The sequence below is a fragment of the Lathyrus oleraceus genome, chromosome 3 (assembly GCF_024323335.1).
Source record: "Lathyrus oleraceus cultivar Zhongwan6 chromosome 3, CAAS_Psat_ZW6_1.0, whole genome shotgun sequence".
In the NCBI taxonomy this organism is placed as follows: Eukaryota; Viridiplantae; Streptophyta; class Magnoliopsida; order Fabales; family Fabaceae; genus Lathyrus; species Lathyrus oleraceus.
Genome location: NC_066581.1, coordinates 76132566 through 76204654, shown reverse-complemented (window position 1 = coordinate 76204654; position 72089 = coordinate 76132566). Strand labels below are relative to the sequence as shown.

The following is a 72089-nucleotide window of genomic DNA, read 5'->3' as shown; positions in this document are numbered from 1 at the left end:
AGCAGTATCAGTTCAATGCTGATATGGCTCCGAGTCGTACCCAGCTGCAGGGTATGTCTCAGAAGAATAACGAGGGGTTTAAAGAATACGCTCAGAGGTGGAGGGAGTTGGCTGCCAGAGTGCAACCTCCATTGGTGGACAGGGAGATGTCTGATCTCTTCATGGGTACCCTGCAGGGGGTTTTTGCTGAAAGGATGGTGGGTTGTCCCGTCACAAATTTTGCCGACATTGTGGTGGCTAGGGAGAGAATTGAGAGCTGGCTGAAGCTCGGGAAAATCCAGGGTGGCAATGCTTCGTCATCAGGATCGAAGAAGCCCTTCGGGAACGGTCAGCGTAAAAATGAGGGTGATACCAGTGCGGTCTACGCTCAAAGAGGACCCAGTAGGGATTGTTACTTTCAGCACACCGCTGCGGTAACTATTCCTGCTGACAATCAGCCTGCACAACAACAGCAGCAACCGCAACAGCAGCGTCAGCCATTCCAGCAGAGGCCTCAGAGGGCTGGATATCAAGTTAGGGGGAGGATGAATGATCGGCATTTTGACAGGCCGCCTGTGACATACTCTTCCTTATTGAAGAAGTTGAAGGATCTGGGGCTGGTACAGTTGAGGACTTTGGCACCTTTGAGACCTGATCAAAGGCCAGCCAATTTCGATGAGAATGTCAAATGTGAATTCCATTCGGGTGCTCCCGGGCACAGTGTAGAGGACTGCAAAGCTTTTAAGCACGTAGTCCAAGACCTGGTGGATTCTAAAGCAATCAACTTTGCTCCATCTCCCAACGTGAATGCCAATCCCATGTCGGCACATGGTCAGGCGATGGTGAGTGCAATTGCTGAGGATTCGGATCACGCCTGTGCGGTAGGTGGAGAAACTGACAGTGACTGGGAGATTGATCAATGGATAAGATCGTGCGTACCAGGAAGCTGGAAGGCCTAACAAGATCATCACTGTCACTCATTCGGAAGAGTAATGATTTCTGTTTTGATTTTATCTGCATGAAAGCCATACGTGTTACCCGACACGTAATGGTTCATTGTAAGGGTCACCTCATGTTTCATTTTGCAACATTTTGCATCATTAATAAACGGATGTTTTTCAATTAAAAGCGGTGTTCCCTGTTTTTCATTTATTTTTGCAGTTTAAAAACAAATAAAAATGGCAATGTTTGTTTTCATTTTTCCCCTTTGTGTTTTGTCTCGTTCCGATTTCGAAAGGTAATTCTCCGGATCTCATTGATAACAATTTGGTTACACCTCATATGACTTCGACAATCCGATCTATCATGCCGAAGAAGAAGGCGAAGAAGATTGTGATATGCTGGAAGATTAGCCAGGTTGTTGAAACAAGAGGAGAAGGTGATTCAGCCGCTCGAGGGGCGATGCGAGATTGTTATTCCAAGCACCGCCGAGGTCGGAAAGGAAGCAAAAATTGGGGAGCCGCTTCAGGGGCAAGTCGAAAGTAGAATGGTAGCCCTGTTGAAAGAGCATGTGGATACCTTCACCTGGTCGTGTCAGGATATGCCAGGGTCGGATACCGGTGTCGTTGTGCACAAGCTACCATTGAGAGAAGACTGTCCTTTAAAGAAGCAGAATGCCGATGTCACGTATCAGGGTGACTTTGTTTCATGATATGATTCATCCTGAAATTAAATGCTATGACATGATAGTAAAGTCCCAAACAGAAGAGGGGCATCTGGCAGATCTGGCCAAGCTTAGTGGACCAGTTGAGACAATTCAAACTGAGGTTGAATTCAAATAAGTGCACTATCAGCGTGTGGGCCGGTAAGCTGTTGGGGTTCATTGTAAGAGAGGAGTCGAGGTTGGTCCTGCTTTAAAAAAAAAAAAAAAAAAAAAAAAAAAACAAGAAATGCCTGAACCGGAAACAGAAAGAGGTTCGTGGTCTCCTGGGTAGATTGAACTACATGTCATGGTTCACATCTCCTCTAACAGCCACGTGGGAACCCAGTCAAGGAAAAAAGAGATCAAGCGGTCAGGTGAAATAATGATTGCCAAGGGGCAGTGAGAGATAAAAGAATAAGTTGCAGGAGCCTCCGATTCTGTTGCCTCTCTATGAAGAGACTATTAATCTGTACTTGACAGCCTTCGAGGGGTCTACGAGGTGAAGTGGGCCAGCATGACGAGTCTTGTCGAAAAGAGCATGCAATTTACCTTAGCAAAAAGTTTACCGACTGTGAAACAATACATTCACTGTTCGAGAAAACTTGATGTACTTTGGCATAGGCTGCTCGCCGACTGAGACAGTATATGCTGGTTCATACCACTTTGTGGATTTCGAGATGGATCTGATCAGGTAGATTTCTGAAAGAGCCAGCAATGACCGGACGGGTTGCGAAAGGGCCAATGATTTTGATTGAATACGATATTCGATATATCTCTCAGAAAGCAATCGAGGAAAGGGTGTTGTCTGATTACACCGCCCAGCAACCCGTTGAGGATTATCAACCGATGAAGTTTGAGTTCCCTGATGAGGACATCTCGAGGTGCTCCAATCGAAAGATTGAGAGTAACCGATCCCGAAGGAGGGGCCTGACCCTGAATCCGAACGGATTCTGATGTCTGATGGGGAGATTAAGGTGAATGAGCTTTTGTTGCCCGGATAGCGTTTGAATGCACCGACGGTGTGATTGCACAGAAGATGGTGGTGACCTACAAAGACTGGCATGAGATGTTGCCGTTTGCATTGCATGGGTATCGAACATCGGTGCGTACATCTACTGGGGCAACTCCTTTCTCATTGGTATATGGAATGGAAGCTGTGCTACCGGTTGAGGTCCAAATTCCCTCTTTGAGAGTCCTGATGGACGTGCAATTGCAAGAGGCGGAATGGGTAAGGACTCGGTATGAAGAGTTGAGCCTGATTGAAGAGAAGAGGCTAGCAGCCATCTGTCATGGGCAGTTATACCAGCAAAGGATGAAGCGTGCTTTTGACAAGAAGGTGCGACCTCGGGTGTATCACGTGGGTGATATGGTGCTGAAAAGGATCCTTCCTCCTCAAAACGATTGTAGGGGCAAATGGACACCTAATTATGAAGGTCCATTCGTGGTCAAGAAGGTTTTCTCTGGTGGAGCCTTGTTGTTAACGACCATGGATGGCGAGGATTTTCCATCCCCTGTGAATGCGGACGCAGTTAAAAAATACTTCGTGTAAAGAGACCCGCTGGACGAAAAGAATAAAATAGTCCAGGCAAAAATGGGGCATCCCGGCGAACCGAAAAAAAGAAAAAAGGGTTCGGGCAAAAATTAGGGATAAAATGAAAAAACTGTACACCCGGCAAGTCGAAAACCTGAAAAGGCGACTTGGGCAAAAAAGGGTATCCCGGTGGGCTGAAAACCCGAAAGGGCGGTCCAGGCAAAAGAGGGATTGGAAACGAACAATTGCGTCTGGCATGATCGTTTGCGCTTTGGTTAAAGCATCATGGATAATACCCGGTGGGGATCAATCAGAAGCGTCTTGTTCAGAAGGCAGAAAACACGGAGAGTCTGAGGACATATGGGGAGTAACCGAGTTGGAACTCGATGAGATCACGGGTTTCACATTGCCATTAGGATAGATTTTTCCTTTTGTGCGCGATTACCTCTTTTCAGGAATTGCTTCCTTTGTATTGCTCATTTGAGCCACACTTTTTCAATCAATAAAATGCATATTCAGTCAAATAATTTTGTTTTTGTTTTTCATTACCGCTTTGATTGCAAAAACATCCAATTGTTTTAATAAAGAATCTTGCATTTTTAGACATACAGGTCCCTTCCAATGCATGTTTATAAGATTGAAAGCTTGAAATCTTATTTGGAAGGTGGAGTGACCCAAGTGTTGAAATCTTGACACGCCTGGGGCACGGTTTTATCTAACGATCTGTTTTGCAGGAACTGTTAGATATTTTCACTCACTTGCAGGTTGTGATGTGGAAGCTGTTGACAAAAGCAAATCCCCAGGGAGTCCAATCAGGGACGAGAGAATATGAAGGAATGACGAAGAGACGTACGACGATCCCTGAATGATATCAAGAAGACTCTTCAAAATTGGAAGGTTGGAAAGTCTGTAGAAATTCCCCGCAGGGTCCGATCAGGGATGAATGAATGGGTAGAGAAGCGATGAGAAAGACGACGAGAGACGTCCAACGACCTTTGGAATTAATCAAGAAGACTCTTCAAAGTCGGAAGATTGAAAAGTCTGTATAATCCCCAAGAGTTCGCCCTTCGTCGAGCGCGGCGCGACTTGGAATACAAGATGATGGAGCAGAAAAGGTCCAGACGGGTCTGGGAGTTCTCAAAAGTAGAAAGCTGATACGAGATTGGGAGGTGGATACAGTGGTTCGACGAGTCAACGGGTGTTTTGTACCAACTTCTCTCATTTCCCCAACTAAGTTCCAAAGCAGAGTTGAGAGGACTGAATCCCCAGCAGATCCAAGGTCTGTGGATCCCTTAGCTGAGTCGGGATGGTTATCCCCGGCAGGTTTAAAACGGTGTTTCCTCAGCAGCCAGACCTGAAGGTTGCTATTCCCGGAGTGGAGCGGGTTTCAATGAAATATATCTCCAGCAGTGTTCATCCTACCAGTGGATGGGATGAGTTTCCATAGCAGACTGATATATGCGTCCCCAACTGAGTTGATTCTACTTATGGATTGCATGGGTTGTCCCCAGCGGAGTGGCATGCGCTTCCCTAGCAGGGTCAGGATGGTTATCCCCAGCAGGTGTCAGATCGATGCTTCCCCAGTATCAGGCCTGGAGGTTGCTGTTTCCTCAGCAGAGCTATCTATAAGCATTTCCCCAGTGAAGTTGCCAGGTATCTGTGAGGGTTTCCCGAAGCAGAGTCGGGATTGATATTCCCCAGCAAATCAAAGACTGTTGTATCCCCACAAAGTGTTGGTGGTTCTTATCCCCAGCAGTTTCCCGAGCGGATTGGGTGCAAAGAAGGTTCTTCCCCAGCAAGGGTTACCTTTTCCCAGCAGCAGTGTTATTCCCCAGCAGGGTGGAGATCGGAGTATTGACGAGTTCCTCAGCAGAGTGTCTCGAGCTCCTCAGCAGAATCCCTTGAGGGGGATACCTTTTATGCATTCATCATGTAGTGTAAGCATAGCATGTTGCATAGAAAAATAATAAATCGCGTAGCATTTCCGTGATTATGGAGCATTACGCAGAAAAATCAATCATGCATCATATTGCAAGCATAAGCTAGTCTCAGACCGTGGTTATTGTTTGAGAGGTGGTTTTGCCCAGAGGTGAAGATGTTACTCCGAAGAGTTTAGCCTCATGATTGAATCATAGATGTACCCCAGTAGTGCGATACTGGAGGAAACTTTTCCGTCAGACAGAGATTGGAATGTTACGCGATCAGCGCGACTTGGGCCGTGGTTACCATCTGAAAATGGGTTTTGCCAGTCGGTGGGGACGTTACTTTGATGGGTGTAGCATCACGACGTCAGATCAGCAGTATTCTCCCGTAGTGTAATACTGGGGAAAGCTTTTCCGTCGGACAGAGATGGAAATGAAGATCGAAGAAGGGTACGCGATCAGCGCGACTCAAGCCGTGTTTACCGCTTGAGATTGGGTTTTGACAGAAGTTGGAAGATGGTACTCTGAGGAGTTCAGCATTGGGGTTTTGGAGTAACAGTTTCCTCCCAGTCATCAGTAAGTGTCTGGTCGAGTTTTCTTTGGTGTCAGTAAACATCTTCGTTCGATGTCTAGTAAACGTCGCGTTTTCTCCCAGTCATCAGTAAGTGTCTGGTCAAGCTTTCTTTGGTGTCAGGTAAACATCATTGTTTGATGTCCTGTCAACATCATTGTGTGATGTCCTGTCAACATCATTGTTTGATGTCTGTCAACATCATTGATTCGATGTCCAGTAAAACGTCGAGTTTCCTCCCAGTCATCAGTAAGTGTCTGGTCGAGTTTCCTTTGGTGTCAGTAAACATCATCGTTCGATGTCTAGTAAACGTCGCGTTTTTTCCCAGTCATCAGTAAGTGTCTGGTCGAGTTTTGTTTGATGTCCTGTCAACATCCTTGTTTGATGTCCTGTAAACATCATTGTTTGATGCCTGTCAACATCATTGTTCGATGTCCAGTAAACGTCGAGTTTCCTCCCAGTCATCAGTAAGTGTTTGGTCGAGTTTTCTTTGGTGTCAAGTAAACATCATTGTTCGATGTCCAGTAAACGTCGAGTTTCTTCCCAGTCATTAGTCAGTGTCTGGTTGAAGGTGTTACTCTGAGGAGTTTAGCATCATGATGTTAGATCAGCAATGTTCTCCGGTAGCGCGATACTGGATGAAGTTTTTTCCGTCGGACAGAGATGGAAGTGAAATCGAAGGATGTTACGCGATCAGCGCGACTTTCGGGGTTCAAATGGAGAAAAGGAAATGTGGAGACATTTTCTGGAGAGCGGGGTTCAAATGGAGATTGGAGTTGAAGATTATGTCCGGGATGAGGTCCTCAGGATTATCTTCTGTTCATGTGTCACCTTAGACTTTGGCGGATGCCAGTGGAGGTCGTTACGGGTGTCTTCGGAAGAAGAGATGCACATGTTACCTTCCTTTTGTGAAGGTATACCCTCTGATATGTCGCCCTCAGAGTGGTGTTTGGTGTTATTTCCGACGTTGCCAGCGGAATTATCACAAGAAATTGGAGATCGGGGTTCAAATGGAGAAAGGGAAATGTGGAGACATTTTCTGGAGACGGGGTTCAAATGGAGAAAGGGAGATGTTGCGGCATTTTCTGGAGAGCGGGGTTCACAATGGCGATCGCAAGTTATCGTCAGGCGACTGGGGTTCAAATGGAGAAAAGGAGACACGAGGTGTTTTCTGGAGAATGGGGTTCATTATTTGGCAAATAGGAGAGCGGGGTTCAAATGCAGTGATCAGGGATCATTTGCGCGAAAGAAATTTTTGGGGTTCAAGAAAATAAAAAAAAAAGGGAAGATTTCGGGGTTCAAGAAAATGAAAAAAGAGCGATTATCAGAAATTTCGGGGTTCAAGAAAAGCATAAAAAAGAAAGGAATGATAATCCCCAGCGGATGTGGTATTCAGACCGTGGTTATCCCTGCGTTACCATTTATTTTGGTATCCAGGTCGATGTTTCTTGTTTCGGTGATCAGGCCGACTTTTTCCGTACCAGACGGATTTTGGTTTCGAGGTTGTTTCTTCGCCGATTCTGACAGGCGTTGTTAATTATTTTCCCATCGGAGTGCAAATTGTTCGTCTGTTCTTGGTATTCAATCACTCTTCATCCTGATCATCTGAAAGCCGAGGCTATTCATATCGACAGGTTCACAGTGGATTGAATAGGGGCAGCTGTAACACCTCAAAATTTGCCCTCCTCTCTTGGGACTAGCATAACATATTACATATCATTTTTTAGGTCATTAGGCATTGCATATTGCATATCATATGGTCACATTGTGCAAGTCATCCTCACAAGTCTTGGTCAGAAGATGAAGAGGTTGTGTGCAAGCTAGGGTTTCATTGGACTGGTCATTAATCATCTGAGGATGTGGAAGTCCAAATTAGGGTTTTTGATTCTCAAAGGGATTGATCTTCATCTTGGTTGCAGTGATACATCATCATCATCATGGTCTTGATATCATCTAGAAGATTCAAGTGGTTGATCATATTCCTGGAGATTAGGGTTTTGACCACTGGTCAACCCTAATCAGTTGCATTGGACCAATCAAGACATGGCTAGGAGATGGGATCTACAGTGGATATGGGGATCATTTCATGATTGTATTGAGATTATTGAGGCTACGGTTTCATCCTTGAGCCATTTCATCAGAAGATTGGGGCTCAGATTGATCAGTGCATTGCCAAATTCATCTATCAGTTGAAAAAGTCAACTGTGGTCAACTGTGCTTGATTTTGTGGATTTGGAGGTGGGAGAGAGTTGGAGACACTTCATTCATGTTGAAACAAGTGTTATTTGACATTTCAAAGCTCAAGAATGGAGAAAATAAAGTCAGGACAAAAATTGCCAAAAATAGAAAGTGACTTGTAATGGAAGTTTCCAAAAATGGAAAGTTTTTCACCACAAAATTACATGTCCAAAAAAGCTTCAAATGAAAATTTGTTCAACATGAAAGTTGTAGATCTTGGTCTCACCTTTCCAAAAAGTCCAAGAACTTGAAATTCTCATGTATGGTTGGCAAGTTATGGTCCATTCAATTTCCAAAAAGACCTATAATCAAAGTGGCATAACTTTCACATGGAGTGTCCAAAATGAGTGATCTTTTTATGAGCAAACTCCATTTCACATGTACTTTCATGGTGCATAATCAAAATTCATCAAAAATGGTCAATGCAAAAGGTCAATTTTCAAGTGTACTAATTAAAATCCAAGGGCAAAATGGTCCAAGTTGAGAAATACATGGAATTTTGGAATGGGGATTTTTGCAACACATCACAAATGATATTTAGAAGTTGCTTGAGCTGTCATGAGCTGTCATGGTTCAAAATTTGGCAAGGGCATTTTTGGACTTGCACTTAAACTTCACATTACACTAATTAAACTCATTTTTGCTAAATTTGGATTAAGAGAGTGATTAAGGTGAAGTATAAGATGCTAATCATAACAGAATGTTAATCATAATTGCAATTCTCAAGATCTCTAACCAACTTTCCCTCCATTTTCCAAATTCTCTCAAAAACTTCATCAACATTTTTCAAGATTTCTCCACCATTTCTTCATGAAATTGCTTGATTCTTTTTGATTCGTGATCCACAAACCATAAGCTACATCTGTTTTGGTGAATTGAAGCAAGAAACTTCAGATTCGTGGACTGTTCATCATGAGCTCATCAATGGCAAATTGAGATTTCTCACACGTGGAGCTGTTTTGGATCAAGCTAAGCGTGGCATTCAACTTCCTCAACCTTCTCCTTCACCTGTTTTTGGTTTTGGCTCGCAAATACATCAAGAATCATCACTGCCATCTCCAAGGTACCAAAAATCGAATCTCACTATTCTTTGAATTAAGATATGCTTTTTGAAGTTCATTCATTGTAGATCATCGTGATAGGCTTAGTTTTTGAATTGGTGAACTGTTGAATGAGAAATCGTGTTTTGAAGTTTGATGTGCTTAGCTTTAATCGCTCGATCCCGTGGCTGTGTTAGGAATTAGGTTAAAATAGTTACATAACTTTGATCTATGTGGAGAGACGAGCACGTGGATATAAAGTTTGTAGGTTTTGGTGGAAGTTTGTTGTTCTTCGTTTCCTGGAAATTCTGGACAAGTTCTTGTTGAAGAACGTCTCAAGAACAGCGTTAGATCTTCAATTTGCCTGGCATAAGTTTGAAATGTGTTTGGCGCCAGCATTAACCAATAGGAAGGCGCCACTGAATGTAAGCGAAACTACGTCGTTTTGCTCCGAGGTTTAAATATTACGAGAATGCCATTGCCTATTTAATTAATTATATTATTTCATTTGTTTTTCTTTTCAATTTCATTTTTGTTACATGATCTTTAGAAAATCATAGAGACTTCATTTTTTATCCAATTTTGGTGAGATTTTTTGCACCATGCTCATGATGATGTGAAGAATTTAATGATGATTTTTGTGGATTTTTTGCATGTGTAGAAAAATAATTGGCCTAGGGTTTATGTGATGTGTTACATTTGTACATGTTTTACCAAAACCTTCATGAAATAGTGATGCTTTTAAAGAAATGGATAAAAAATTTTGTGCTTGTTCTGGACATATTGATGGTGATTTTCATGTAGAGTTTGTGATTTTTGGATACTTGGTGATGGAGATATGTTTTTTTGATTAGAGGTGTGACAATTTGTGTCACACCAAGCTAGGTCAACTTTCTGATTTTATTTGCCTGGCCTAGAAATGTTTGATTGCTCCAATTTTTTGCATGAATTATCATTGATATGTCAAGATAACATGTGATTTTTGCTGGAATGTTTGGTGGAGTTTTCTAATTGATTGATAATTTTCTTCTCTGTATGCTCATTTGGTAACCTTGTGTGACACATGTTGGCATTTTGCTTGTGAAATTCTCATATGGTATTGGATGAAGATGAAATTTGACATGAGCATTCTAGACACATTGTAGGACATCATGGTTTTGATCCCATTCATTTCTAATATGTTGTCACTGTTTTATGAATTATTGAAGTGGATGCTTGTTTGGATGTCTTGAATTGGCTTGTATAATTGTGTCTGGATTTCTTGATTTTCATTGACCTACTTTCTTTTGTCCAATTGAGCTGAAAATTGACATGCTATACATTGAATGTGTCTTGTTTAGGTGTGAATTTTTGTGGAATTAATTGAATTGATTTGATATGCTTTTGAGTGAGATAGTTCTGTTTGGTCATTTGGTGTTGTATTTGACCTAGTTTGTGGTGTTTTGGTCATGAAATGATAATGGTGATTGATATGAGCATGGGACCAATTGCATTTGCTTTTAATTTGTTTGAATGTGATTTTGGTTGGTTTGCACTTGCTGTTTAGAATTTTTTATCCCTTTTGGACCCTAGGCTTGGCCTAGTGGTCTTGTTTCTCACATTTGGTGTGGATTTTCAGGTTGAAAGGCAAAAAGCTTAAGGAGATAAATACAAGTTGCAAATTGAATTTGTTTGATGTTGTCCACTAACATGATTTTGTTTTGTAGGGTTAGAAGCTTGAGTTTGAGCTCATGGCTTGCACTTATGTGCAATTAACTTGTGTTGCTTGTACAGATTAACTGATTAACCATTTGCTGTTTACTGTTGATTTGTCTGAGTACTGATGATACTTGATTGATTTCAGGTACATTTAGTTGCTTACAGTTCCTTGAGAACTTGCTTGTTGTTGCTTGGTTTTTAAACCAATTGAGGTAGGACTTCTATTCTCCATGTAGTCTGGAAGACCTGGCCTGTTACTTGGCCAGGCAACTGTCTGAAGTCCTCCTTAAGAGGCGATGTTTGTGCTTGTTTACTTTTTGTGCTAAGCAGGTAAAGACCTTGATTAAGGCAATTGGTGGATCATAGAGATATGCAATCTATCTCCCACTATTCTGTTGAGTCGTCCCTCTGCTCACACCACTGTGTTGATGCATTGGGACACAAACCCAAGATCTTGTACTTTGTACAGTTGTGTCAGAGTCTTTGAGTGTAGAAGGGTTCCTCCTTTCTGAACCCACACTCCTTTGTCTGAAGCTCTCCCTGGACAGGGATAAGAGCTGTGAAGTCTAATCTTCACTCACCTTTCATCCGGCTTCACCTTAGCCCCTCAATGGCAAGGTTAAGAGCTAAGTCTACCCTTGTACAGATGACTCGCCTCGGCAGTCAAACCCATTGTTTGAGCCCACTTGACTGGATATAGTGTGTGCTATGTGAATATTTGCTTGAGATGTTTGATTTGATCTGTTGACGCTTGCATGCTTGTTTTCCTGGATAGGATTAGCTTGCTGTTGTGCAAGTAGGTAGAAACCATAACATAGGGCAATGATGCATGATAACACTAGGCTCGAGTACAGCTCCCTGGTAGTGTGTCTTCCCTTTGTGTCTGGCTAGTCTTTCTCCCCGTTGGGGGGAACTACGTCGCCCTGATCCTCATGCCAGATGAGGTACGTAGGCAGGAGACCGTGCGAGGTCTCTCCGGGCACCCTTTTCTTTTTTTGCGTGTGTTTTGTTTGCCAGCTATCAGGCTCGAGTTCCCGACTCCCTGTTAGTCTGTGTGTTCAGTTTCTTCTGACGTCTCAGTGTCTCTTCTTGCTTGCTTGATGACTTTTAGGTCCGAGTTCCCAACTCCCTATTAGTTTGTGTGTTTCTTCCCCCGTTGGGGGAACTACATCGCCCTGATCCTTGTTCCAGACGAGGTATGTAGGCAGGAGACCGTGCGAGGTCTCTCCGGGCACTTTTTTTTCCTTTTTGTGTGTGTTTGCTTGTTAGAGCTTGTGTGTCAGGATATGGATGTAAGCCCAGCGATTGGCTGTCCGTATCCTGATTGTTGTTTGTTTGTTCTTGTGGTGTGCTTGGAAGCCGGTGTAAGTCCATCAAGTGGCATCTGGGTTCCAGTGTGCGTGTGTTTTGGTTCGGATGCTGATGTAAGCCCAGTGATTGGCATTCAGGCTCCATGTTTGCCTGTTTGGGTGCGTGTGTTGTTTGGCGTGCGTGAGCCGAACTACAGTAGCTCTGATTCTCGTTCCAGACGAGATATGTAGGCATAGGATGCGATGTCCTATCGAGCTCCCTTCCTCTTAACCCCACCTGCGTTCCTTGTGTGTGTGTGTGATGTTTTAGCAACCTTTTCTTTCTTTTAGGACGTGGATCCCGTCGAGTACGACGGACGTGAGGGGTGCTAATACCTTCCCCTTGCGTAACCGACTCCCTTACCCTTTCTCTTTGGTCGCGAGACCATGCTTTTTCCAGGTTTCTCTGAGCGTTTCCTTTCCCTATCTTGGGATAAATAACGCGCAGTGGCGGCTCTGTGTTGTGTTTTGTTTTAGCCCGCCGGTTGTTTTTCGCGGATGCGACAACGGTATGAAATTAGCGCATTAGGGTTGGTGACGACGCAAGGGTTGTGCCGTCAAGGAGTTGTGAATTTAGGGCTTTTTGGAACACGTCTGTTGACTGTTTCAAAGTTCTGTTATTTTGGCCGCGTGACGTTCGTCACGAGCTTGTGACGAGCGTAACAAGCTGGACGTGACGGTCGTCACATGCCTTGTGACGATCGTCACACTCACAGATCCAAAATTCTAGGCATTTCTGTTTCTGGCCGCGTGACGGTCGTAATATGCCTGTGACGGCCGTAACATGCCTGTGACGGTCGTAACATGCCTGTGACGGTCGTCACACTCACGGGGTCAGAATTCTTGGGGTTTTCAGTTTTGTGACTACGCAAGAGTTGTGTTGAACCCCCGGCTAACTCTGCGTAGTGTGATCGGTCGCCGAAATTTTATTTGGTTTTAATTAATTAAAGGAATTAAAATTAATAATAATAATAATAATATGTTTATTATTATTGCCTTGTGGTGATCAGTTATGGCCTTAGTCTTCCTTCATTTTGTTTTGGGTTTTTAAATACGACCTGCGTGTCGTGCCTCTCCTTTTGATCTCTTAATGTAACTTCTTTTCTCATCTCAAACCCTCGTATGTAAAACGAGTTTCTTCTGGAATGTAATGTTATGAAGAAAGAAAAGAAGACAATGTTATGAAGAAAGAGAGGAATTCAATATCAAAGGAGGACAACCTTGAAGATATTGCTTGGAGAAGCTTAGAGAAGAATTCAATATCAAAGGAGGACAACCTTGAAGATCTTGCTTGGAGAAGCTTAGATCGTTATTAGGTTAGCTTAGGTTCTCTCATTGGCTTGGGAGAACAATTGCGCTAGGGGCCATAACTGTTTCATTATGTATGTTGATGCATGTGTATGTATGTGAATATATGTTGATGCATGTGAGAGACGATTTATATGATAAATAAGCCGGTGAGATCATAACAATTACAATTCCCTCAAATTAAATATTAAGTTTATGCTTTCCAAGTTTTAGCACTCATCAAGACTAGTATCGGATAATGTAGGTTTCGCCTACGCGAGGTGCATGTTCTATATTAGTAAGGTGCGATGGGATAATTGTAATATCCAACTGTTAAAACAATGGGTCAAACTTAACTAAACAAATTATAATAAGATTATATATATGTTTAGAAGCAAGAGTTGGGAATGATCCATATGATGGATTGGAATAAGGAGTTATTCACCCAACTAAAATTTTTGAGAGTTGTATGAGATACAATTGGAAGGAGTTCCTACCTAAATAACCTAGTTTTATGTAATCCGCCTACGCGGACTTAGAACAAAGTGAAATATGGATCTCGACCCACTAGAAAATCTTCCAACGGGATTTTCCGAATCAAATGATGAGGGTCATTTATTTTGAGTAAAATAGTGGGAGCATATTTAATTAAAGGACTAATTAAATATGTTATTGATACTTATATTTTCATTAATTCTTATGTAGATTACCATGAAAACAAACACCTCTAACAACATCTTGCGATCAATCCTTGACAAGGAAAAATTGTCTGGGACAAATTTCCTGGATTGACACCGAAACCTGAGGATTGTCCTCAAACATGATAAAAAGCTGTATGTCTTGGAGAAACCTGTTCCTGAAGAGGAACCTCCTAGTTCTGCACCTAAGGCAGAAAGAGATGCTTATAAGAAGCATGTCGATGATGCCAATGAAACTGCTTGTCTCATGCTAGCTACCATGAACTCAGAATTGCAAAAGCAACATGAGAACATGGCAGCGTTCGATATGATCGAACACTTGAAGATGCTCTATCAAGAGCAAGCAAGGCATGAGAGGTTTGAAGTTTCAAAAGCCCTTTTTCAAAGCAAGTTAGCTGAGGGAGCCCCTATAAGTCCCCATGTACTCAAGATGATTGGGTATGTGGAAAACCTTGAAAGGTTGGGTTTTTCCCTCGGAAAGGAACTTGCGACTGATTTGATCTTGCAATCGTTTCCAGATAGATTCAGTCAATTTGTCCTAAATTTCAATATGAATGATATGGATAAATCTCTTCCTGAACTGCTAGGCATGTTAAGAACAGCTGAGCAGAATCTGAAGACAAAAGGGAAGTCCATTCTGATGATCGGAAATGGAAAGAGACAGAACAAAAGACCCACCAAGCAGGGTGATAAAGGGAAAGGCAAGGAAGTTGCCAAACCCAAACCCACCGTTGCTGCTTTGAAGCCTAATGGAGGCATAGCAAAAGAAGGCACCTGCTTCCATTGCGGTAAGACCGGACACTGGAAGAGAAACTGCCCAAAGTACCTGGAAGATACGAAGAATAGAGTAGAGACTTCAACTTCAGGTATTTTTGTTATTGAAATAAATTTATCTACTTCTGCATCATGGGTATTAGATACTGGATGCGGTTCTCACATTTGTACAAATGTGCAGGGGCTAAAAAGAAGTAGAGATTTGGCAAAAGGTGAAGTTGACCTACGAGTTGGCAATGGAGCAAAGGTTGCTGCTTTAGCCGTAGGAACTTATGTATTAACTTTACCTAGTGGTTTTATAATTCAGTTAGAGAACTGTTATTATGTACCTGCAATTAGCAGGAATATCATTTCCATTTCTTGTTTGGACAAGTTTGGTTTTTCATTTATAATAAAGAACAATTGTTGCTCAATTTATTTGAATGATATATTCTATGCTACTGTACAAATGAGCAATGGACTATATGTCCTTGATCTCGAAATGCCTATTAATAACATTAATACTAAAAGGGTGAAACCTAACGAGTTAAAACCAACTAGGTAAGAATATTAAAACTCTTCGATCAGATCGAGGTGGTGAGTATTTAAGCCTAGAGTTTGATGACCATCTGAAAGAGTGTGGGATCCTATCCTAGCTTACTCCTCCTGGAACACCCCAAAAGAATGGTGTATCTGAGAGAAGAAATAGAACCCTGTTAGACATGGTCTGATCCATGATGAGTCACGCCGATCTTCCAAACTCCTTTTAGGGACATGCACTATTGACAGCAACTTACACACTTAACCATGTTCCATCCAAAAAGGTTGAGAAGACACCATATGAGATATGGAGTGGTAAGAAACCACATATGTCTTACATAAAGATTTGGGGTTGCGAGGTTTATGTGAAATGACAAATTTCAACTAAGCTTAAGCCCAAATCTGACAAATGCTTATTTGTGGGGTATCCTAAAGAAACAAGAGGATGTTACTTCTATAATCCTTCTGAGGGCAAAGTGTTTGTCGCTCGAACTGGAGTTTTCCTAGAAAAGGATTTTATTTCCAAAGGAACCAGTGGGAGGAAAGTAGAGCTTGAAGAAATTCAAGAATCACAAAGCATACATACACCTATGGAGGAATTAGAGCAGGAAACACAAGAAGTTGTGGAAGAGCAACCTGCTCAAGTAGAACAAGACCAGCGTAGGTCAAGCAGGATACGTCAACTACCTGAGAGATATGGATATCTCATAACTGATCAAGGTGATGTATTACTCATGGATCAAGATGAGCCTGTGACCTACCAAGAGGCCATAACTGGTCCCGAGTCTGAGAAGTGGCTAGAAGCCATGAAATCTGAAATGGATTCCATGTACACAAACCAAGTTTGGACCTTGGTAGAGCCTCCTGTAGGAGTTAACCCTATAGGATGCAAGTGGGTCTTCAAAAAGAAGACTGACATGGATGGTAAGGTAAATACCTATAAGGCAAGACTGGTTGTAAAAGGATATAAACAAATTCATGGGATTGACTATGATGAAACCTTTTCACCAGTTGCAATGCTTAAATCTGTTCGGATTTTACTTGCTATCGCTGCATATCATGATTATGAAATATGGCAGATGGATGTCAAAATTGCTTTCCTTAATGGAAATCTTCTTGAGGATGTGTACATGACACAACCCGAAGGATTTGACATACCAGAGGAAGCCTAAAAGATATGTAAGTTACAAAGATCAATCTATGGATTGAAGCAAGCTTCCAGAAGCTGGAATCTTCGTTTTGATGAAACAGTAAAACAATATGGATTCATCAAGAACGAAGATGAGCCTTGTGTCTACAAGAAGGTTAGTGGGAGCATGATCGTTTTCCTGGTATTATATGTAGATGACATATTACTCATTGGAAACGATATCCCTACCCTACAACAAGTAAAGTCTTGGTTGGGGAAATGCTTTTCTACGAAGGACCTAGGTGAAGCAGCCTATATATTAGGAATCAGAATCTATAGAGATAGATCATAAAACTGCTTGGCCTAAGTCAAAGTACATACATAGACAAAGTGTTGAGACGCTTTAATATGCATGATTCCAAGAAAGGATTCATACCTATGCAACATGGCATGTGTCTATCAAAAACACAATCCCCTTCAACTAAGGAAGAAAGGGATCACATGAATAAGATTCCATATGCATCTGCAATAGGATCTATCATGTATGCCATGTTATGTACTCGACCAGATGTCTCGTATGCTTTAAGTGCAACGAGTAGGTACCAATCTGATCCTGGTGATGCTCACTGGGTAGCTGTCAAGAATATCCTTAAGTATTTGAGAAGGACTAAGGACTCATTCTTGATATATGGAGGTCAGGAAGAGTTGGCTGTAATTGGATACACCGATGCTAGCTTCCAGACAGATAAGGATGACTTTAGATCGCAATCTGGTTATGTGTTTTGCTTAAACGGTGGCGCTGTGAGCTGGAAAAGTTCAAAGCAAGATACAGTTGCTGATTCTACAACCGAGGCCGAGTATATTGCTGCCTCAAGTGCAGCAAAGGAAGCTGTTTGGATCAAAAAGTTCATTAGTGAACTTGGCATAGTTCCTAGCATTGTGGATCCCATTGGTCTCTACTGTGATAACAATGGTGCTATCGCACAAGCCAAGGAGCCTAGATCTCACCAACGATCCAAACACATACTTAGGCGTTATCATCTCATTCGAGAGATAATAGATAGAGGAGATGTGAAAATATGCAGAGTACCTACACTTGACAATATTGCTGACCCACTGACAAAGCCTCTTGCGCAGCAGAAGCATGATGGCCATACTAGATCTATGGGTATTAAGGGTATGCCTGATTGACTCTAGTGCTAGTGGGAGATTGTTGGTGTAAGCCCTAGAGGCCAATACTTTTGGTACTTGTATCGAATTATTTATTAATAATAAAAGGCTTTTTCTTTATTACGTTTGTTTAATAAAGTCCCTAGAATAGCTAGTCTGTTTAATGTATCAAGTATGACTTAATCATGAGATCACATTAAACATAAGGACACTATTCTTAAAGTATCCGTAGTCGAGCTTTAGTGTGAAGTGGGATAACATTAAAGCATTAAGACTATTATGTTTGTAGACTGATGATCACATCTCATGGATCATGGATAAAGAGTTATCAAGTCTTAAACATAGGTATGAATATTAAGAGTAATATTTATACCGGATTGACCCGCTATGAGAATACTATATAGAGAGTTATGCAAAGTGTCATAAGTTATTCTCATGGTGATAATGGTGTATACCACTCTTCGACCTGAAACCACTATGGACCCTAGATGTAGAGTCGAGTGCTTTATTGCTGATCCAACGTTGTCCGTAACTGGATAACCATAAAGATAGTTGATGGGTACTCCACGAAGCATGCTGAGGGACATGAGTGACCTAGATGGAATTTGCCCATCCTGCATAACAGGATAAATGTCTATGGGCCCAATATTGAACTGGACAAGGATGACACGGTCTATGCCTTGTGTTCAATATAGACATAAGGGCAAAAGGGTAATTATACACATAAGTATTATCACAGAAGGAATTGTCAGATCACATGACATTTTCGTGTCTTGGGTAGCAGTGATGTGTTGCTAGATACCTCTCACTATTTATTATGTTAAATACATGATTTAATATAATTGCCAATACCGCGAAAACCTACAGGGTCACACACAAAGGACGGATTGATGAGAGATAGAGTAACTAAGGAATACCGTAAGGTACGGTGCCCTTAAGTGAATTATAGAACATCGTAAGGTACGGTGTACTTGAGTAGAATGCGAAATATGGTAAGGTACCATGGACTTAAGTGATTTTGGGCATATTATAAGATATGGGCCAAAATACACTTAAGTGGGCTTTTTAACTTGAAGCCCACACAAGTGGTTCTATAAATAGAACCCTTGTGCAGAAGCATAGATCGCGGTTGCATTATTTTCGTTTTCTCACTCTCTCTCTCTCTCACTCAAAGCCTTCATTCGTACCAGCTAGCACTGAGATTGAAGGAACCCGTTCGTGTGGACTGAGTAGAGACGTTGTCATCGTTCAACGTTCGTGATCGCTCCGTGGATCTGCATAAAAGGTTTTGATTGTCACAAGAGATCTGCACCAAAGGTTTCAATCATCACAAGAGGTAAATATTCTATCACTGATCATGACCATTCGTAAGGATCTCTAAAGGAGAAAATTTTAATTTCCGCTGCGTTTTGGACCGCAATTCTCCTTCAGAGACTTGGCCATATGAGTGAGAAAGGGATGAAGGTAATGCACTCGAAGGGCAAACTTCCAGGTCTTCAGTCAGTAGAAATTGACATGTGTGAAGACTGTATATTTGGAAAGCAGAAGAGAGTTAGCTTTCAGACAAACGGAAGGAAGCCAAAGAAGGAGAGACTCAAGCTCGTTCACTCTGATGTTTGGGGTCCAACGACAGTCTCATCCATTGGTGGGAAACGATACTTTGTGACTTTTATTTACGACCACTCCAGAAAGGTATGGGTATACTTTCTGAAACATAAATCTGAAGTATTTGAAGCTTTCAAGATATGGAAAGCCATGGTGGAGAATGAGACAGGGTTGAAGATCAAAAAGCTCAGAACCGACAATGGTGGTGAATATGAAGACACCAGATTCAAGAAGTTTTGCTATGGGCATGGGATCAGAATAGAAAGGATTGTGCCAGGTACGCCTCAACACAATGGTATAGCTGAGTGCATGAACCGAACATTGACTGAAAGAGCCAGAAGCATGCGTGTGCAATTAGGTCTTCCAAAGCATTTCTAGGCAGAAACAGTCAACACAACAACTTACTTGATGAACCGAGGTCCATCAGTGCCATTGGAACATAGACTACCAGAAGAGGTATGGAGCGGAAAAGAGGTAAAACTCTCACATCTTAGAATTTTCGGTTGTACAACATATGTACATATCAACGATCAAGGCCGAAAAAAGCTTGATCCCAAATCAAAGAAGTGTACTTTCATTGGTTACGGTGAAGACGAGTTTGGTTACCGTCTTTGGGATGACGAGAACAGAAAGATGATCCGCAGTAGAGATGTGATCTTCAATGAGAGGGTAATGTACAAGGACAAGCATGATGCAGGTGCCAGCAACTCAAAACCAAGTGAGCCAGTTTATGCAGATGTGGACGACGTCCTTGAAAGACCCACAGTTGATAGTCCTCAGCCAGAAGAATCAACTGAACCAGGCAATGTGCAGCAGTCTGACAGAACAAAGCATTCTACTCCAGCTCCGAAGTTAAGGAGGTCTTCTCGAGTTCCTGTACCTAACAGGAAATACATGAGCTACATGTTGTTGACAGATGGAGGAGAACCTGAAGACTATGCAGAAGCCTGTCAGACAGTAGATGCGAACAAGTAGGAGCTTGCCATGAAAGACGAGATGAAGTCTTTTATCTCAAATCAAACATGGGAACTAGAAGAGTTACCTATGGGAAAGAAGGCACTTCACAACAAATGGGTGTATCGAGTGAAGCAGGAGCATGATGGCTCTAAAAGATATAAAGCTCTACTTGTTGTAAAAGGATTCCAGCAAAAGGAAGGAGTCGATTACACCGAGATTTTCGCACCAGTTGTGAAGCTCAATACTATTAGGTTTGTGTTAAGTATTGTTGCCAGTGAAGAGCTCTACTTGGAGCAGTTGGACGTGAAGACTGCATTTCTTCATGGAGACCTAGATGAGGAGATCTATATGCACCAACCAGAAGGTCTCTCAGAGAAAGAGAATATTGTGTGCAAATTAAAGAAGAGCTTGTATGGCCTAAAACAAGCTCCAAGGCAATGGTATATGAAGTTTGAGAGCTTCATGCACAAGGAAGGTTTCAAGAAGTGCAATGCTGACCACTGTTATTTCTTCAAGAGATATAACTCCAGTTATATCATTTTGCTACTTTATGTCGATGATATGTTAGTAGCAGGTCCAGATATGACCGAGATCAGAAATTTGAAGAAACAATTGTCAAAAGAATTTGACATGAAAGATTTAGGTCCAACGAAGAAGATCCTTGGAATGCAAATCACGAGAGATAAGCAAAAGGGAACCTTGCAGTTATCTCAGATAGAGTACATCAATTGTGTTTTGCAGAGATTCAACATGGACAACGCCAAACCGGTTAGCACACCTTTGGCTAGTCATTTTCGTCTATCAAAGGATCAGTCCCCTAAGACAGAGGAAGATAAGGAATTAATGGCTAAGATTCCATATGCTTCAGCCATAGGAAGTTTGATGTACACGATGGTCTGCACGAGGCCAGACATTGGCCATACAGTGGGAGTTGTAAGCAGGTTTATGTCAAATCCAGGTAAAGCTCATTGGGAAGCTGTGAAATGGATTTTGAGATATCTACGAGGCACTAAGGAGAAGTGTTTGTGCTTTTGTAAAGGTGAGTTAAAAGTACAAGGCTACGTAGATGCAGACTTTGTAGGTGAGTTAAAAGTACAAGGCTACGTAGACGTAGAAGCACCACTGGTTACATATTTACTGTTGGTACTAGTGCTGTTAGTTGGATGTCGCGGATACAAAAGATTGTTGCTCTATCCACTACAGAGGCTGAATATGTCGCAGTAATAGAAGCTAGCAAAGAATTGATATAGCTTCATGGATTATTAACAGAGTTGGGATTCATCCAAGAAGATAATTTCTTGCACAGTGATAGTCAGAGTGCAATACATCTGGCAAAGAATTGCCAGTATTTCACTCTCGAACGAAGCACATTGATCTCCGTTATCACTTCATCAGATCTCTGCTTGAGGATGAGGTACTAACATTGAGGAAGATCTTAGGAAGCAAGAACCCATCAGACATGTTGACAAAGGTGGTGACCATTGACAAACTGAAGTTGTGCTCAACTTCAGTTGGCCTGCTAGAATAATATGCCAGAGAGGCTGCTGCATGATCGAGGTGTGAAGACCGACTGAAGTCAGTCTTCAAGTGGGAGATTGTTAGATCCACAGGCCTATATTTCTAGCCATACTATTCCACCCTCTATTTTCAATGGCAGTCAACAAAAGAATAGTAACTTTGAATTTGACCAATAGAATAGTAACTTTGAATTTGACCAAAAGAATAGTAACTTTGAATTTGGAACATTGTTTTTGCTGAAGAGAAAATCACGGGCAGCCATTATTGAAAGGTCACTTTGCATGAACATGGGGTATACCACATGAATCCTATAAATACTCATTGAAGCTGTAGGAAAATTCAATTTTTCAAGACAATGAATGCATTTGCATTTGACAGAAAAATTGTAATTTGAGAGTTAGAGAAATTTTCTAGTGTGAGAAAAATTTCTGTGAGAGAAACTCTTGGGTGTAATTGGGTTGTGGGTGAGAGAAATTTTGAGTGTTTGTAAACACAGTGTATTTTTCTCTTTTCAGTAAAAGGTCTAGCCCGGAGACGTAGGCATATTTGGCCGAACTCCGTTATCAATTGTGTGTGTGCTTTTATGCTTCCGCATATTATTGTTTTTACGAATCTGACTAAGAGGAAATTCGGCGTAGTTTTCTAACACACACCATTCAATTCTAAAAATAATAAAAAATACAAATGTTGAGGATCGAACATACGATAGTAATAAAGAAAACGTATCCTCTCGGTTTTTACATAAAACCGAGGTAATAACATAAAGATATTACCTTGGTTATACACAACACCGAGAGTTAATATTGGACACACCATTCAGTTCTAAAAATAATAAAAAAATAGAAATGTTGAGGATCGAATATACGATAGTAATAAAGAAAACGTATCCTCTCGGTTTTTACATAAAACCGAGGTAATAACATAGAGATATTACCTTGGTTATACACAACACCGAGAGTTAATATTGGACACACCATTCAGTTTTAAAAATAATAAAAAATACAGATGTTGAGGATCGAAATCATGTGCAGATAACTTTACCCCTCGGCTTTTTAATAATCGAGGGGTAAAGTGGTGTTTTTCATGACGTCTTTCGTTACTTCGTCTAAGTAACTGAAGTTAAATGCATTTCGTGTCCGATGTTAGATGTGTTTCTTATAGTAGTGGTCGTATGATTCTATGAAATATTGTAAGATAGTGTAATGTTGTATGTTGTGATTTATGTTGCCGTTTGGTGTTATTATATCATGTATTTTATATAATGTATTCTCACCCCTCTGTTTCTATGTTCTCAAATGTAAATCTATATGTAGAGTATTCTTAGGCTGAGATCAAGGAATAATCGTCTTGCTGTAAAGATATTGAAGATGATATAGGAGACCACTTTTTAGTTATCTTTTTATGGTTATTGTTGTTAAACTGTTAAATCAAACCATTTTTATAATTGCTTTAAATAATTTACTAAATTTATAAAAATAAAAAAAAGCTGAAGTACTTTTTATTGAACTCAATATTAAATCCACAAAATGAAAGCAGCTGGAATGAGATCATAATTGCTTAATGTTTACCGTAAAGCAAGGCTATAATACTACATAGAATGAAAATATTTTTTTTTAAAAAGCTGAGTCTATACCAAACCATGCCATAAGATTTGATTAGTTAATTTTGGTTTGGTTCAGTAAGTTTTGGTTCAATTAATCGTAATTCGGTTTGGTTAGTGAACTGTTTCATAAATTATGGTTCGATTCAATAGGTGAATAAAATAATTTCAGTTTGGTTATTTGGTTCAGTTCGATTCTATGAATTTTTTGGATAGCCTGATTCACTACACACTTCCATACTGCAAAGCTAATTGTCAGGAAAATTTGAAGAACATGACACCATCCTAGATGTTTTTTTTCTTTCTAACCTATAATTCTGTTCTGTGTAAATACAGCTTAATAAATCAAAGAAAACGCGAAGTGTGAAAGCAAATCTAATTATTGCCGAAGTTCAAGGAAATTATATAAAATGCATGGAAGAAAAGTATACTTAATTCTGCTGCAACATTCAAATAATTTTTCATTATCTTTTTCTGCACAACAAGAAAAGGATAGTGTGTCATATGAAATGATCATTTGATCAAAAATATAAAGATTAATTAAGGTATATATAATGTGCAAATACATCCAAATAAATCACAAACAATCCCTTCCTTGTTAACAACATAAAACTGAATAAGTTATACAGAATCAGTGAAGGTTAGAATCTTTAAGAAAACACCAAAATCTACCCAGTCAATCACGGAGATGAAAATTGTTGATCAGGTGTTGTCTACCACACCCATGAAAGGTGATTCATAACAATCTACCCTTTCATAGTTTTGGATTCTGTTAATTAACTGATTTTTTGATTATCTATATATGTTTTTTATAGGCCGAAAAGCTCCACCAAGTCATTACACATTCAAAATTCAGTCATTCTCATTGCTTTCAAAGGCATCCATTGAAAAATGTGTCTCGGAAGAGTTTGAAGCTGGAGGTCATAAATGGTATGCAAATTATTTTTCGTCTTAAAATGAAGTATCCCTCCTATCTTTTACTTTTATCATATAAATTTTAATACACACATCGGCTCTTTATATTGAAAATATGTCTGGTGTCTGAACATTGCACGAGTTAGGAGTCTATCTATTTACCCAACTGGAAATCTAAAAGGAAATGGACAAGGTCATGTTTCTATTTATTTGACGCTGGTGGATCCAACTTCATTACCTAATGATTGGGAACTCAACGCGATTATAAACTTTTCTGCATATAATTATAATGACGACGAGTATGTTACAACACAAGGTAACACAATTATACTTATCAATGTAACACTAAATTTATCAGAATCGAGTAATTTTTAGTCCTCATAAAATAATAAACTTCATGCAGATGCAACTGTTAGGCGTTTTCATGTCATGAAAACAGAATGGGGTATCTCAAAATTCATCAGCCTTGAAACATTTCTTGACCCTTCAAATGGATATCTGAATGACGATGATTGCGTTTTCGGAGCCGAGGTTTTCATCATCAAGACCACGAATAAAGGCGATTGCTTATCAATGATACAAGAATCTTCCAAGGTTTCACATAGCTGGAAATTTAGCAAATTTTCGTCTGCAAATTTAGACAAGTATGAGTCTGAATCCTTTGTAGGTGGAGGAGACTATAAATGGTACGTAAATAGTTAAATGCTTCTCTCATTTTTCTACCTTAAACCCTATACATCAACTTTTCATATAAGTTATTTGTTTGTTTTTACTAGGAAGCTTCTGTTATACCCTAATGGAGTAGTTGAAGGAAAGGGTGTATGCGTTTCATTATTTTTAGCTTTGGATGCTTCAACTCTTCCAGCTAACACTAAACTTGTTGTGGATTGCACTCTTCGTGCCAAAGACCAAATCAGTGGCCAAAATGCTCAACGAAAATGTAAGCTTGTATATGTTTTCTTAACGATTGTTGCATTTCTAATCAAGTCTTAAGCTTGTTATTTTAACTTAATCTAATTTCTATTGCAGTTAATCGCAAATTCTCCAGCTCAAATTTAGTGTGGGGGTCTAGACTATTCTTGACTTTGACTAAACTAAAAAATCCGAATAATGGATTTTTGGTGGAAGATACTTGTATATTTGAAGTTGAGTTTTTAGTTGTTGGATTACTTACACCTCGAAGTGATTGATGTAATTATATATCAATGTCAATTTATGATTATGGATTCCTGCTGAGATCTGTGCTCATTTGCATGTAACTCATTCATAAAATCTCTTAAAGTATATTTTAATGATACTCCAAAACTCTATCACAAAGCCAAAGTTAACACCATCTAGACCGGAACTTTTGTAGCTATCACATTACAACACTAATAGATAAATGGACGGATCATAATAATTTTTAAAGTTTAACAAGTAATTTTTCTTTCAAATTTATTAGCAAATTCATCGTTTTAAATAAGTGGCAATCCTTAGTCAGTCTAGATCCATAGCTTGACAAATAAATAACACGGTTATTCTGGCTAAGCTCTCCATAGATAATATCCGGTACATCAAGACTATTCTCTGGAGATTTGAATTAGCCTCAAGTTTTACGGTGAACTTTTTCAAAAGCTCTCTCATTGGTTGAATAGTGATCATGCATTTTTAGGTTTGATTTGTGAGTTCCTCCAATGTAAGAAGGAATCTCTTCCCTTAAAGTACCTTGGGCTACCGGTCAGAGTTAATCTCTACCTAATATCTACATGGGAACCTTTAGTTAATCACATATCTAGAAGGATCCTCTCATGGAAGCACATGTATATCTCCCTGGGGATTTTCTATCTATCTTTTCTTAAGACACCTGTTAAAGTTTAGAAGAAGATTGTGAAGATCCAATGGAGGTTCCTCTGGGAAGGGGTAAAAGGGGGTTCCAAGATAGTTTGGATCAGATGGGATGATGTGAGCAAGCCTAAGAAGCTAGGAGGTATGGGTGTGCAGGACCTTCGACTGGTTAATTTGCCTCTTCTGGATAAGTGAAGGTGGAGGTTGATCTCGGGAGCTTCCGGCATTTGGAGTGACATCCTCACTGCTAGGTATGGAGTGTCTCCTTCGTCTTCTATCTTAGGAGAGAAAGTTGGGTGCCTCCGTTCGGCCTAATCCTGGCGGAAAGGAGTTTCTCTCATTGTAGCGAAAGATGATGACCCCTTTGATTGGTTTATGGATGTCCTTAGATTGTATATTGGATATGGTCTCCTTACTTCTTTTTGGGAAAATACTTAGGTTAGAACTACTCCTCTTAGATCTAGATTTTCGTGGCTCTCTTTCATTTTCGATCATGTCCATCAGTTCGTAAGAGAGGTGGGTAGATGAGAGGGGGAGGTTTAGTTTGGGAGCTTAGGTATTTTCTCTTAAATCATGAGCAGGTTCTTATTGTTGAACTTATGTCAGTGATTAAGGATTTTACTCCTTATGAGAGAGATGAGTGGAGGTAGCGTCATTCTAATGATGAGTCTTATTTTGTGGCTACCGCCTATTATCGCCTGCTAGTCCATGAGTTCCCCCCTGATCGTCAGATCTCTTATGTGGAGGTAGTTCTTCCAACCATCTAGAGGAGATGGGATCCCTTTAAATTCATTGTGTTATCCTGTAAGCACTTGCAGGACCGAATCTGCGCCATAGAAAACTTGCTTAAGAATGGGGTCCTCTTAGGCTCGGGGACCTTCTTTTGTCCTTTTTGTTTAACTTTTATAGAGTCATCTTCTCATATCTTTCTGACTTATGAGTTGGGGGCTTCTACCTGGTTTAATATCTTCAGTTGGTTGAGTTGGTGAACAGTTTTGCCTAGAGATACTTTAACCCCTTTCCAGATGTTTTTCCCTCTTAGTGGACCGCGTATGACTATGGGGCTTCTTGATGATTTGGCATGTCGTGATATGGTCGGTTTGGAAATATCTAAATGGTACTGTTTTCTCTAGCTCTTCGGCTACAATGAAAGGCGTGGAAGACACGAGCATCCTCTTGACTTGGGAGTGGTACCTTGGTAGGTGTGTGGGCAACTCTTGTGCTTTCTTGTCTTGTCTTGAGAATTCTATTACGCTTTTGAGCCAATAGCTGTATGAGTATCGTCGGTCTCCCTTTGATGTGTTCTTGTTGTGTTTCTTCAGATTTGGTGTTGCTTATGTTGGTCCTGGCACGGGGAGCTCTTACTTTGTCCTAATTTTGTCCGCTTTTGATTGATGTCTTAGTTTTGCTTCTCTTTGCTTTTTGGTGATTGTTATTCTTGGTTGTATTGGTGCTTTTGTTTATGTGACTAACTTTGGTACATCTTCTGTCTTTCCTTATTTGTCCTTATTGTATCTTGGCCTTTTGTGCCCTCTTTTATATTTATATATATCTTATTTGGCGTTAAAAAAAAGTGGATGAAGACTTAGTACAACAAATATTATATTTTTAAACGAGATTTTAACACAATCAACTATTCATTCAAAGTAATATCTATTCCCTAAGGGGTGATTGTTTTATTTTAATTTTTAATTAAAAAACATATCATCTATTTTTTCGATTGGCCCGTCAATAAAGGGGAAAGGTTCCTTAGGACATACTTCGAATCTCAGACTAATACACATGATAAATTTTATGATAAATATTTCATCCCAACCAACAAAAAAACGGAAGTATAACCCCTGGGTGGGCCACATGTTTTTTTTTTTAAATATCATATGTTCTCTCAATTTATATAAATAACCAAAGGGAAAATTAACTAAGAAACACGCTTCAAATCCCAGCAATTGCAGTTTATGTTTTTATTTTTCTTACAATGATACCATTATTTTTATCTTATTTTTTATTTAAATATTAAGTCATCTAAACCTTCCGTTAGACTACCAACCAATATAAAAGATTACCCAATTTTTTCTATAAAAGCATTTGTTTGCTAACTCATCTTTTGCCGCTCCATGCTCATAAACATCATTTTCTACTATGGATTACAAAATATACATTTTTTTTTAAGGTTTCTTAATTAGTTATGAATTCTTTCAAAGATGCGTGTTGTTGTTACATCCATGCATTTAAGAAACTAATTTTTTCAATGTTGAATAAAATATTTTTATGATCTTGCAATCTATTTAAGAAACTAATGGCCACGCTCATGGCAATGGAATCAACTAATGGTTAAAGAATCCAGGGAATTGCTCTCAATAACCGATGAACCCTAGCCTAATCAACGTTCAATTAAACACTCATCACTGAAAATTAACACCTAATGCCATGGGGTTTTTGATCCTTCACCTAAATGCTATGTAACGGTGTGCTCAGAACAAGAAAGCGATAACAAACGGTAAACGACATACCGGAGAAGATGATCGGAGATGTTTGCCGGTGAGTTTCTTGCTTTCAATTCTGCCTTCTTCTTCTTTTCTTTGTCTCCTTCGTCTTCTAAAGCTTGAAAACAGAGAGTGCAGTGGCTTAGCTCTAGGTGAATTGAAGCTTCAATGTGAAGCTTCAATGACCTTTCTTGTGAGAGAGAATGACCTTTCTTGTGAGAGAGAATGAGAGCTTTGGTGAGGGTGAGAGAGTTTGCAGAGAAATGGCTCTGGATTCGCAGGGTTCAAACAAACTGTGCAAAAATGAGAATGATGAAGTGTTTATATAGGATTTAAGCTTGGGATTATTTCTGGATTGGGATTAGGATGGGAGTTAGTTAATTAGGTTTGGAGTTAGTTGAATTGGACTCACTGAGTTAACAGATAACTCAGTTGGTTATTGGATCAAAACTCAGTTAGTTATCTCAACTTAAGTTGGCTAATGTACTGTTAATGATTTGAATTTGTTTACTGGTTATCACAGGTTGGTTTAAGTGGAATTGCTCTTAAAATGAAGGATGACCTGCTGAGCAGGTTTTGATGATTAGTGTAATGGAGTTAAGTCAGGTTGTTTCAGTGAAATGATGAAGTAGAATGTTGATGGCTGTAGCAGGTAATCCTAGGATTAAACCAAATGAATGAATTAACTACAACCTATTGAACTGGTCATGTTAATTCAAAGCATTGCAATCTTTCCTTGTACAATCTTTTCTTTTGACCAATCTCATAACTTCACTAATCATTCATGCTCTCTTCACTACAGACCTTAATATCTACTGGATCCAATGGCTTGTGAGGTGCTGGATTAGGGAATTCAATGGCTATCCCTTGTGCTCATTGGATTGGTAGGTTACCTTGTTTACATGCCCTGTTATGTTGCTCCTTTGAAGTGTTCATGTCTTGTTAATGCAGATTTTGGCTAATGCTTTTTGCAGTATGGATCAAGGTTTCATAGGTTCAGCTCCTCCTTGCCCTCATCTGTTTTTCCTATGTCCCAACTTAAAGCTTAGCCATGGTAAGGTGTGATGCAAGTTTGGACATTGCTTGGCTCCAAGGTATGCACTGTCGTGACCATTTCAACTCAATAGGAGAATGGTTCACCATGGTCATTGTGTTTGGATTGAGGCCTTGGATTGGCCATGAAGGTTGCATCTCAACCTGAGCTGAATTGTGTCTGATATGCAGGGTTAGTTGGGTCCATTGCCATACTTCATTGGTTTGTTCCTCATGACTGTAAATTTCTGTCTTGTCTTTGCAGGAAGGCAACCATTCTCCATCTTGATTCATCTTGGTGCAGCATAACACATAGCGTGACATTGCTGTTGTACAACCATGATTGACATGACAATGGAGATCTTAGAACAGTGCTGCTGACATATGATGCCTGGCACACTCTGAAGCCCTATTGATGTGCATCTCATGGTGTGTAGTTGGTGCTGATGTCCTCTTGCAGCATTTGACCAAATGAAATGTAGCCACTACAAGGATTATGCCCATCTGACTTGAACTTGAAACAGGTTTGAAACAGGTTGACTTGATGCAAGGCTGGCAAGGTTTTGATTTTTGTGCAGGATTGGTTCCTGCTGAATGCTACAGATACTATTGGTGTCTAGCCCAACTGCAAAAACACTTGACCACTCCTTTCACCTGCTGGTTTGGTAGAGCTTAGCCTCAAGATTGCAGTTGATTTCCTAACTGCAGGATGCAAGACTATGATGAGTTGCTGCAGGTAATGTCATGTTTGGTTGGTTCCCTTACTGGTAGGGTTTACTATAGTGCCTCAAATGGTATTGATCTGGCAGATGGTTATCCATACTGACCTTGTATAACCAATTGATGTTGGGACAGTTTTGACCTTATTCTATTGCACACCCTGATGCTGTTTGCAGGTTCATCAACCTTAAGCTTGGCGTCACTTGCAACATGAGTACTGCAACATGCTCACAATTGACTTCAAGTGAAATTTGGCGTAGGTAAGGCAGTTAGGCTTGTCACCACAAGGTCATAACTATCCTGCCTGATAACTCTGGTTTGACAGTGTGCCATTCAGCTTTGTAAGTTGTTTTTTTGGTTATGTTACACTGCTAGTGGACAGATAAGCCTGAATACATGTTGCCATATTTCATGACAGGGTCATGCCTGCTATAGGACTATGATGGCAGGATGTTTGCTAAGATGAGTTCAAGGCCAAATCCAATTGAATTGTCTTGTCCAATTAACCAATGTAAGCATGGTATATGATTATGTGATTGTGGTACCTGTTTGTGGTGAATATAGGACCATGTTTAGCAATGTGAAGCTATGGTTGGAAATGCAACAAAGTCCAAATGGCAAGGTGCACAAGAGTTTGTAAAAGGAATTGAATTGCTTGGAAATGAAGATACAAAGCAACACACCCCAAGCATGACTTTTGGATGATGGATCAATGAAGGAAGACTAGGTTATGTCTTAGGTGGTAAAATAGAGGGTGAGTTGACTTTGGTCAAAGTTGACCAAAAAAGTCAACTATTGACCAAAGTCAACAATGGGTCAAAAATGTCAATTTTTGTATTTTCTTTATGATTTCTTTGTAAATGGATATTCTATGGACAATTATGGGTGAAATTAGGGTTTAATGGATTATGGTTGACTTTCGTCAAAGTTGACCAAAAAGTCAACTGTTGACCAAAGTCAACAGTTGGTCAAAAATGCCAAACTTTGTATTTTCTTGTATGGAATCACATGTAATGGTTTAAAATGGATAGAATGGATCTGAATGGTTTTTGAAAAATGATTGAAATTGATTTCACAATTGGCTTGGATGTTTGACTTTTGCAAAGACAATACTTGACTGATAGTGTATATGGACAAAACCATGAAATGGGACCACAAGACTAGGGTTTTGATATAACATCCATAAAACAATGGTATGACCCACAACTGGCTTAAAACAAGGAGGTTTGATTGTCCTGATGACCAAAGATGTATCCACCACCAAATAAATAACACCAAAGACTTTGAATTAAGGCCAAGACTCCAAGCTAGGCCAAGCAACTTGACAATGAACACACAATCAAACCACCAAACTTCCTTGATTACCATCCCCCGACTAGGGCTCTGGAGGTCAAGATGAGACCTAGGGCAACTCCAAAAGATCCTGCCTTGAGAAATTAGGGTTTTGGATCCCCCTATTTGCCTAGTCACCACTTTGTTGAAGTCAAGCATTCACCAGCATCATTAGGGTTTCACATCCCCATGCTGTTGATATGGCTAACCATGCCTTTGGATCTTGATACCTGGGTGACCCCTGACTTGCTGAGCCCAGACTTCTTTTGAACTCATGAAGAATGATGCATGTGGATGAGTTATGGATGTATGCACGTCATCTCTTGGTCAAGTGATTAGATACATAAATGAGAAGGGGGGGGGGGCAAATTTAGGGGTACAACACCCTGTGCCCTAGGTAATCCACTTCTGATGCTCCAAAAGATGATTTTGACAGTTTGGCATATAGTTCATGCTGTTGTAAGATGAGTAGCACTGACTCCAAATGTTTGAGATGTTCACTCCATGACGGGCTATATATTAGCATGTCATCAAAAAAGACTAAAACAAGGAAAATTGGAAGATCTTGTTCATTAATGCTTGAAAAGTTGTTGGGGCATTTGTCAAGCCGAAGGGCATGACCAGCCATTCATAATGGCCATGGTGAGTTCTAAATGTCGTTTTTGCCCTGTCTTCAGGTTTAACCATGATTTGGTGGTATCCATACCTCAAGTCCAGTTTAGAGAAGACATTCTTAATTGTATTGCAAAACATTCTTATATTGCATCAGTGTTATGAGGTCTTCTGGTGAAATTGAGCTGGACTAGGCTCCATCATACCTTCTCCTTGCAATGGAATGAACTGCCCATTTTGGAAGAACTTCAGTGTTAATGGTAGTTGTTGAATCTTTCCTTCTGCATTCAAGATCTGACCATTACCAACTAGAACTTTGAGTGAGGTTGGTTCAATTGGTAGTTTTAACACTTGAGCAACCCTAGGTTGTATGAATTTATCAGAACTGCCTCCATCCACTAATATTATAACACTGATACTACCAACTTGTCATGTGAATCTGATGGTACCAACTCCATTAGATCCTTTCATAGCATTCAGATTCAGAATTCTCTTCCTCAAATCCACCTGGTGGTTGATCTGACTGTATCTCTTCCTCATCTTCAAGTTGTAGTAGCATTATTTTTCATAGGCTGATGGTCCAAAATCAAGTTCCAGAGCTCTAGTAAGAACAGTGGTTCGGTTTTTTGCATCATCTGATACCAAGGCACAACATCCTGGTCTAAATAAACAGAAGCTATGATAAATCCAGCCAGCATGAGCAGCCTTCCATGAGCAGCATGAGCTACCAACTGTATATTGTTGTTGAAGGCTGCAATAATTTAGTAACATTTTCAGCAATGACAATGACAGCAGCTTTTTAAAAAGTAATGCAAGATGTGTGCAAATATAGAGATGACTCCATTCCAACAACACTTACTCAAGGTTTCTTGCAATTAAGGATACCAATTCTATTAAGAAAATTAGAATCATAAGAGTTAATTTAGATGAGCGAATAGATGAGAAAATAAAAGACTACAAATTAATGTAATAAAGAGAATAATTATTAAGAAAGTTGGTCTAGCAATATCAGAGAAAAGAATAGAAACACTAGTCAGAATAGCAGCCCACTGACCCCATTTTATGAATGTTGTCTCTGCTCGTTCTAGTTTGCGATAAACAACCCGGAGCCACATTTTCCTAAAACTCTGGTCCAAAATAATCAGCAACTTCATGTATGCGCTAGAACCGGTTCACCCCCGACATAGACACAAATATACATTAAAAAGAAGAAATATTGTTCAATAATTAATATAAAAAGGTAATCAAACATCCAAAAGTTTGACCCATTTTTTCAATCCTGCAACAGAATATCACTACAAAATGGACCAAAAATATATGTCAAACAAATAAAATTGTATTATAAAAGTAAATTACAAGTTTCACTTTGACATTGGAGGAAAGTGAAATGATGATTAAGGCATAACAAACTTAGTAATTATTGTTATAGTTGCATATACAAAGAAAGAATTTCCAAGAGAAACAGATAAAGTTAAGAAATAGGAAGAGGAGCACCGTTCCATTCTCCCAAGCATTTAAGAAGGGGATCAATGATTTTTCCTTGGCAAATAGCTGTGAATAGTTTATCACACTCCTCCCCCGGTGAAATCACATTTTCTCCTGTTAGCAAACCAGTCCCCAACTCTTCTCTCACAAACTTGTACAGTGGATAAGATCTGCATCCGTTGATCTTGTTTGGAACTCTAGGATTTCCACTCTCATACGCAGCCCTTGCACTTTCAACCTCTTTTGGCAAGAGGGTCTTCAACTCATCCTCAAAAGTTGCAATCTTTTGGAAGATTGACGTACTCAAATTCTTCTCGTTTTCTCCATTTACTAATGCATGATCCACCAACACCTGCCTTAGTTTTTGCATCAATGGATATGCAGCACTACAAGGATCATCAATATAGGCAAACACGTGCTCCCTATCAACCACTCTCAACAAGTCCTTTTCACAAAACCTTGAAGGATGGAGTTCTCCATTCACACCAGTTGTAAGGGTCCGTTTAGCAACTTGGCTTACGATGTTCTTAACTGAGTTTTTCAAGTTCTCTTCCAAATGTCTTAAGTCAATTGCTTGGCAAAGCGCAATCAAGAATGTGGAAGACATGAGCTGAAGGATCTCAACGGCTTCATATGTTTTCCTAGAGGAAATCAAACCCAAGGAGTTGACATCTTGGTTGTGTTGCTCGGCACTTTGAACATGAGTTGTGACGGGATTTGCAAGGTATTGTAACTCGGAACAATAAGAAGCCATGGCAATTTCAGATCCTTTGAAACCATAATCCAAGCTAGGATTTCTACTAGCAGAGAGATTTGAAGGCAAACCGTTGTTGTAAAAATCATTGACAAGCTCAGAGAATTGAGCAAACATGAGCTTACCAATGGATGCAAGAGCCAAACGTGTATTATCCATGGAAACTCCAATAGGCGTTCCTTGAAAATTCCCACCATGCAAAGCCTTGTTTCTTGAAACATCAATCAAGGGGTTATCGTTAACAGAGTTAATTTCTCTCTCAATAGATTTGGTAGAGAATCGAATGACTTCAACGAGAGGACCAAGCCATTGTGGCGAAGTTCTAAGTGCATATCTATCTTGTTTTGGTTTCTGCAAAGGATCCATCTCATGCAACTTCTTGGCCGCTTTGACATATGCACTTCCATCCAGAATATGTTCCATAATAGCAGCAGCTTCAATTTGACCAGGGTGATGCTTTAACTTGTGTGTCAAGTGATCCGTAAATTCGGGTTTGCCTTGCATAACTTCGGCGAAAATAGCAGATAGGACTTCAGACAAGACAGCCAAGATGTTAGATTCAAATAGAACAATAGAAGCCAAACCAGAACCAACAGCAGTTCCATTAACAAGTGCAAGTCCTTCTTTTGGTTGTAACTGGAAGAAATCAGAATCGATTCCAGCCAATTGAAAAGCTTGTTTGGCATTAAGTATTTCTCCAGAAGGTCCATGAGCTTTGGAATTCGGTCTTCCTGTTAGTAAACCAGCAATGTAAGAAAGAGGGACTAAATCACCGGAAGCAGTGATAGTACCTCGAAGTGGTAAACACGGGGTGATGTTGCTGTTAATGAGCTTGGTTATGGCTTCCAAGATTTCAAATCGAATACCAGAATAGCCTTGGAGAAGTGTGTTGATTCGGACTAACATGGCGGCTCTTGTTGCAGTATGTGGCAGTGTGTGGTTTGACTCGGTTCCACTTCCAAATATTCCGGCATTCAAAAACCTGATGAGTTCTTTCTGCAGAGCACCTCCTTGTTTGGTACGGCGATGTGAGGTGGCGCCGAAACCGGTGGTGACACCGTAACTGTCTGTGCCTTTATTCATACTCTCCATCACCCAGTCACTGCTGGCCTTAACGCCAGCTCTAGCAGATTCGGACAAGTCAACTTTCACACCATGGTCATGTGCGGCAATGGCAGCAACCTGAGAAATGGTGAGAGTCTCGCCACCAAGACGAACAATCGGCTTCCGGTACTCCTCCACCATGCGTTTCACTTCATCCAAGTGGCTTCCTTTCATTGCCTCGGCGGCCACACCCCAATTCAAAGGATCGGCAGTATTCACTTTCATATTATTATTTTTAGCATTGGTCAAGCAGAATGAATCATAACCGTTGCTGTTTTTTGTAATGGCTGCTGCTACTGCTTCCATCTTAAGATTGTTGTGTTTTGGTAGAGGTAACTAGAATTTGAGAGAGTGGAAAGTAAAAATGATTATGAAAGAATGAATGAATGTAGGAGTTGTACTGAATTTCCTGATATGGGAAGGAAGAGCGGTTGAGCTTTTATATAGAGATTTGTTTTGGAGGTTACATAATTCATTATTATTCTAATAATAATGCATGTGTTTTTGTTAGGTAGGGAGAGACAAGTTGCTCAAGGAGAAAAGAAAAAAGTGAGTTTGTTGAAAATTAATTATGAGCGTTTGATTATCATTTAGTAGTATTGATTGGTTATGATATAGCTACGTGGCACTCTAAGATCTTAGTATTCTTCGTTACTTGGTTGGTAGGACCAAAATAAAAATGAGGTAGTTGGTGAGAAGCAACCAGTAACAAGAGTTGACCAGTCAATTATATGCACGAATTGACCAGGACGCTAAACCTCGTCAACCCTCTCCTCTATATATCAACCATAATATCATTTTTATATTAACCAATCATTTTTTTTTACTCATGTGTCACAATAGGGAGGGAAATCACTTATCCTTTTAAAGTTTTTTATTTTATTTGTATCTCATTTTCGTTAATTATTTGGATCAGCTGGTTTAAGCATTTGTTTAGTTTAAGTTTATTAAGTTAATAATTTGTTATTGGTTGGTTAGTTTTGATCACAAACTTTCCCTCCGATTCCAATTTGATTTTTTTCAATATCAAATTTCATTTTCCTCTATTTTGTAAAACAATATTAATTAATGAATTTTTACTTTTCTTTCTCTTTCGTTCATTCAATCTTCTACTTTGTTCATTCAATATTGTAAGTAGCTTCACCATAATATGACATCAATCGTCATTAAGAACCTTCATTTGCTACTCTACTCATCAGTTTTCCTTCTTCTTCCCCATGCCTCCTCCGCGCATTCCATCTCTCGATCTAATTTTGGATCAAACCTCATCGTATTTCGTTCATCTCAGCAATGGTATCGGTTCTGTAACTGTTTCTCTGAAGCTCATTGGTTCGAACTATCACTCTTGGGCTCGACCCGTGAAGAGAGCTCTTGGAGAAAAAATGAAACTTCAATTCATTGATGGAAGTCTTCCTATTCCAACTGATTCATTCGATCCATCAGTTCGTGCTTGGAATCAATGTAATATGTTAGTACATTCTTCAGTTTCTGAATCCATTTCTCAATCAATCGTTTTTATGGAAAATGTCGTTGATGTGTGGAGCGATATGAAAGAACGATTCTCACAAGGCGATCTCATTCGCATCTATAAACTACAACAAGAAATATACAATCTCAAACAAGAAACTAAGCCAGTAATTTCATCTCATTTAAAGATTATTTGGGTGGAGTTAGATCTAGACTTATCTTTACCTATGTGTACTTGTCGTATTAAGTGTTCTTGCGCAACTACGTGGAATGCTAGATCTAATAATTAGTTGCTATATATATTTATTTTTTAACTGGATTAAATGATCAATTCGATGTGGTCAAGTCTCTGATTTTGTTAAGGGATCATCTACCTCTACTTAACAAATTTTTCATATGGTTATTCAACATGAGAGGTAACATATTTCTAATGATGAATCTTAATCTCTGATCAATATTGTTGATTCTAAACATTTTGGATCCAAATTTAATTCAACCAAGCTAGGTGCTAGTTGAAGCTAGCGGAAGTATACCTAAACGTATCGCACGCTCGAATATACAACAGAGTCGCCATCGAACTTTATTTATTCCCGAAGAAAAAGGAAAACATCGATAAAACTCGGGGGAAAGAGATATGTTGGGTAAGGAAGTCGGTTATGCAAGGGGAAGATATTAACACCCCAAACATCCATGGTACTCCATTGGAACCGTTTTGATTGTTCTCGCTCGAATAAGTGTGATATCTAAAGATTACTCGTAAAAGGGGAAATGGGGATTAATAGATAATTATGCTCGGTGTGGATTGGGGGCATCATGCCTATATATCCTCATAGTGCAATGAGGAATTCAGAGCTCCGTAGTTCGAAGAACTAGTGGTGGGAGATGAAAAGAATTGGTGATCAAAGTATGGTCTGAACCAAATGATTGTATGATTTGAAACTCCAACAAGGGAGAAAACATGAACCCAAGAGTAAGGTGGCTCTTACCAGTACGTGGGCTAGCAAGGATGCCGCTATAGGGTAATGCCGAAAATACGAAGAAATAAGTGTTTGGAAATGGTCCAAATATCTCTTGGTTCACAAGGTGACGCAAGATGGAGCACAAAGTGTAACACCCCGATAATAATAAAATAATTATTTAAATTGAGTTAATAATATATTTATTAATTTAATTAAATAATTGGAAATTTTATTATTATTATTATTATTGGATTATTATTATTAGTATTGGAAAATATATATAAGTTGGAAATAAGGAAAAGAGCCCATTTGGAGTAAAAAGGTTTTTACGTGAAAAACAGAGAAGCGATTGTGAAAGAGGAAAAAGGGCAAAGAGGCAGAGCAAGAGGAAGAAGGTTGGAGAAGAGAAGAGCTTGGAGCTTGAGATTCGCCGGATTAACTCAGGTAAGGGGGGTTTATCGTCAATTAATGGGTATTATGGGATAATATGTAATGGGTAGTGATAAGCCGTTGATTTGACCCTAATTGGGATTGTTGAATGCTGGAATTACGTTGGATAAACTGTGTTAAAGACTGAAATTGAACCTGTAATTGAGTGTGTTGTAATTCCCCTAACGTATAGCTTTTTACGGAATTGGAATCGGAGGTCCGGAAGTCCTCCAACGGCGGAAAATGCGAAGAATTCTGCATTCTGCCTGGTGTTAGCGCAGGAACAGCTTCTGTCTTGCGTTAACCGGTTAACCCAGGGTGTTAACCGGTTAGCACTATTTTGAATTATGAAAATTTGCTGTTTTGTCTGCGTTAACCGGTTAACCCAGGGCGTTAACCGGTTAACACTGTTGTGATTGCTGAAATATTGCTGTTTGTGCTGCGTTAACCGGTTAACCCAGGGCGTTAACCGGTTAACACTGTTAAGTTTTGGGACAGGAAGCGTGTTGTGCTGCGTTAACCGGTTAACCCAGGGCGTTAACCGGTTAACACTGTTGCAGAGTGGAAAAATTGGCTTTTTAATGTTGTGTACATAATTGAGAGTTGGCCTATGTTGGCGTATGATGTAATAGGGATTATTTCCCGCTGTTTTGAGCAGTATAGGTATTAGTAGAGTGTGCTAATACTGTGTTTAATTATTTGACATGATATGATGTGTTGATGATATATGATGATATGCATAATGCTGTGAATGTATATATTATGCATGTATTTGTGAACGGACTGTTGTATGGCTTAGAGTGTGAGCATATGTCCATTGTGAATTGTGTTGATGTTGCATTGCTAGATGATTAGTGTGCATAGCATAGCCTGTGGGGCTGTAGCTAATTCCCATGGTGAGGAATTAGTGAGTGAATCATTGTGGATTTGTTGTTGATGTTTGCATGCTAGATGATTAGTGTGCATAGCATAGCCTTTGGGGCTGTAGCTAATTCCCATGGTGAGGAATTAGTGAGTGAGTCATTAGATCTCAAATGAGTGGGAATAGTGAGCTTAGTAGCCGTATCTGGATTGATCGGTGAGCTTGAACTATATGTTCAAGAATAGTCGGTACCGCATGTGTGGAGTCTCATTGCATAATGTATGTATGGCGTATAATATGAATGGATGTATTCCAATATTATACGTGTGTTTGTGTTGCTATGGAGTATGATTTGAGATTATACTTGTGTTTTATGTTGGTGTTGAGTATGATGTTGAGCTGATGTGCTGTTACTGATTGTATGTTGTGATTAGGGTGATTAATGTGTTAAATTACTTAACATGACATTATATTCTATAATGCTTATTATATCGATTGAGGAACTCACCCTTACAACTATTTTTCAGGTAACGAGAAATGAGTTGAGTAGAAGCGAATGCTTGGAGTCTAGTGTAGTCTCCTTAGTGGGTCATGCTCTGATAGATGTAACATCGGGAGGGAACCTTTTTAATTATGTTGTTAAAGATTGTTGAACCAGTTTTCATGTAGTATGTTACATGTTTTGACTAATTTGACTTATATCCGCTGCGATTTATGCAAATGTTTAATTGATTAAATAAAGAGCATGACAGTTATTTTGGAACATGGTGTGAATGATTGTGTGACACCCTTAACTGCATAATTACTCTGATATATGTTTATTATTTTAATTAAATATTTGGGGTATTTTAGAAGGGTGTTACATTAGTGGTATCAGAGCATAGTCGGTCGAGTCGAGTCGTAATTATTCTGTTTCCCCTGTACGGTATAGGTGTTGTGTAACCCTATCAGTACTCATTGTTTTAGTTTGTTTGGGTTTTCAGAATAGAGATGGCTGGAAGAGGTAGAGATGATGCTGCGATTGCTGAGGCTCTGGGTATGCTAGCTGGAGTACTCGGAGGGAATCCGAATGTTGTGGGAATGGGAGCTGCTCGTCAACTGAGTGAGTTCCAGAAGAACAATCCTCCAATGTTCAAGGGAGCATACGATCCTGATGGCGCTCAGAAGTGGTTGAAGGAGATAGAGAGAATCTTCCGAGTGACTGAGTGTGCCGATAACCAGAAGGTCAGGTTCGGTACGCATATGCTGTCAGAAGAAGCTGATGATTGGTGGGTTGCTACCCGCACTGAGTTGGAAACTGCTGGGAATGCTGAGATCACTTGGGCTGTATTCAGAGAGAGATTTCTGAGGAAGTACTTTCCAGAGGATGTTAGAGGGAAGAAAGAGATAGAGTTCTTAGAATTGAAGCAGGGCAATCGGTCTGTTACTGAGTATGCTGCTAAGTTCACAGAGCTGTCGAAGTATTATACTCCCTATAATGAGGTTGCTGGAGAATTTTCGAAATGTGTGAAGTTTGAGAACGGGTTGCGTCCTGAGATCAAGCAGGCTATTGGATACCAACGGATCAGAGTGTTTTCTGACTTGGTTGACTGTTGCAGGATTTTTGAACAGGATTCCAAAGCCAGAGCAGAGAGCTATCAACAGAGAGTTGATAGGAAAGGCAAGAATCAGAATGATCGTGGAAAACCGTATGCAGCTGACAAAGGTTTCCAGAAGCAGAGTGGGATGAAGAGGCCTAGTGGGGGAGACTCTAGTGCCCCTGCTAAGTGTTATAGATGTGGTCGGGCTGGACATCGTGTCCATGAGTGTACCAGTGCTGAGATAAAGTGTTTCAAGTGTGGAAAAGGTGGTCATTTGGCTGCAGAGTGTCGGTTGAAGACTGTAACTTGTTTCAACTGTGGAGAGTTGGGTCATATCATTCCACAGTGTCCTAAGCCGAAGAAAGAGAATCAGTCAGGAGGCAAGGTCTTTGCTTTATCGGGTTCTGAGACTTCTGCAGATGATCGTTTGATCCGAGGTACGTGTTATATTAATGGCTTTCCTCTTGTAGCTATTATTGACACCGGTGCTACTCATTCCTTTATATCTTTGGATTGCGCTGTGAAACTTAAGTTAGAGATATCTGAGATGCTTGGAAGTATGGTGATTGATACTCCTGCAAAGGGTTCAGTGACTACTACTTCAGTTTGCTTGAGTTGTCCTTTGAGTATTTTTGGTAGAGACTTTGGGATAGACCTTGTGTGTCTTCCACTAGTGCAGATTGATGTTATCTTGGGTATGAACTGGTTGGTGTTTAACCGAGTCTATATCAACTGTTTTGATAAGACTGTGATATTTCCTGAGAGTGAGGAAGGAAAGAGTTTGTTTCTATCAGCCAGGCAGGTGAATGAGGAAGTAGCAGATGGGGCAGAGTTGTTTATGCTGTTAGCGACTCTGGAGGCTAAAGATAAACTGGTGATTGGCGATCTAGCAGTGGTGTGTGATTTTCCTGATGTGTTTCCTGAAGAAGTGAATGAATTGCCGCCAGAGCGTGAAGTTGAGTTTTCGATTGATTTGGTACCTGGTACTAGACCGATATCGATGGCTCCGTATCGTATGTCTGCTGTTGAGTTAACTGAGTTGAAGAGTCAGTTGGAAGATCTGTTGGATAAGAAATTTATTCGTCCGAGTGTGTCACCGTGGGGTGCACCAGTGTTGTTGGTTAAGAAGAAAGAAGGTACTATGAGGTTGTGTGTGGACTACAGGCAACTGAATAAAGTGACGATCAAGAATCGGTATCCTTTGCCGAGGATTGATGATTTGATGGATCAGTTGGTTGGTGCGAGTGTGTTCAGCAAGATAGATTTGAGATCTGGGTATCATCAGATACGTGTGAAAACTGAGGATATTCAGAAGACTGCTTTCAGAACAAGGTATGGACATTATGAGTATTCTGTAATGCCTTTTGGTGTGACTAATGCGCCTGGAGTATTTATGGAGTATATGAATAGGATTTTCCATCCGTACCTAGACAAGTTTGTTGTGGTGTTTATTGATGATATTTTGGTGTATTCGAAGTCTGAAGAAGAGCATGCTGAGCATTTGAGAGTGGTTTTAGAAGTTCTACGAGAAAAGAAGTTATTTGCTAAACTCTCTAAATGTGAATTTTGGTTAGAAGAGGTTAGTTTTCTTGGTCATGTGATTTTAAGGGGCGGTGTTGCTGTTGATCCTTCTAAGATAGAAGCGGTGTCTAAGTGGGAAGCTCCGAAGTCTGTTGCTGAGATTCGAAGTTTTCTTGGTTTGGCTGGTTATTATAGGAAGTTCATTGAGGGATTTTCTAAGTTGGCGTTACCGTTGACGATGTTGACTAGAAAGGGACAAGCGTTTGTTTGGGACTCAAAATGTGAAGAAGGTTTCCAAGAGTTAAAGAGAAGGTTGACTACTGCTCCTATTCTGATATTACCGAGTCCGTCGGAATCATTTGAAGTTTACTGTGATGCTTCATTGTTGGGTTTAGGTGGTGTGTTGATGCAGAATAAGCAGGTTATAGCTTATGCTTCGAGACAACTGAGGGTTCATGAGAGGAACTATCCGACACATGATTTAGAGTTGGCAGCTGTGGTATTTGTTCTGAAATTATGGAGGCATTACTTGTATGGGTCAAGATTTGAGGTTTTCAGTGACCATAAAAGTTTAAAGTATTTGTTTGATCAGAAAGAACTGAATATGAGACAGAGGAGATGGTTAGAATTTCTGAAGGATTATGACTTTGGTTTGAATTACCATCCGGGTAAAGCAAATGTAGTGGCTGATGCGTTGAGTCGGAAATCATTGCATATGTCTATGTTAATGGTTAAAGAATTGGATTTAATTGAGCAGTTTAGAGACTTGAGTTTGGTGTGTGAGAGTACTCACAATAGTGTTAAATTGGGAATGTTGAAGTTAACAAGTGGTATTCTGGATGAGATTAGATAGGGTCAGAAATCCGATGTGCTTTTGGTTGATAAGTTGACTCTAGTGAATCAAGGTCAAGGTGGTGAATTCAGAGTTGATGAGAATGGTATTTTGAAATTTGGTAATCGGGTGTGTATTCCAGATGTTACCGAACTTAAGAAGAGTATTCTTGAAGAAGGACATCGTAGTGGCTTGAGTATTCATCCTGGAGCTACGAAAATGTATCATGATTTGAAGAAGTTATTTTGGTGGCCGGGGATGAAAAGAGAAATTGCGAGTTTTGTTTATTCCTGTTTGACTTGTCAGAAGTCAAAGATTGAGCATCAGAAGCCGTCTGGGCTAATGCAACCGTTGGCTATTCCAGAGTGGAAGTGGGATAGTATCAGTATGGATTTTGTTTCTGGTTTGCCGAGGACAAATAAGAATTTTGAAGCCATTTGGGTGATTGTTGACAGATTGACAAAATCGGCTCATTTCATTCCGATCAGAATGGATTATCCGTTAGAGAGATTAGCTGAGTTGTATATTGAGAAGGTTGTAAGTTTGCATGGTATTCCGTCGAGTATTGTTTCGGACAGAGATCCTAGATTTACATCGAAGTTCTGGAAAGGTTTGCAGAGGGCTTTGGGAACTAAGCTGAGATTGAGTTCTGCATATCATCCGCAGACTGATGGTCAGACTGAGAGGACGATTCAGTCATTAGAGGATCTTTTGAGAGCTTGTGTTTTGGAAAAGGGAGGTGCTTGGGATTGTTATTTACCTTTGATCGAGTTTACCTACAACAATAGTTTTCATTCGAGCATTGGGATGGCGCCGTTTGAAGCTTTGTATGGTAGGAGATGTCGGACACCGTTATGTTGGTATGAGTCCGGTGAGAGCGCTGTGGTTGGACCGGAGATTGTTCAACAAACTACGGAAAAGATTAAGATGATTCAGGAGAAGATGAGAATTGCTCAGAGTCGTCAGAAGAGTTATCACGACAAGAGGAGGAAGTCACTTGAGTTCCAAGAGGGAGATCATGTGTTTCTTCGTGTTACTCCGATAACTGGTGTTGGTCGAGCTTTGAAGTCGAAGAAGTTGACACCTCGATTTATTGGTCCTTATCAGATTTTGGAGAGGATATGGGAGGTAGCCTATCGTGTCGCTTTACCGCCGTCACTTGCAAATTTGCATGAGGTTTTTCATGTGTCTCAGTTGAGGAGGTACATTCATGATCCGTCGCATGTAGTCCAAGTGGATGATGTACAGGTGAGAGATAACCTGACTGTTGAAACATCACCTATGAGGATCGAGGATCGAGAGTTGAAGCAGTTGCGGGGTAAAGAGATTGCCTTGGTGAAGGTAGCTTGGGGAGGACCAGCAGGTGGCAATGTGACTAGGGAACTTGAGAGCAAGATGAAGGAGTCTTACCCAGAGTTGTTCGCTTGAGGTATGTTTTCGAGGACGAAAACTCTTTTAGTGGGGGAGAGTTGTAACACCCCGATAATAATAAAATAATTATTTAAATTGAGTTAATAATATATTTATTAATTTAATTAAATAATTGGAAATTTTATTATTATTATTATTATTGGATTATTATTATTATTATTGGAAAATATATATAAGTTGGAAATAAGGAAAAGAGCCCATTTGGAGTAAAAAGGTTTTTACGTGAAAAACAGAGAAGCGATTGTGAAAGAGGAAAAAGGGCAAAGAGGCAGAGCAAGAGGAAGAAGGTTGGAGAAGAGAAGAGCTTGGAGCTTGAGATTCGCCGGATTAACTCAGGTAAGGGGGGTTTATCGTCGATTAATGGGTATTATGGGATAATATGTAATGGGTAGTGATAAGCCGTTGATTTGACCCTAATTGGGATTGTTGAATGCTGGAATTACGTTGGATAAACTGTGTTAAAGACTGAAATTGAACCTGTAATTGAGTGTGTTGTAATTCCCCTAACGTATAGCTTTTTACGGAATTGGAATCGGAGGTCCGGAAGTCCTCCAACGGCGGAAAATGCGGAGAATTCTGCATTCTGCCTGGTGTTAGCGCAGGAACAGCTTCTGTCTTGCGTTAACCGGTTAACCCAGGGTGTTAACCGGTTAGCACTGTTTTGAATTATGAAAATTTGATGTTTTGTCTGCGTTAACCGGTTAACCCAGGGCGTTAACCGGTTAACACTGTTGTGATTGCTGAAATATTGCTGTTTGTGCTGCGTTAACCGGTTAACCCAGGGCGTTAACCGGTTAACACTGTTAAGTTTTGGGACAAGAAGCGTGTTGTGCTGCGTTAACCGGTTAACCCAGGGCGTTAACCGGTTAACACTGTTGCAGAGTGGAAAAATTGGCTTTTTAATGTTGTGTACATAATTGAGAGTTGGCCTATGTTGGCGTATGATGTAATAGGGATTATTTCCCGCTGTTTTGAGCAGTATAGGTATTAGTAGAGTGTGCTAATACTGTGTTTAATTATTTGACATGATATGATGTGTTGATGATATATGATGATATGCATAATGCTGTGAATGTATATATTATGCATGTATTTGTGAATGGACTGTTGTATGGCTTAGAGTGTGAGCATATGTCCATTGTGAATTGTGTTGATGTTGCATTGCTAGATGATTAGCGTGTATAGCATAGCCTGTGGGGCTGTAGCTAATTCCCATGGTGAGGAATTAGTGAGTGAATCATTGTGGATTTGTTGTTGATGTTTGCATGCTAGATGATTAGTGTGCATAGCATAGCCTTTGGGGCTGTAGCTAATTCCCATGGTGAGGAATTAGTGAGTGAGTCATTAGATCTCAAATGAGTGGGACTAGTGAGCTTAGTAGCCGTATCTGGATTGATCGGTGAGCTTGAACTATATGTTCAAGAATAGTCGGTACCGCATGTGTGGAGTCTCATTGCATAATGTATGTATGGCGTATAATATGAATGGATGTATTCCAATATTATACGTGTGTTTGTGTTGCTATGGAGTATGATTTGAGATTATACTTGTGTTTTATGTTGGTGTTGAGTATGATGTTGAGCTGATGTGCTGTTACTGATTGTATGTTGTGATTAGGGTGATTAATGTGTTAAATTACTTAACATGACATTATATTCTATAATGCTTATTATATCGATTGAGGAACTCACCCTTACAACTATTTTTCAGGTAACGAGAAATGAGTTGAGTAGAAGCGAATGCTTGGAGTCTAGTGTAGTCTCCTTAGTGGGTCATGCTCTGATAGATGTAACATCGGGAGGGAACCTTTTTAATTATGTTGTTAAAGATTGTTGAACCAGTTTTCATGTAGTATGTTACATGTTTTGACTAATTTGACTTATATCCGCTGCGATTTATGCAAATGTTTAATTGATTAAATAAAGAGCATGACAGTTATTTTGGAACATGGTGTGAATGATTGTGTGACACCCTTAACTGCATAATTACTCTGATATATGTTTATTATTTTAATTAAATATTTGGGGTATTTTAGAAGGGTGTTACACAAAGAGGTAGTGTATTTGGCTCAAAGATAACTGGTATATCACATGGAGTGAATGAAGGTAGTATGTGAATGCATCATGGAGATGAACAGAATGAAGTGACCAAAGTCACGGAAGTGAAAGATTTGGTAACAATGACTGGAAAGTGTAATTTGAAACCGAAGGTTAAGGTATATTGGAATCCATATGAGAAATTGGATTTGTACCATATAGAGAAACAACATTAAACGATACATGGACTAGCATGGTTGCCACTATCTGATATTTAGCCAAAAAAAGAAGGAATTAAATGTCTGGGTATAAGCCAAACTACTCTAGGGACAAAATCAAAACACACAAACAAGTACATACAATTACAAGATATGGCTCAAATGAGCAAAGTGAAAAGGACATAAACATAAACAAGTTATATGAAATGTAAATGGCAATGAATGATAAAGGACTGAAATTTAAATTGCATAATAGTAAATAACTTGAAAGTAAAGCAATATTAACAAGAGTTGGTCAAATGTTAGTCAAAAGTTAGTGGTGATTTTTAATTGATTAAGTCATTCTTTGGAGAACACTCAACCATTCATTCACAAGTATGAATCCTTAAACCAAGACATCTTCCATGAGAAGGGCTCCAACTTGGATAATTCAACAAGTATGCCACTAGCTCCCATGAAAGGAAAAAAGGTCAAGTCTCCACACAATTCCATGAAGAATGGGAGACTTACAATCTCACTTACTAGAATGTTATGCCTTGTGGGTCAAATTTAGCTCTATGTTAAGCAATCGTAATTGGACTTATATAGAAGTCATAACTATCTGAGGTCGGGAAATAAAAATATAGGTGTTAATGCATGTTAGAGATTTGGTATGAAGAACCAAACTCCTAAAATATACCACACACTAAAAAAATGGGGGGGGGGGAGGGTTATCTCAGTCATACTTGTATTGATTCATCTGACACAAGGTCATTGATGAATCAATTAGCCTTTGGACATTAGAGATTTCATTGGTCAAATGAGAGAATGTGGAAGAATATGGATGAAGATGAAGAGGGATGGGAAGATAGAAACAAAAATTGATCATGAGAGGAATTTCATCAAATCAAAACCATGCATTCATTTTGCGAGATGAAATGTACATTTCATCAATCCCCTAAATCCAATGATTTTGATTCAACAAAAGTCAAATCAACAATGACCAAGGCCCAAACAGAAAGTCAAACATCACAAGACCATAAAAATGGCTCAAAAATATTTTCAAACATTTAATCAATTACAAATGAATTAAAATACATTTTAATTTGGTCAAAACCTAAAATCCCTTCAAAATATCAAATAAATGGCCAAGGAATTTATCCTAGGTCAAACAAGGTCAAAAGATCTTAGACAAAATTTCACAATTTTTAAAAAGTCAGAAGTATTTTTAAACAATTAAAAATATGCAAAAAAACATTTAATTCATGAAAAATACCAAAATTAATCAAAAAAAAAATATTAATTCAGAATATGAAAGAGAAAAGTATTTAAAGATTTTTGGTGAAAGTCCCATATTTTTTGGATTAAAAATGAAATTTATGAATTAAATAAAATAAGTTGATTAAATGGATATTCAGAAAATACAAAAAAAACAAGGGCCATCAGATCTCCCTCATTAATTGAGGTGGCAGATCTGATGGCCAAACACACACTTCCATCAAATGCCTCAGCTAACGCGTGTACACGCATGGTACTCAAAAGCAAGGACCAGGATTAGAACGTGGATTCATGATCAGATGATGAGATCACATGTAGAAAATGATAGTGCTTGATATTTAGCCTCAGGAGATGACTTGGAAATGGTTTGTTGTTTCTTTGCAGGCCATGAGATTAAAGAGGATCCTAGAAATAAGCAATGACCTGAAATTGATTTCTTTGAATCTAGGCACCCTGCCCAATTAACATCAGAAAATTCGAGAATCTGTAATTCTTATTTTCAAAAAAATAGAAGACCTCTTCCAGGATTACTCTTCAAGTAATGGATCACTTTACAAGCAACATGATAGTAGATCATTGTAGGATTGTGTAAGAATTGACTAAGCTGATGTGTAGCATATGTGATGTATGAGGTATTGAGATAGAGTAAACACTCAATTAGTCTTTTATAAGGTCCAATGTCCTTAAAGGATTTACCATTATCAACATGGAGTTTAATTGAAGAATCAAGAGGTGTGGCATCTGGTTTAGATCCAAGAAGGCCATATTCTTGCAACAAATCTAGACAATATTTTCTTTGAGAAAAATAAATTTCTTCCTTTGAGTGAGCTACCTCTAAATCAAGGAAATTTTTCAGCAATCCCAAATCTTTGATATTGAAAATTTTATCAACTAAAACTTTGATTCTATCAAATTCTTTCATAGAATTTCCAACTAGTATAATGTTGTTAACATATACTAAAATGGATGTAAAACTATCATTAGTTTTAAAGGTGAAGAAAGTATAATCATAAATTGATTGTGTGTAACCTTGTTGAATCAGTAAGGCAGTTAACTTCTCATACCATTTTCGACTAGCCTATTTCAAATCATAGAGACTCTTCAGCAATTTACATACATGATTGGGCTTGCCACAAGGAACTCCTTCAGGTATTATCATATAAACGTATTCTTGCAATTATTCATATCAAGTTGGTGCATAAACCAATTGTGAATAGAATCAGTGGCAAGTAAAGTTCTGACTGTTGTAAGTTTTTCTACAGGAGAAAAAGTGAAAGAAAAAAAATCCAATACCTTAATTTGATTGTAGTTATTGGCTAGAAGCCTAGTTTTATATCTCTCTATTGTATCATCAGCTTTGTGATTCACTTTTAAAAACACACTTGCTACTAATAGGTTTGATATGAGATGGCAAGTCAACTATGTTCCAAGTTCCATTTTTGTTCAATGCTTCTAACTGATATGTCATAGCTCCACGTTGATTTTCAATGAGTTTAACAAAATTGATAACATGTTATCTAGCTTTAGACTTGTATTTCATGAGAGTGGTCCAAGTGTATCTACTACAAGTGATTACAATATGAATTATAAGAAAATAGGCTTCCAAGTTTTCAAGAACAAACCATATTTTCTCGCCAAGTGTTTCTCAATCTCTTCAATTCTTAATATATGAATCACACAAACTCAATGTGTTTAAAGTATTTAGCAAAGGCTGCCAAATCCCTAAGATATAATTCTAAATTTTTTTACACTTTGGTTCTCACTAGGATTTATACCTTATGCAACTTGTCTCTCTCAGTAACAAATTAAAAAAAAAACATATTAATAATTAACAAAATATTAATTGATCCAAGATATGATCCGTTAACAAACAAATCGACGAACAAATCTGAAAATGTTAGTATTAAAATATGTAATTTGTCTTTCTCTTTTCTCATTTGAGGTTTTAAATCATATTGCAACAATAAAAATAAATTAATTTAGAAAGTTATTAAGTGTTCATTATATATAATATTTATTTATTAAACACTTAACGAAAATGAGATACAAATAAAAGAAAAACCTTAAAAGAGGATAAGTGATTTTTGTCCACTCTACCATTTTATTGTGGAGATTCAACATAACTTGTTTGATGTATAATACCATAAAGCATAAAATTCAGAAATACTAAATTTAAGACCATTTTTTGATCTAATAATCTTAATTTTAGCTCCAAATTGATTTTCAATGAGTTTAACAAAATTGATAACATGTTGTCTAACTTTAGACTTAGATTTCATGAGAGTGGTCCAAGTGTCTCTACTACAATCATCTACAACAGTTAAAAAATATAGGAATGACCATGCCAGGATTTCACAGTAAGAGGTCCCCAAATGTCAAAATGGATCGTATCATAAGGATGTGAAGCTCTATTGTTGCTAACAATATATGGAAGTTTTCTTTGTCTATTATAATGGCACACATCACAAACATGTTTATTATTAATTGTAATGAAAGGAAACTTTGAATGAAAAGCTAACAATTTATTGTGAGACAAGTGTCCTAGTCTAAAATGCCACAAGGCTTTATCAGGTAGTGAAACATTGGTTGCTAAAACAAGATTATTCTTAACATGCAAGTTCTTATCTCCTAGTGTTAAGTACTATAATCCATCATTCCTTTCAGCATAACCAACCATCTTTAGTGATGTTTTGTCCTGAATGACACATTTGGAACCCAAAAAATTGACATTACAATTTGAGAATTCACATAGTTTTGAAACAGATAAAAATTTAAAGAAAATTAAGGAATTAACAAAACATTTGATACAATAAATCCAAGAGGAAAGCTAATTGTACCAGAATGCTTAGTAGCTAAATATTGATCATTTGGCCACCTAACATTGATAGGAATGATTTCACTGTAAGAGTGAAACCACTTGACCGAACCACAAATGTGATATGTAGCTCCTGAATCGGTGACCCAAGAGCCAATACTACAACTATGCAAACAATAATGAGAATTACCTGCTGAAGAATGGCCATCAACAACCTTATTTGAATAAGCATTCCCTACAACTTGGAAAAGACTAGACTTCTTAAGCAAATTCGTTAGAACTCCAAATTGATCATGGGTCATAGGGGAAGAATCGTCCTTGATATCAGTGTTGTTGGGAACTGATCCAATTTCACTTCCATCAGAGGTAGCATTGCATGCTGTAGATGGGAATTATTTTTGCATGTGGGGTGGAACATCATGTTTCTTAAAGTAGTTATCCACAATGTGATTAGTTTTACCATAAAACAAGCACACACTAGTGTTGTACCCCAAAATTTACCCTCAACTTTTTCATTATTCCATCCAACCTCTTGACTTAGGGATCAGCTGCATACATTAACAACTCATTCATATGCATAAGTCATTCCATTAGTGGATCACCATAGATTCAAAATTCATGGCTTGTCGAGGCAGGGTTTACAGGTGGGATGAGTTCAAAGGTGTGACTTGGACTTTCATTAAAGCATAGGGGATGTGAAACCCTAATTGCTTAATGGTGGAGGTATGAATTCAACAAGGTGACATCTAAGCTATCCTCAGGGGACCTCAAAACCCTGATTCTTGATGATATGATGATGGATCCTATGGAGCTTCCTCGGGCCTTGCCTTGGTCCTCAATGTTGGTGTAAGCCCTAGAGGCCAATACTTTTGGTACTTGTATCGAATTATTTATTAATAATAAAAGGATTTTCCTTTATTATGTTTGTTTAATAGAGTCCCTAGAATAGCTAGTCCGTTTAATGTATCAAGTATGACTTAATCATCAGATCACATTAAACATAAGGACACTATTCTTAAAGTATCCGTAGTCGAGCTTTATTGTGAAGTGGGATAACATTAAAGCATGAAGACTATTATGTTTATAGACTGATGATCACATCTCATGGATCATGGATAAGGAGTTATCAAGTCTTAAACATATGTATGAATATTAAGAGTAATATTTATACTGGATTGACCCGCTATGAGAATACTATATAGAATGTTATGCAAAGTGTCATAAGTTATTCTCATGGTGATAATGGTGTATACCACCCTTCGACCTGAAACCATTATGGACCCTAGATGTAGAGTCAAGTGCCTTATTGCTGATCAAACATTGTCCGTAACTGGATGACCATAAAGACAGTTGATGGGTACTCCACGAAGCATGCTAAGAGACATGAGTGACCTAGATGGAATTTGCCCATCCTGCGTAACAGGATAAATGTCTATGGGCCCAATATTGAACTGGACAAGGATGACACGGTCTATGCCTTCTGTTCAATATAGACATAAGGGCAAAAGGGTAATTATACACATAATTATTATCACAGAAGAATTTGTCAGATAACATGACATTTTCGTGTCTTGGGTAGTGTAGCGGGGTATTCGTTACCATTAGAGATATTGACTAAATCCAAGGTAAACCATACAAGTTGAGTCGCCACCTCACTTCTATTTATCCAAAGGAATGGTTAGAAAGCGAACAAAAATCTAAAAGTTTTATCGAATTAAAAACTAGTAAAAATGTCAGAGATCTAGGTAAGGGGGTTGGTTATGCAATGAGAAGGTTTTAAGCACCCAAACATCCTAGGTACTCCTAGGGAGCCCTTTTCACATTTGTTGTAAGGTTGGTATTTTGTGAAAATTTGTTTGTGCAAACATGATTGAAGAGATGAGAAGAGAATATACAAGTTTATTTACATTTTTGTGTTTAGATGGATAAACCCATTGCCTACGTACCATCTTAAAAAAAGATTAGGATCAAAACCTCGTAGTTCGGGGTAAAAAATCTCAAAATGAGTTGGTGAATTGATTGGCCCAAAAGCCTTAAGGTCTTTTGTTATCCAAGGGAGAAAACTCAACCTAAAACCACAAATCCACCATGTGAGGATAGCTTCAACATGCTAGTGAGGGGTTAACCCTATAATAAGCATGGAAGACTCATTGTCCATCACTAAGGATATGGGTGAGTATTACATCTACCTCAAGGATAACTCAAACCTAATAGCTAAAGGTTATGAAAAGTTTTGATTAAGGGAGTGGCCATTGAAACCACAAAAGTATTTGAATGAGTTATATTTACCAATGAAAAGTATTTACAAAATATGGTCAAAGTTGATTTAAGAGTTCAATTCAAAATAAGTATTATGAAAAGAAAGTTTGAAAATCAAAAGCATAAGGCTTAGGTTTCTAATGTTTGAAAAGAAGTGTTAAATGTTTGCACAAAAGAGTTTTGGCTTGGGTTAGAGTGGAGGGAAGAAGAAGAATGGCTAAGGTCCTAATCATACAAGAGATTGTAGAAGCAAGCTTCAATCCAAAAAGTATTTTGATGAAGACAACATGTATCAATGCAAAAAGAGAAGAGCTTCAAAGATATTTCAAGCATCAAAGTTATCAAGCCACATATGCATGAGAAACATTTTGATCAAGCTTCTTTTTCAAGTCAACCGTTTGCAAGATTGTTGATTCGCTTCTAAGGTATATCTAATTCACTCTTAGATTAGTATATAAGTGTTCAACAATCATGATCTGCATTTGCATTTTTAACATAACCATTTGTTAACATGTTGAATTGATATACACATTTTTCTTAAAGTATTTTTCTGCATTTCAACAGTGTTAACCGGTTAACCATATGGGTTAACCGGTTAACGACCCAGTTTTTTGAAATCCTCTGTTAACGTTATATGCGTTAACCGGTTAACCCATTTGGTTAACCGGTTAACACTGTTCGTTTCAGTGAAAAATTATTTCCAGAAACTTGTACCTTTTCATCACTTTTTATGAGAAATTTATACCTCTTTGAAAAGGTGTTTTGGCAATATAAATTCTTGAATTTTCAAAATGAATTTTCACCTCCAAGAATTTTCATACAAACTTAAGATAATCACTCTTTCATATTTCCTTCAATATTTCATAAAAGTGTTCATAATCAAATTTTCATCTTATTCCATTTTTGAACACTTGTATATTATTCATTGAGTGAATTATTTATCTAAGGAGAAGATCAATCAAGAGAAGATTGATAATACTACACTTTGTTAAAATCATCAAAAAGACTTATTTCTGTTTTGACTTGTGATCCAGGATTGTTGGACACAAGGGTTAGTGTTGAAGAGGATTGTTCTTCATACACTTGTTTACCTATAGGTTAGATAGTAAGCATCACCATTGGTGTGAGTAGGCTGTACCATAATTCTAACTATAGTGAAATCTCTTTCGAGTCGAAAGGGGAGTGGATATACCTTCGGATTGTGAAGGGAACCACTATAATTTCCGGTGTCTTTTTACTTTCCGCAATTTATCTTTCCGCACTTAAACATAAAATAACCAAAAACCGGAAACAAGTTCGAAGAATTTTTAACCACCTAATTCACCCCCCCCCTCTTAGGCGCATTTACAACTTACAATTGGCATCAGAGCAAGTTATAGGTAACTTGTTCCTAGAGATCCAGCATGGCTTCCGCAAGCATAAACCCGGTTTTCAAAGACGGTGGAAGTAGCAACAAGCCCCCACTCTTCTCCGGAGAATATTTCGATTTCTGGAAAATCAGAATGAAGGCACATCTTGAAGCCCAAGGGGAAGGTATATGGGAAGCAGTTGAAGAAGGTCCACACAAACCGGTGAATGTGGTGAATGGAGTTGGTACCCCAAAGTTGAAAAACACTTATGACGAAGATGATAGGAAAAAGATTCTGAATGAGAAGAAGGCAATCAACATACTCCAAAGCGCTCTTAGTATGGACGAGTTCTTCCGTATATCTCAATGTAAATTGGCAAAGGAGATTTGGGACACCTTGGTTGAAACACATGAAGGAACCACCGAAGTGAAGAGATCGAGGCTAAACACTCTAAGTCAAGAATATGAGATGTTCCGCATGCAGCCCGGTGAATCTATAGTTGCCTTATAAAAGAGATTTGTCCATCTAACAAATCACTTGATTTCTCTCGGTAAAACTTTCACCAATGATGATCTCAACCTGAAAGTCCTAAGATCTTTGACAAGAGAATGGCAACTGAAGGTGACTGCCATTTTGGAAAAGAAGAGTCTCTCAACGATGACATCAGCGTCTCTATTTGGCAAACTTCAAGAACACGAATTGGAACTTGGAAGGCTCGAGAAGCACGAAAATCAAGAAAAGAAGTCCAAGGGGATTGCCTTGAAGGTTGATTCAAAAAATGACAAAGACGATGAGACGTCCGAAGATGAAAACTTTATGCATCTTGTGAAGAAGCTTGGTAAGTTTTTAAATAAAAATAAAAATTCCTCTTATCCTAAAAAGAATAAACATTTCAGGAAAAAGGAAGCATCCACATCAATGCAAGACGTCACTTGTTATGAATGTGGACAGCAAGGTCACATAAAGCCGGATTGCCCAAAACTTGCAAAGAAAGGAGGATTCAAAGGCAAGAAGGAATTCAAAAACAAAAAGGCTTACGTCGCTTGGGACGATAATGAGATCAATTCATCTTCAGAATCGGAAAGCGATGAATGTGCGAACATGGCTCTTATGGCTTCACATCACTCCGATGAAGAAATCGATGAGGTTAGTAGCAATTTTTCAGTTTATGACAATGACGCACAAGATGTTATAAATGAACTCTTAAAAGAATGCAAGACATTGTATAAAAGTATTTCATCCCAAAAGAAACAAATTTCATCCTTAGAAGAAAAAAATATTGCTTTGGAAAAATATATTGAAAGTGGAAAACAAAAGTTGATGGATGAAAAACAAAGTCTTGTATGTAAGAATTGTGAATCTTTATCTTTTCAAATTGTTCAACTTAAAAGAGTTTTAGAAAGATATGAAAAAGGTCAAATTGGCTTGGAAGAAATTCTTAAGCACCAAAGGTACTCTAGTGATAAAAGTTGATTAGGGTATTCTAAGTTTTCTAAACCAAGCACAAATAAGACCATTTTTGTTAAAGCAAGTGAACAAGTTGTTAAAGAGAAAGTAAACAACTCTAAAAATATGCATCAAAGTCATAAAAAGAAAATGATTGCTAAGAAGAAGAATTATGTTCCTAGATATAGAAGTGATTTTCAACCTACTTGCTTTTATTGTGGAATCAAAGGGCACACACCTAATGCTTGTTATGTGCGAAACTTTAGTGTTCCAAAAGGGCATTATGTGTGGGTTAAAAAGGGTACTAACTACCAAGGACCCAAAGCAATTTGGGTACCCAACAAAACTTGATTTTGTTTTGTAGGTATGCTTGAAGACAACCTCGAATCAATGGTATCTTGATAGCGGTTGTTCAAAGCATATGACGGGCGATATCGACAAATTTTCACATCTATCTTTAAAGGCCAAGGGATATGTTACATACGGTGATGACACTAAAGGAAAGATCCTTGGAGTAGGAACCATTGGAGCACCTCCTTTTACCATCATCGAAGATGTCCTTTATGTTGAAGGCCTAAAGCACAACCTACTTAGCATAAGTCAATTGTGTGACAAAGGGATCCGGAACGTACGTTGATCAAGATGAATCTGGAGTTTCAATAGATATTACAAAAATTCAAGGACAAAGCACATAGATATCCGGCATCATTTCCTTCGAGATCACGTGCTGAACGGAGATGTAGATGTTACGTTCGTGGATACACATAACCAACTCGCCGACATATTCACAAAACCATTGGCTAAAGAGCAATTCTTCAAGATTCGGCGAGAACTTGGTATTCTCAATGAAGGTGACATCTAACCTTGTCTTAAAATTACTTGTTATGTGGTATAGTTGCTAAAAATTTGTTTATTTTCAATTTTTATGTTATGCAATGCTAGCACTTTTTTTTTCGCCGTTTTTAGTTTTTCTCACTTTCGCATGCCCGAAAATTATCGGTTTTAAAATTTTTTTAAATCGAAAGTTGCATATTGATAAGTGCTAATACTTTGTGAAATTTTTTTGTAAAAATCTTTTCCCAATTCTTCAAAACGGAGCTGCTGTTTTTCATTTATTTTTTGAAAATTTTAGTCCGTTAACCGGTTAACGCCTCCAAAACAGTAACTCTGCGTTAGCTGTAAAAATACATAATTTTTTAATATTATTTTATTTTTTATTTTTTAAATCGTGGTATGTGTGTTTATGGTTGGTGCATGTACTTTACTCTTCATCTACACCTCATAACTCTCTCCTCCCTCATTACTCACCATAAACCCTTCATCTCATTTCATTCAACTTTCAACCTTCTTGAGTGATATTAAAACCCATTAAACCCCACTCAACCATACTCTCTTATTAACTCTCAAAATCCCGAAAATCCTCTCAAAACCCTAGCACCTCCTTTTTCCTCCATGGCTCCTCCAAGAAGAGAAAAGGCTCCTGTGTCAGCATCTAGCAGTGAAGAGGAAGAAGTGAAAATGGAAACAGCAAAGAAGAGAAGAATGGATTTCAGAGTCAGGGTTAGACATCTGCTCAAGGGTAAGTATGTGAAATGGAAAATGGGCTCCATATGATAAAATGGAATATTACTACTCAATTTGTAGATTTCCAAGGGATGTTGTTGTGTCGGGACAGCGGACTTCTCGCATACTCTGTTATGCTAAGAACTTGTTTGTTGATGATCGAATGCTACATTATGTTATTTGCCATGTCTTGCTGCCAAAGGATTCAAACCTTTCACAAATCAATGATTTGGAGATGCAGGTTCTATTTGCTGTGAAGAACAAAATCAGAATTAATTGGCTACCTACTATGATGTATCATCTCAAACAGCAACTATCTCTCAAAATAAGGCTGCCCTATGGTCGTCTTATCTCAAGGATTTTGGAATTAACAGACATGGAAATCGGGCGAGAACCGTTCCTGGATATGACCCCTACCACCAATGAGATCAATGGCATTACTATTATGAAGAATACCGGGATTATTCAATGCAATGACGGATCTTACAAGTATGATGACGGGTCTTCTTCTTCAAACTTCCCTATTCCGGAGGGTGGCATTACAAACGAGTTCCTATATACCACCATGATGAGCCAACACCGTGAAACCACCCGCGCTATCAAAAGCCTTCGAAACCTTGTGTTAAGTTCTCGCAACCTTCCCATGGAAGATGATGAAGGTGAAGCCGGTAGTGAAGCGGAAGGCGAGGAGAATGAGGACTGTTCGGAAGAAGATTAAAGCATTATGTTTTATCTATGTTCTTGTTATGTGTTGTTCTGTTTTAGTTATAGATTATGATTATGCTGATTATGTGTACCGTACACTTATTTTAATTATGTCGTCATTATGTGCTTGAATGCTTATCTAATGATCACATAATGTGTGTATGCTTGTCTATTTTTCTTTTTCATACGTTTCTTCCTTTTTGCTAATGCCAAAGGGGGAGAAGACTTGTTTCTCTAATGGTTTCTCTATGCAGAATTTTGTATGCCTCTCATTTAGGGGGAGTTCTTAAACTTAGGGGGAGAATCAAATTAGAGAAACTTCACTCTCAAGCATCTATCTCAAAGTTGGTTGTCATCATCAAAAAGGGGGAGATTGTAGAAGCAAGCTTCAATCCAAAAAGTATTTTGATGAAGACAACATGTATCAATGCAAAAAGAGAAGAGCTTCAAAGATAATTCAAGCATCAAAGTTATCAAGCCACATATGCATGAGAAACATTTTGATCAAGCTTCTTTTTCAAGTCAACCGTTTGCAAGATTGTTGATTCACTTCTAAGGTATATCTAATTCACTCTTAGATTAGTATACAAGTGTTCAACAATCATGATCTGCATTTGCATTTTTAACATAACCATTTGTTAACATGTTGAATTGATATACACATTTTTCTTAAAGTATTTTTCTGCATTTCAACAGTGTTAACCGGTTAACCATATGGGTTAATCGGTTAACGACCCAGTTTTTTGAAATCCTCTGTTAACGTTATATGCGTTAACCGGTTAACCCATTTGGTTAACCGGTTAACACTGTTCGTTTCAGTGAAAATTTATTTCCAGAAACTTGTACCTTTTCATCACTTTTTATGAGAAATTTATACCTCTTTGAAAAGGTGTTTTGGCAATATAAATTCTTGAATTTTCAAAATAAATTTTCACCTCCAAGAATTTTCATACAAACTTAAGATAATCACTCTTTCATATTTCCTTCAATATTTCATAAAAGTGTTCATAATCAAATTTTCATCTCATTCCATTTTTGAACACTTGTATATTATTCATTGAGTGAATTATTTATCTAAGGAGAAGATCAATCAAGAGAAGATTGATAATACTACACTTTGTTAAAATCATCAAAAAGACTTATTTCTATTTTGACTTGTGATCCAGGATTGTTGGACACAAGGGTTAGTGTTGAAGAGGATTGTTCTTCATACACTTGTTTACCTATAGGTTAGATAGTAAGCATCACCATTGGTGTGAGTAGGTTGTACCATAATTCTAACTATAGTGAAATCTCTTTCGAGTTGAAAGGGGAGTGGATGTACCTTCGGATTGTGAAGGGAACCACTATAATTTCCGGTGTCTTTTTACTTTCCGCAATTTATCTTTCCGCACTTAAACATAAAATAACCAAAAACCGGAAACAAGTTCGAAGAATTTTTAACCACCTAATTCACCCCCCCTCTTAGGCGCATTTACAACTTACAGAGATAAGGGATAGGAGAACAAGACCACAAATGGAGTTCCTCTCTTGAGATCATATTGATTATCCAAGTAGCTCCCATCCTTTGGAATAAGCAAGATAAACAAACATTAAAGCAAGCAAGCACACAATCACAACAAGCTCCTAGAAATCTTCCCATGGCTTTTAGATCTCTCTCTCTTAGGAACTCATGGCAATGGTTCCTCAATTTGGCTCAACATTGGAATCCCTAGCACAAGAACACATACATTAAAAGGTTCAATCAAACAATCAAGAATGAACAAGGAGGAGTTTTAGAGATTGGTCCTTTCAAAGGTCCTCCTCAATGCCTATTTGCTCTTTGACTTTTATAGCACTCTAAAGGCTCAATGCCTAGTTGCTCTTTGACTCCAAATTTGCATAGGGAAAGTCCTAAAGTCTAAGTCCATTTGTCCATTTCTTTGCATTTTGATCAACAACAAACAAAACAAAACACAAGCACAAAAGTATATACACAATTATGTGCTCAAGTGAGCAAAAGGTAAATTGCATTAACATAAACATGTGCTCAAGTGAGCAAAGGGAAAAGCAAATGAATAATATGTACAAGAATAGTAAATTGCATAAATGTAAAGGGCAAAAAGTAAATGTTAATGGTTAATGGTTAATGTTAGTAGTTAGTGTGCCATAAGGAAAATTTAACGCTATGTTAAGCAATCGTAATTGGACTTATGTAGAAGTCACAACTATCTGAGGCCGGTCAATAATAATGTAGGCAACAACACAAGTTAGAAGTCTTGATTAGTGAACCAAGTTCCAACAACTTGCCATGCCAAAAAAGAAGAAGAGAAATGATCTTGTATTGGTTTAAGTCCTTTGCATGATTTAGGGAGCAATCTATCCTTAATGCAAAGTCATTCACTTGATCATTTGATCAAGATGAATTAGATTTGAATCAAGAAAGATTAAACCTCCCTAATCAATGCTAACTTATCAACCTTTAACTCATTAATCCAAGAGAAAAGAAAAAGAAAAAGAAGAAGAAGGAGATGGATAATGTAACACCCTTCTAAAATACCCCAATAATTAATTAAAACAACAAATATAAATCAGAGTAGATATGCAATTAAGGGTGTCACACTTGACACTTCACACATTCACCAAAATAGTTTGTCATGCTCATTTATTAATCAAAATGAAATATTGCACAATTCGCAGCGGATATGCAACCATGTAACACATTACATGTAAAACTGTTCAACAACCACAAATGAAAACAAAGTAAACATCCCGTCCCAATGTTACATCTACCAGAGCATGACCCACTAAGGAACTACACTAGACTCCAAGCACTAGCTTCTACTCAATCACTGCTCGTTACCTGAAACATAGTTGTAAGGGTGAGTTCCTCAATCGATATAATAAGCATTATAAAATATCATGTAATGCTAAGTAATTTAACACATTTCATCACCCAAATCAGATCACACATTCAGCAACGGCAACATCAACTCAAAATCATAATCATACTCAACCCAACACAAAACACACGTATAATATTGGAATGCATCCATTCATATTATACGCCATACATACATTATGCAATAAGACTCCATGCATGCGGTACCGACTATTCGTGAACACATAGTTCAACCTCACCGATCAAATCCAGATACGGCTACCAAGCTCACTAGTCCCACTCATTTGAGACCTAGTGACTCACTCACTAATTCCTCACCATGGGAATTAGCTACCACCCCAAGGGCTATGCTATGCACGCTAAATCACCTAGCATGCAAACATCAACAACAATCCACAATAACTCACTCACTAATTCCTCACCATGGGAATTAGCTACCACCATAAAGGCCATACTATGCACGCCAAATCACCTAGCATGCAACCATCAACAACAATCTACAATGGACATATGCTCACACTCTAAGCCATAAACAGTCCATCCACAATTGCATACATAACAGATACATTCATAGCATTATGCATACCATCATACATCATCAGCATATTTATCACAGAAGCATATCATGTCATGCCAAATAATAAATCACAGTATTAACACACTATACTAATACCTATACTGCTCAAAACAACGGGAAATAATCCCTACTATATCATACACCAATATAGGCCAATCATCAACTACGTACACAATATTTAAATATCAAATTTCCACTTTTCCAACAGTGTTAACCGGTTAACGCCCTGGGTTAACCGGTTAACGCAACACAGAACACGCTTCCTGGCACATTTTTACAGTGTTAACCGGTTAACACCCTGGGTTAACCGGTTAACGCAAGACTGACAGCAATTTCTCATAATTCATAACAGTGTTAACCGGTTAACACCCTGGGTTAACCGGTTAACGCAAGACAGAAAGCTGTTTCTGCGCTAACACGAACAGAATGCAAATTTCCCGCATTTTTCGCCGTCGGAGGACTTCCGGACCTCCGATTTCAATTCCGTAAAAAGCTACACGTCCAGAAATTTACGACTCACCCACATATAGATTCAATTACAGTTTTGACATAACTTATTCATCACCATTTACAGCATTCCCCATCCCAATTAGGGTCAATTCAATGGCTTATTACTACCCATTACATGTTAACCCATAATACCCATTAAACGACGATAAACCCCCCTTACCTGAGTTAATCCGGCAAATCCTTTAGCTTCAAGCTTTTCCCTTCTTCAACCCTCGTTCTCTTGCTCTTCCTCCTTGCCCTTTTCTCACTTTCTGTCGCTTCTCTGGTTTTCACGTGAAAAAACCTTTTTTACCAAATGGAACTCTTTATATATATTCCAACTTATTATTCCATATAATAATAATTCCAAATAATATTCCAATAATAATCCAAATATTTAATCAAATTAATAAATATACTATTAACTTAATTTAAATAATTATCATATTTTATCGGGGTGTTACAACTCTCCCCCACTAAAAGAGTTTTCGTCCTCGAAAACATACCTCAAGCGAATAACTCAGGATAAGACTCCTTCATCTGACTCTCAAGTTCCCAAGTCACATTGCCACCTGCTGGTCCTCCCCAAGCTACCTTTACCAAAGCAATCTCTTTACCCCGCAACTGCTTCAACTCTCGATCCTCTATCCTCATAGGTGATGTTTCAACAGTCAGGTTATCTCTCACCTGTACATCATCTACTTGGACCACATGCGACGGATCAGGAATGTACCTCCTCAACTGAGACACATGAAAAACCTCATGCAAATTCGCAAGTGACGGCGGTAAAGCGATACGATAGGCTACCTCCCCTATCCTCTCCAAAATCTGATAAGGACCAATAAATCGAGGTGTCAACTTCTTCGACTTCAAAGCTCGACCAACCCCAGTTATCGGAGTAACACGAAGAAACACATGATCTCCCTCTTGAAACTCAAGTGACTTCCTCCTCTTGTCGTGATAACTCTTCTGACGACTCTGAGCAATCCTCATCTTCTCCTGAATCATCTTAATCTTTTCCGTAGTTTGTTGAACAATCTCCGGTCCAACCACCTCACTCTCACCGGACTCATACCAACATAAAGGTGTCCGACATCTCCTACCATACAAAGCTTCAAACGGTGCCATACCAATGCTCGAATGAAAACTATTGTTGTAGGTAAACTCAATCAAAGGTAAATAACAATCCCAAGCATCTCCCTTTTCCAAAACACAAGCCCTCAAAAGATCCTCCAGTGACTGAATCGTCCTCTCAGTCTGACCATCAGTCTGCGGATGATATGCAGAACTCAATCTCAGCTTAGTTCCCAAAGCCCTCTGCAAACCTTCCCAGAACTTCGATGTAAATCTAGGATCTCTGTCCGAAACAATACTCGACGGAATACCATGCAAACTTACAATCTTCTCAATATACAACTCAGCTAATCTCTCTAACGGATAATCCATTCTGATCGGAATGAAATGAGCCGATTTTGTCAATCTGTCAACAATCACCCAAATAGCTTCAAAATTCTTAATTGTCCTCGGTAAACCAGAAACAAAATCCATACTGATACTATCCCACTTCCACTCTGGAATAGCCAACGGTTGCATTAGCCCAGACGGCTTCTGATGCTCAATCTTTGACTTCTGACAAGTCAAACAAGAATAAACAAAACTCGCAATTTCTCTTTTCATTCCCGGCCACCAAAATAACTTTTTCAAATCATGATACATCTTCGTAGCTCCAGGATGAATACTCAGGCCACTACGATGTCCTTCCTCATGAATACTCTTCTTAAGTTCGGTAACATCCGGAATACACACCCGATTACCAAATTTCAAAACACCATTCTCATCAACTCTGAATTCACCACCTTGACCTTGATTCACTAGAGTCAACTTATCAACCAAAAGCACATCGGATTTCTGACCCTCTCTAATCTCATCCAGAATACCACTTGTTAACTTCAACATTCCCAATTTAACACTATTGTGAGTACTCTCACACACCAAACTCAAGTCTCTAAACTGCTCAATTAAATCCAATTCCTTAACCATTAACATAGACATATGCAATGATTTCCGACTCAATGCATCAGCCACTACGTTTGCTTTACCCGGATGGTAATTCAAACCAAAGTCATAATCCTTCAGAAACTCTAACCATCTCCTCTGTCTCATATTCAGCTCTTTCTGATCAAACAAATACTTTAAACTTTTATGGTCACTGAAAACCTCAAATCTTGACCCGTACAAGTAATGCCTCCATAACTTCAGAACAAATACCACAGCTGCCAACTCTAAATCGTGTGTCGGATAGTTCCTCTCATGAACCTTCAGTTGTCTCGAAGCATAAGCTACAACCTGCTTATTCTGCATCAAAACACCACCCAAACCCAACAATGAAGCATCACAGTAAACCTCAAATGGTTCTGACGGACTTGGTAATATCAGAATAGGAGCAGTAGTTAACCTTCTCTTTAACTCTTGGAAACCTTCTTCACATTTTGAGTCCCAAACAAACGCTTATCCCTTTCTAGTCAACATCGTTAACGGTAACGCCAACTTAGAAAATCCCTCAATGAATTTCCTATAATAACCTGCAAGTCCAAGAAAACTCCTTATCTCAGAAACTGACTTCGGAGCTTCCCACTTAGATATCGCTTCTATCTTAGAGGGATCAACAGCAATACCACCCCTTGAAACCACATGACCAAGAAAACTAACCTCTTCTACCCAAAATTCACACTTAGACAGCTTAGCAAATAACTTCTTTTCTCGTAGAACTCCTAAAACCACTCTCAAATGTTCAGCATGCTCTTCTTCAGATTTCGAATACACCAAAATATCGTCAATAAACACCACAACAAACTTGTCTAGGTACGGATGGAAAATCCTATTCATATACTCCATAAATACCCCAGGCGCATTAGTCACACCAAAAGGCATTACAGAATACTCATAATGTCCATACCTTGTTCTGAAAGCAGTCTTCTGGATATCCTCAGCTTTCACACGTATCTGATGATATCCCGATCTCAAATCTATTTTGCTGAACACACTCGCACCAACCAACTGATCCATCAAATCATCAATCCTCGGCAAAGGATACCGATTCTTGATCGTCACTTTATTCAGTTGCATGTAGTCCACACACAACCTCATAGTACCTTCTTTCTTCTTAACCAATAACACTGGTGCACCCCACGGTGACACACTCGGACGAATAAATTTCTTATCCAACAGATCTTCCAACTGACTTTTCAATTCAGTTAACTCAACAGTAGACATACGGTACGGAGCCATCGACATCGGCCTAGTACCAGGTACCAAATCAATCGAGAATTCAACTTCACGCTCTGGCGGTAATTTATTCACTTCTTCAGGAAACACATCAGGAAAATCACACACCACGGCTAGATCGCAAATCACCAGTTTATCTTTAGCCTCCAAAGTCGCTAACAGCATAAACAACTCTGCCCCATCTGCTACTGCCTCATTCACCTGCCTTGCTGATAGAAACAAACTCTTTCCTTCCTCAATCTCAGGAAAGATCACAGTCTTATCAAAACAGTTGATATAAACTCGGTTAAACACCAACCAGTTCATACCCAGGATAACATCAATCTGCACTAGTGGAAGACACACGAGGTCCATCCCAAAGTCTCTACCAAAAATACTCAAAGAGCAATTTAAACAAACTGAAGTAGTAGTCACTGAACCCTTCGCAGGAGTATCAATCACCATACCCCCATGCATCTCAGATATCTCTAATTTAAGTTTCACAGCACAATCCAAAGATATAAAGGAATGAGTCGCACCTGTGTCAATAATAGCTACAAGAGGAAAGCCATTAATATAACACGTACCTCGGATCAAACGATCATCTGCAGAAGTCTCAGAACCCGATAAAGCAAAGACCTTGCCTCCCGACTGGTTCTCTTTCTTCGGCTTAGGACACTGTGGACTGATATGACCCACCTCTCCACAGTTGAAACAAGTCCTAGTCTTCAACCGGCACTCTGCAGCCAAGTGACCACCTTTGCCACACTTGAAACACTTCTTCTCAGCACTGGTACACTCATGGATACGATGTCTAGCCTGACCACATCTGTAACACTTAGCAGGGGCACTGGAGTCTCCCCCACTAGGTCTCCTCATTCCACTCTGTCTCTGGAAACCTTTGCCAGCGGCATACGGCTTCCCACGATCATTCTGATTCTTGCCTTTCCTATCAACCCTCTGCTGATAGCTCTCTGCTCTGGCCTTGGTATCCTGTTCAAAGATCCTGCAGCAGTCAACCAAGTCAGAAAACACTCTAATCCGCTGATACCCAATAGCCTGCTTGATCTCGGGACGTAACCCGTTCTCAAACTTCACACATTTTGAAAATTCCCCAGTAGCCTCATCATAGGGAGTGTAATACTTCGACAGCTCTGTGAACTTAGCAGCATACTCAGTAACAGGAATCTCTCTCTGAACACCGCCCAAGTGATCTCAGCATCCCCAGCAGCTTCCAACTCAGTGCGGGCAGCAACCCACCAATCATCTGCTTCCTCTGACAGCATATGCGTACCGAACCTGACCTTCTGGTTATCGGCACACTCAGTCACTCGGAAGATCCTCTCGATCTCCTTCAACCACTTCTGAGCACCATCTGGATCGTATGCTCCCTTGAACATTGAAGGATTGTTCTTCTGGAACTCACTCAGTTGACGAGCAGCTCCCAGTCCCACAACATTCGGATTTCCTCCAAGTACTCCAGCTAGCATACCCAGAGCCTCAGCAATCGCAGCATCGTCTCTACCTCTTCCAGCCATCTCTATTCTGAAAGCCCAACAAGCTAAAACAATAAGTACTGATAGGGTTACACAACACCTATCCCGTACAGGGGAAACAGAATAATTATGACTCGACTCGACCGACTATGCTCTGATACCACTAATGTAACACCCTTCTAAAATACCCCAATAATTAATTAAAACAACAAATATAAATCAGAGTAGATATGCAATTAAGGGTGTCACACTTGACACTTCACACCATTCACCAAAATAGTTTGTCATGCTCATTTATTAATCAAAATGAAATATTGCACAATTCGCAGCGGATATGCAACCATGTAACACATTACATGTAAAACTGTTCAACAACCACAAATGAAAACAAAGTAAACATCCCGTCCCGATGTTACATCTACCAGAGCATGACCCACTAAGGAACTACACTAGACTCCAAGCACTAGCTTCTACTCAATCACTGCTCGTTACCTGAAACATAGTTGTAAGGGTGAGTTCCTCAATCGATATAATAAGCATTATAAAATATCATGTAATGCTAAGTAATTTAACACATTTCATCACCCAAATCAGATCACACATTCAGCAACGGCAACATCAACTCAAAATCATAATCATACTCAACCCAACACAAAACACACGTATAATATTGGAATGCATCCATTCATATTATACGCCATACATACATTATGCAATAAGACTCCATGCATGCGGTACCGACTATTCGTGAACACATAGTTCAACCTCACCGATCAAATCCAGATACGGCTACCAAGCTCACTAGTCCCACTCATTTGAGACCTAGTGACTCACTCACTAATTCCTCACCATGGGAATTAGCTACCACCCCAAGGGCTATGCTATGCACGCTAAATCACCTAGCATGCAAACATCAACAACAATCCACAATAACTCACTCACTAATTCCTCACCATGGGAATTAGCTACCACCATAAAGGCCATACTATGCACGCCAAATCACCTAGCATGCAACCATCAACAACAATCTACAATGGACATATGCTCACACTCTAAGCCATAAACAGTCCATCCACAATTGCATACATAACAGATACATTCACAGCATTATGCATACCATCATACATCATCAGCATATTTATCACAGAAGCATATCATGTCATGCCAAATAATAAATCACAGTATTAGCACACTCTACTAATACCTATACTGCTCAAAACAACGGGAAATAATCCCTACTATATCATACACCAATATAGGCCAATCATCAACTACGTACACAATATTTAAATATCAAATTTCCACTTTTCCAACAGTGTTAACCGGTTAACGCCCTGGGTTAACCGGTTAACGCAACACAGAACACGCTTCCTGGCACATTTTTACAGTGTTAACCGGTTAACACCCTGGGTTAACCGGTTAACGCAAGACAGACAGCAATTTCTCATAATTCATAACAGTGTTAACCGGTTAACACCCTGAGTTAACCGGTTAACGCAAGTCAGAAAGCTGTTCCTGCGCTAACACGAACAGAATGCAGATTTCCCGCATTTTTCGCCGTCGGAGGACTTCCGGACCTCCGATTTCAATTCCGTAAAAAGCTACACGTCCAGAAATTTACGACTCACCCACATATAGATTCAATTACAGTTTTGACATAACTTATTCATCATCATTTATAGCATTCCCCATCCCAATTAGGGTCAATTCAATGGCTTATTACTACCCATTACATGTTAACCCATAATACCCATTAAACGACGATAAACCCCCCTTACCTGAGTTAATCCGGCAAATCCTTTAGCTTCAAGCTTTTCCCTTCTTCAACCCTCGTTCTCTTGCTCTTCCTCCTTGCCCTTTTCTCACTTTCTGTCGCTTCTCTGGTTTTCACGTGAAAAACCCTTTTTACCAAATGGAACTCTTTATATATATTCCAACTTATTATTCCATATAATAATAATTCCAAATAATATTCCAATAATAATCCAATTATTTAATCAAATTAATAAATATACTATTAACTTAATTTAAATAATTATCATATTTTATCGGGGTGTTACAGATAATGGAAATGAAGAACATAAGGTGCATTAAGTAAAAGATGGAATGTACCAATCCATAAATGTTGACCAAAGATAATGAGGATCAAGGTCAAACTCTAAAAACAGAAGTGGGATGAAGATTGGAGGTCAAGAAATAATCAACATATTTTTGACATTTTTTAATATTTGAAAATAAACTTGAATTAAAATATTAAAGAAAGGTCAAACTTCAAAATCACTTCAAATCAACTTTGAAAGGTCCAAGTGATTTATCCCAAGTTCAACAAGATCAAACAAAGTTTGACAAAAAAATTCAGCATTTTTAAAAGTCATAAACTATTTTTAATCAATTAAAATGAATAAAAATAACATAATTGAACTAAAATCTCAAATAAATCTCAAATCAATTAAAAAATTGATGAGAATATTTTTCATAGATCCATCATCATTCAAATAGGTTGAGAAAATATTTTTGTATTTTTTGAATATTCAAAACTATTTAAAATGAATTAAAAATAACCAGAAAAGAGAAAATTCACAAAAAATATCAAATGATAAATTAAAAAATATTAAAAATCATTTTTAGAAACTAGAATTAAAAACAGAAATAATGCAATTGGTCCCATATTTTTTGGAATTAAAATGAAAGAGTTATGAATTTTTGAAATAAAATGGAATTAAAGAAAATAAAATAGAAATTAAGAAAATTAGAAAAAAGGAGAGGTGTTGGATGAGATTTCATTAATTGAGGTGACACATCCTAAGGCCCTCACGCGCGCGCTCACCATATGCCTTAGTCAAATTAGACACACGAGGCATTAAATGAAGTCATAACAACTGATGGCCACGATTAGATCTGGAAAATGCATCTGATGGCTCAGATTCAATCTGGCAATGAGACGGTGGCCAGCGCCACCGTCTTCTCCGGTGAGCTCCGGCGAAGGCCAAAAAATGCAGAGATGCAAATGGTCATTAAAATGGGCGATCTAGGCACCGTTCGAAAGAGGAAGTGATGTACATCACTCCTATACCACTCACTTCCACTCTAGATTCCTATTGAGAGAGAAATCAGAGATGGAAGCTTGATGGTGTTCATCATGAACTTGCTTGATTTCAAAAATTGAGCATACAACAATGATGCCTCTATAGAGAGGACTTCATACAACACAATATCAAGGCCAATAGATCAAAGAATAAAGAGATTCGAAGAAAAAACCAGTTGATCCACACCTTTGAACTGTGAAGCTTTGAGTCCATTTCCTTGGTTCCTTTTGCAAAACAGAACTTCAATGGATCAGATGATGAAGGTTTAGGAACTTTAGATCTGAAGATTCAACCAAATTCAATCGAATTTCAGATCTGAATATTTTGAAGAAAATGGATTTAGTTCCTTTGGTATGGTTGGGAATTCACTCTTGCAGCATTTCAGGCGCCCTTAGGTTAGTTAATTATGAAGCATAGCACATGTATTTATAGCTGGAATTGGCTGAACAAGTGGGTTTACTCGTGTGCATGGCAAATGGATTTTCCTTGCATGGGCTTGTGTGATCACGTGGAAGGCCCAATGAAGCTTGGAATGACCTGCTGAACTTATGTAGATTGCAAATGGACGTGTACAAGAAGTGTAAACAGCTCATGCATGGCAATTTGAATTGAATTTCACAAAATGCACTAAATCTTCATGCCTTCGAAAATGGTGCTTCCAAACTCCAAATACTACCTCATGAGTAATGGTTAGAAAGCTTGTTTCATAAGGAACAAATGATATGTTGATCAAAATCTCAATTGGGCCTTGGAAATTAGTGAATTTTGAGTTTAAAGTGTAAGGTGCAAAACATGCAAAAGTGAAGTTTCCAAATTTGGCCAATGTTCAAGCCCTTCTGTTTTAATGATGCAAGCTCCAAATGCTAAAACCTTCAACATGAAAGTTGTATATATTTTCAAGACAATCAATTTGAACTTAAATTTTGCATCATTTGGATTATTGATGAAGAAGTTATGGGCACTTGAAGTTGGACTTTTTTCCATTTCAATGCATTTGGCCCAAGGTGACCTATAATGTTTTTCATTATCACATGTATTTCTTTTGAGATTTTGAAATTTGGTTCAACATATATTTTGAAGTAGACACAATAAGCTTTCCACTTCATTTGGTCGCACCTCAAAATCATAAAAAATGAATGAGTTATGCTCTTGAGAAGTTGACCCAAAATTAGGGTTTCAGTCAAAATGACCTATAATGTCTTGGAATGGAAGATGACCTTACAAGCTTCAAATCAATCTTTCATGAACATGAAAGTTGTTCATATTGTCCTTAAGAACATGTTTTCTCTTGGGGTCATCTCCATTTGATCAACACATAAAAAGTTAGGTCTCAGTGTATTTTAAAATAGTCAGATGAATTGACTGATCAACTTCTCAAGTCCACAACTCATATCTTGATGAATTGATGATTGAGGACACTCAAATTAGCTCAAATATTCATGAGATGATGAATTAAAGAACTTCCCTTGATTATTTTTTACCATGGGCTGAGGTTGCTTTATGAGCAAGGCACACTTGGTACACAGATGAATTAGGGGTTCCTTGAGAAATAAACCTCAAACCCTTTGACTTGCTTTGATCAAAATGATGAATTGAGATACTAGGGAGGCATATTTGATGGATGAGAGCTTTGGGAACCATTTCCATGCTTGCCTTCATCTCCTCTTGGTCATATCATTGCACACAGGATCACCTAGAAGCTTTTAGACCTTGTGACTGCTCAAGCTACAATCAAAAGATGTTAGTGACATATTTTTGTGCTTTTGGTTAGTAAACAAAATGAGAAAAGCAATAATATACAATTCAAGCATACTGGGTGATCTGAACACCGGTATAAGGGTGAGAGAACAACATGCTCGGGAAGAATGAATATCTAAGACCGGTATAAAGGTGAGAGATATCAAATGTCTGAAATCATCTGAGGAAGACCTAAAAAGGTATACTTCAACTCAGGAAAACCTGACTCCGCAAGGGACAAAAAGTCATAATAGGGAGCAGGGAGGAAGGAACACCAGAGATACCGGTTACTGGGCATATAATAGGTGACCAACCAAAGCGTGAATTGGGGAATATTACCAA

The 72089-nt window shown here is 38.7% G+C and overlaps 2 protein-coding genes and 1 long non-coding RNA gene across 6 annotated transcripts; 2 read left to right on the top strand and 1 right to left on the bottom strand.

Annotated features, from left to right (window-relative positions):
• The first annotated feature begins 23793 nt into the window (after positions 1–23793).
• LOC127132700 (uncharacterized) lies at positions 23794–25439 on the top strand. The gene is made up of 6 exons (XM_051061664.1): positions 23794–23958; positions 24043–24157; positions 24289–24458; positions 24546–24828; positions 24919–25082; positions 25172–25439. The coding sequence occupies exons 1-6, from the start codon at positions 23916–23918 to the stop codon at positions 25330–25332; spliced, it is 936 nt and encodes a 311-aa protein (XP_050917621.1). The 5' UTR covers positions 23794–23915; the 3' UTR covers positions 25333–25439.
• Positions 25440–28054: 2615 nt separating this feature from the next.
• LOC127132699 (uncharacterized) lies at positions 28055–31258 on the top strand. 4 transcript variants are annotated; one of them, XR_007806802.1, is made up of 7 exons: positions 28055–28504; positions 28973–29101; positions 29252–29333; positions 29424–29674; positions 29747–29910; positions 30006–30217; positions 30378–31258. It is a non-coding gene; the product is annotated as an uncharacterized LOC127132699 (long non-coding RNA). The 4 variants fall into 4 exon arrangements; XR_007806800.1 differs by having other exon boundaries at positions 29424–29910; positions 30378–30461; positions 30620–31258; XR_007806801.1 differs by having other exon boundaries at positions 29424–29910; positions 30378–30542; positions 30620–31258.
• Positions 31259–33465: 2207 nt separating this feature from the next.
• LOC127132697 (phenylalanine ammonia-lyase 1-like) lies at positions 33466–35958 on the bottom strand. The gene has a single exon (XM_051061663.1). It carries the CDS (start codon positions 35792–35794, stop codon positions 33617–33619), a length of 2178 nt encoding a protein of 725 aa, XP_050917620.1. The 5' UTR covers positions 35795–35958; the 3' UTR covers positions 33466–33616.
• Between the last annotated feature and the right edge of the window lie 36131 nt (positions 35959–72089).

What these genes read in the sequence shown, in the direction of transcription:
- LOC127132697 (XM_051061663.1), bottom strand. Translation starts at nt 35,794, where the DNA reads ATGGAAGCAGTAGCAGCAGCCATTACAAAAAACAGCAACGGTTATGAT.
- LOC127132700 (XM_051061664.1), top strand. Translation starts at nt 23,916, where the DNA reads ATGAAAATTGTTGATCAGGTGTTGTCTACCACACCCATGAAAG. An exon ending in GTCTACCACACCCATGAAAG is followed by an intron (nt 23,959 to 24,042) that starts GTGATTCATAAC and finishes TGTTTTTTATAG; the next exon opens with GCCGAAAAGCTCCACCAAGT. An exon ending in GAAGCTGGAGGTCATAAATG is followed by an intron (nt 24,158 to 24,288) that starts GTATGCAAATTA and finishes TGCACGAGTTAG; the next exon opens with GAGTCTATCTATTTACCCAA.